At 32.7% G+C, this 60,948-nt stretch overlaps 1 protein-coding gene across 1 annotated transcript; it reads left to right on the forward strand.

Annotated features, from left to right (window-relative positions):
* Positions 1–31,096: 31,096 nt before the first annotated feature.
* Positions 31,097–59,846, forward strand: LOC129217742 (integrator complex subunit 12-like). The gene is made up of 8 exons (XM_054852081.1): positions 31,097–31,271; positions 36,668–36,840; positions 41,262–41,387; positions 46,789–46,997; positions 52,506–52,572; positions 54,580–54,672; positions 58,168–58,302; positions 59,235–59,846. Exons 2-8 carry the CDS (start codon positions 36,676–36,678, stop codon positions 59,763–59,765), a joined length of 1,326 nt encoding a protein of 441 aa, XP_054708056.1. The 5' UTR covers positions 31,097–31,271; positions 36,668–36,675; the 3' UTR covers positions 59,766–59,846.
* The last annotated feature ends 1,102 nt before the right edge of the window (positions 59,847–60,948 follow it).

Here is a 60,948-nt window from a genome sequence, read left to right on the forward strand (position 1 = left end):
CAACTTCGAATAACAAATTTACAAATCGGACTCCATAAATATTCCGCGTTCCATCAATTCTATTTATTTTATTTCTCGCAGGCGCTGATCGTCTGCTACGATCAACGCCCGCTGTTGCTAGGATATCCACTAGTCACATGGTTTGGTTCATGAGCAGCAAAGGGTTGCCATAGCTCGGTCTATTCTTATTACTAGTCTATGGTTTGCACCCTAGGCTTTATCCCCGATAGTGGTGGCATTGGCGCAACAAGGTGAGAACAAGGTCATTTCCAAAATTTTAAAAGTATTTTTTTCTGAAAGTGCATGCTTAAAAACATAGGATCTGACCATTTTTAAAATGATTTGTTTAAGTTTAATATTTTTAAAAAAATACTTTAATCGGTGCACTTTTATTGTTTACGTTTTTGCCGATGACACCACAAATTATGATGTACCATTTTTCACAGAGTAAAATATTTAATTCGCATCTTTACTCACTTGTATTGGCAACGATAGAGTTGATAGCAAGCGTGGAGCGTAATACGAGGCGTATCCGGAAAGTAAGTACCGTTTCGTTCTAATGCCGCTGCAGCGCTGCTGTCGGCGCTCAGTGCATGAGTACTTGTTTCCTCTGTTCATCGGCTACAAACTCGCGCCATTACGGTTGATTTTTCTTGTGTTTTGCGTTTACTGTGGCCGTATATAATGTTTAAAAAAATCGATGAACCCGCCGACTGTGAAATTCGTTCTGTGATCCGGTTTTTGAATGCAAACGTAGAGGAATGCTCAGTGAAGGAATTGTGTTGCTGCATGACAATGCTTGGCCCCATACTGCTCGTGACACTCAAAGACTAATTGAACAGTTCGGTTGGGAGCAGTTTAATAACCCGCCGTACAGCCCAGACTTGGCACCGTCTGATTTCCACTTGTTCCTGCACATGAAACGAGAACTTGGAGGTAGGCGCTTTGCTTGTGATGACGACGCAAAAAACGCTGTAAATTTATGGCTCTCTTCATTGGCGGCAAGTTTCTTTGAGGCAGGTATAAATAAGCTGGTGAGCCACTACGACAAGTGCCTCAACAATGGTGGAAACTATGTTGAAAAATAATTTAAGGTATGATCTTTCATGTAAACATTAAATAATCTTTAAAAAAAAATTTTATAGCTTTTTTTTCAAAACGGTACTTACTTTCCGGATACGCCTCGTATTTAATTCGCTTTTTGATTATCGTAACGTAGAAACACGGTAGAAAGATGCGATAAAGTGCATCATTTGTGACGTCATAAAGACCACGCTTTGTTTGAAAAATCGGACATTTAAAAAAATTAATTAAAAAAAAACTGTTAGGAAAATAAAAGTATTTTCTGAGTTCATGTTTTTTTCCCCCCTGCTTATTCTATCGATTTCGGTGACTAAAAGTAGTACTTTTGACTGAAGGAACTATCCTACTACTTATTTTTAGAATCAACAGCAGATTTAGTTTTCAAAGCAAATAAATTAAAAGTTAATTTTGTAATTGATTTTTTATACTGTTTTCCGAAAAGTTCTTTAAATTATAGAGAACTTTATATTATAGTTCTTTAAATTAAGAGTCAAATTTGTGAGTCACCAGCATACTTTTAGTAATATTTTATCTTGTTTGACTAAGAATTAATAAAGTTCTTTTAAATGTATGTAGAATTCTGCATTGAAAAAAAAAAACATTTTGTTTGGAAAAAGCTTGATTTCCTTTCTTTTTACTTCCTTTTACAAAAAAAGGAAGTATTGTATTCGCGAAAAAAATTTTCACTCAAAAATCGACCTTAATTTCCATTTTTCTCACCCCCGAATGAATATTGAGTTTTTTTCCCGATCCGATCACACGTGGATATATGCCTAGGAACCTACAGACACCCGAAATATCCATTTTGACAACCCCCGAGTCAATTAAAGCAAATTGTCTCCAGACGTCCGTATGTACGTATGTATGTGCGTATGTGTGTATATATCTCGCATAACTCAAAAACGGAATGTCCTAGAAAGTTGAAATTTGGTACGTAGACTCCTAATGGGGTCTAGTTGTGCACCTTCCCTTTTGGTTGCATTCGGATGCTCTTAGGGGTTTTTGCTCCTTTTTGGGGGGAAATCATTGTTAGTTTTGATGTAAAACTCAAGTGGTGTTATAATCTGTCGGACACTTGGCGATATATCACCAGTTTTTTGTGCGATGTTTTTTTTTTTTTAAATCTGGTTTCAATTTGGTCACTGTTGGTGATATTTAGAGAGTAACCTATTGAATCACATTAAAAATGCCAATAATGGGAAAATGACATTAAATTGGAGTAGAAGGAAGTCATGTGATGCACACATCAGCTCGTTTTTTTTTTTTTTTTTTTTTTTTTATACGCCTTTTTCTATTGGTCCCTTTGGTCAGCGTACATGTGACAGTTCATTATATTAACATCGCATTTTCTGGCGATATGAGGTGTTGATGACAAAAAATTACATATGAACCAACAACTTACTGTTTACAAGGGTTCCTCGGCAGGTGGTAAGAAAAATTCTTTCCGATACGTTTCAGGAATGTCGCGATTTGCAAAAGGCTTTTTCAAAAAGCTACTCACGTGTCGCATGTCATTTTTCCATTCACCATTGTAAATATAACATTGATTGCATTCGGTCGATCTCAGCTCTCCTTGTCCCTCTCTCCTGTCCTCTTTCCATGATCCCGAGTAGACACTCTTTTTGAACTTCCAAATTTGTGTTCCGAACCCTGAAAGAGGTCACGTATGTCACATGATGCTTGATTTCAAACTAGAAAGTCGTCAGTCAAGGCGTGACCAGTGTTGCCAGATGGTCAAATCCAGATTTCCCCAATTCCCTTCCAATTTCCCCACAAAAAGCGATGTTTTCTACCAAAATTCCCCAAATTCAAAAATTATTTTTCCACTAATATTTTCACAAAATGAGTCGACTTCCTCTAATATTTTTGTCTCTTGAAAATTCCCCCCCCCCCAAATAACCAAATTTTCTTATAAAATTCCCCAACTTTATTTTTTCTTCCCATTTTTGCTTTTTTTTTTTTTTTTTTTGTCTTCTTTATCAGTATCTTTCTTTATCTGTACTAATAATAAAGCTGAAAGTCTCTCTGTCTGGATATCTCTCTGTCTGTCAGGATCTCTGTGACGATACAAACAATGTAACTACTACTTCTTGACGCGAATCTAAATAAGAAAAAATTCTTTTTAACTTGAGGTTTTTTTTCCCCAGGTTTTCCCCAAGAAAAAATTTTTTCCCCCAAAGAATTCTCTTCAAAACCCATTTCCCCAAAAAGCACTAGATTTCCCCAAAATGGGTAAATTTCCCCCAATCTGGCAACACTGGGCGTAACGGGTGAAAATTGCTTCTACTCTTCTACATTTGAACGAAGCCTGTTTGGTGATAGTTGAAATTGAATCCTAACTCCAGTGAATTAACACTAACTCCAGTACATAGCGTTAATTTTTAAACCCTTTTTTTTTTATTCTTCATTCCCCTGAAATGACTGTCTTACCTTAAAACAGTTAAGTTGCCGGATCGAGTCGTGACCCACGTGATAACAGGCCAGAAAACTCCCCCCCCCCCCCGCTTAGTTACGCCACCAGTCGTCGATCTATGAACTTGGCGCGAAACTTTGAAAGCAGTGCAGTTTACCAGTAAACAGTAGTGTTGCTTGCTCTGGCTGAAATAGATGAAATTGGAAATAAGTAACTTCGAATGCACATTTTTGAGTACAATACTTTTGGATTTATCTCATTCTTTCCTCGTACCGGAATATAGAGGCAATTAAAAAAATATATAATTAAGTCTTGTAACTGTCTGATGAGTGAAAGTGAGTCAGCGATTTCAGCTTCCAAACAACCTGCATGCGAAGAAAAAAATTGGGCGCCTCAATAAATTTTACAGTTTGGAAGTAAGTACTTTTCTGAGATAAACAAATTTACATTTCATGCATTTTCATGCAGTTAAGGTTACTTAACTTTTCCTCCATTACACAAACAATTGTCAGTTTCCTTTCTAATATCTTTGTCTGTAATTTGTTATTTCAGCATACTGCTTTAATATTTGAAACGGTTAACTTGCAACTTTTTATTTCTTTATTTTTTCAACCTTGTACACGCATTTATTCGAAATGGATTTTCCAAGCTGACAATATGCATAAGTGAAAATTTTCTGGAAATATACCTACTTGTTGCTATCAGAAGCAACGTAACATGGTGTTGATGTTCAGTTAATATGTAAACAAGTTTATTGAAACAGGCTTTTACAGGGTGGCGACAGGAACTGTGAAAAAAAGTTCCCTGACTTTTCCCTGATTAAGTGCACCAAATTTCCCTGATTTACGTTACAAATGATAATGGTTTGCTTTCTTTGCTCTACTTGAAATCCATTGTATGTTTGTATAAAATGCAGTGTTTTAAACGTTTTAAGTTGGGTAAAGTTGTTGAACTAAAGATATATTTTAAAAAGATGCTACTTTTTTAATAAAAGGGTTTTAAAAAAATATCAAGTCAATTTTGGGGGGGGGGGGAATCCCACCCCCTACAAAACAGTATATTAAATTTTTCTACATGGAAAGATTATAGAAAATTAAAAAAAAGAAAATACTTTACTTCCAGAAACAACTTAGCATAAGAATTTTAAGAAACTTTTAAAATCACTCTTAAAAACATGTGAGTATTTATGAAAGAACTAAAAAGTATTTGAAATTATTTTGAACTACATCTTCAAACAGCATGATAATTGTTTCAAGAACAACAAGTAATAGTGAAAGAATAGAAGTAATGTAGTTATTCTTATTTAACTAATTGACATATTTATGCAAAATAGATGAAACCATTTGACATCCATTCATAGGGAGCTTTTCTCTAATCAAGAACATAGGTTTTAATGAATGAATACAGTATTTTAACAATAAAAAATTTAAGACATTTACTTTAGTACACAAGTGAACTCTATTTCAAATGATTTAAGTATGTAACAAAAAAAATTCTTAGATTGTTTTTGTAGCAAACAACTTTGAAATGCAAGGAAAAAAGAAAGCAATTAGTTAATTTCAAAATATATAAAAGAGGAATACAACTTGGTTATAAAATTAAAGAATCACTTAAGTCTGAAGAAAAGAAAACCTTTATAATCTGCAGTGACAACAAATAGTATAACTGCAAAAAACAAAGTTTTTTTAATTGAAAGTTCAATTTTAACAATTAAATTAAAAACGCGAAGTAGTAATAACTTTTAAGCTTTTATAGTATTAATTCAAAAACGAAAGATTTCTTCTTGAAATCTTGATTACAGTACGTTAATTACTTCGAGAAAATGGAATAAAGGCAAAGGAGCTAAGGCATTAATGAAGGCTTCCTCTTTGCCTGTATGGTTTTTTATTTTACGTAGCATTGAAAGTGTAAAAGGAAATTTCAAGCTAGATAAAATAAACAACCTAACAGACACAGAAGCAATCATAGGTAGTTCATCCTGTGGTTAATAAGATTCAATACTTTGACGTTTAGTAAAAAAGATGCACAAATATGCGGCAGTGTATAATCACACCTCATTTATTTTACTTTCTTTTTTTTTGAACAGATAATTGGCGGAAAATGCGTAGGGAATTAGAAGAGTACTTAATTTTGTAAAGCAAAAAAAAATTTTTTTTCTCCATAAAATCAATTTTCCCTGATTTTTTGTTATTTTTTCAAAATTCCCTGATATTTCTCTGACTTTTCCCTGATTAATTAAGTTCCCTGACTTTTCCCTGATCTCCCTGATCTGTCGCCACCCTGATTTTAACTGAACTAATCTTATACTTTCGGTTTCGATTAAATTGTTTCATACGCTGGCATGTGTTATTTTGATCAAAAAACATTCCTTGATGGGCTTCCGTAGTTATGAGGTAGAAGATTAGCTTTGAACGCCGGAGGTCGTGGGTTCGATACTCAAACACATTTTCCCTCAACTACGCCACTGCAATATTATTCAAACAAGCTGGTTCTGTGCGTAAATTTAAAAAAAAAATTGTTTTTTTTTTTTTTTCTTCCAGTGTTGTCCAAGTTTTATGATATTTATGCACAAATTGTGGTTGAGTTAACTGTATTCACAATTTCTGGGCTTGCGAAAGATTACTTTTGAGCAGTGGATACACAACTTGTTTTTGGCAAATGCTCTATGCTTGTTTGTTATGCTTGAAAAGGGCAAAATGTCTTGAACTATTTATTTTTTTGAACTCCTTGGGTTTTCTGTTAATAAGCTTTCCGGAACTCTGAAACTGTAACATAAATTGAATTAAGGGGCTGTCCATAAAGGATGTTACAAAATTTCGAACAATCCCCCCGCCCCTTGTTACATGTAACGCTGTTCTACATAAGGATATTGTTATAAACAACGCGTGATGTCACACTTCTTGTTATCCCCCCCCCTTCCCCCTGTCACAAAACTATCACACTGAATTCTTAAAACAGCATACTCAGTAAAATGTTGATCTAAATTTAACATATATGAGGTTTTAAGAATTGAAGAAAGTTGCTGAAATGATCATTCTGTGGAAAGTTTTTCGAAAAATGTTACTTTGTCATCAATTAATGCTTTTTAAAAAAAGTTTTCAAAAGCCTAAAATGATGAACTATTAAAGCCCCCCCCCCCACACACACACACACAAGAATCATTAGCAGCAGAAAAAGCTAAAAATGGAAAAGTAGCCAAATTCTAAAAAAAAAAAAAAAAGGTTGCTTAGATATTGAAGACATTTTTTAGATGTACAACATACAGTAGTCATGATGTTGTGTAATTCATTCTTTAATTAACATTTTTCAAGTTGAATTCCTGTGTAATTTTTCGAGAGTGCCCACCGAAAGGGGGGGGGGTGTCGGAATCATAGTCTCATAATAATGATAGCCTTTCAACGGCTATAGTTATAAATAACTGTGCCCCTGAAATTTTAAAGGAGATTGGGGAAATGTTTTAAGGGTATTTTTCTTGAAGTTTTCATAATTGAAGGGGGTAGGGAGCTGTTCACTTTGGGGGATGGCACCCCAAATTAAACAGCGCCCTAAGCTAAGTTAACATTAATAATCTGGTATTATGTACTTTAATTTGATGTTATGTCTTTGAGAAACATATTGCAGTCATGTTTCCCGTTTACTTAAGTAAAATTTTTTATTTATTTTTTAAAATTTCATTTAATTCTTATTCAAATACAATGGTAAAATTATTTTTTGTTATGATGTAATTGTAAAATGAAAGTTCATTTATTTATTTGAATACTTTTTAAGACTTAATGTTTCAATACAATATACGAGTAGTTAAAATGCGATAAGTTTTTAAAAAAATTTCAAATGAAAAATAAAATTGTGTTTCTTTATCACTTTGTTTTAACATGATTGTAAAATAAAATCGTGTTTAGTTATTTGAATACTTTGTAAGACTTATAAATGTTTTAATGTAAAATACTATGAATTAAGCTCAGTGTATTTTTCAATGTATGATTATCGGTTCCTTTTTATGTTTTCAAATGAAAAAGTAGAACTTTTAATAAAATAACAGAAGACAATAATAAATAAACCAAATAGTTTAATTAAACCAAAATACTAATCGAAGCGCGCACTTCCCCATATCATTGTGGATCGACGAACGATGACGTCATTTGTTAGTTGGATGGCCTTTATATCTCGAAGGTCTCGATCGAGTTCAGCCTAGTCACAATAAATCCTTTCAATGCATGTTAAGGGGTCACAGTATATCTTTTGAACATTTTTTTAAAATTTATGAATATTGTGGGTTTTTTTTTTTTTTTGAAACCATAACATACACACTCATTTTGCAACCAATTATTTAATTTCAAAATCTTAAAATATTGTCCACATTTTTTAAAACTTCAAAAAACTTAGAAAAATTTAAATTTTTTTAAATCCCTAAGGCTTTTTTGTTTTTGCACTTATTTAAAAAAAGGGTTTTTGCTAAGCAATCACAATATTCATTTCTAAAAATCTGTGCATTCATTTGTGTATTGGAAATATATGTATTGGAACACTTTCTGTGATTAATTATGTAAAAAATCGTTTTTTTTTTTTTTTATTTTGATTTTAGAGGTATAACATGCTCTAAACATTTGAGTAATTTATTAAATACTTATCCAATGCACAGTTTTGTCAAACATTTTATCCCAATTGTAAAAAGTATGTATTACTTTAAAGCTGTATCTTTAATAGAAAAAAAATCTTTAGAGATTCTAATGACATGAAAACACAAAAAAAAACCATCATCGAGAAAAAGCAATTTAAAGTTTTTCTTTTGCATAAGAACACATAGCGAGAATGGCCTAAAACCACTCATAACTTTTTAAATATTTGAACTAAAGCGATGAAACTTTTTCGCTGTGTTTGGAATAATTTGTAGTTTTGAAATAAGCAATAAAAATTTTTTTATCGTTTCATCATTTTTGAGGAACTGTAATCCCTTAAATAAAAATGTTGAAAATTTGATAAAATGTGAACATTTAAATCAATTCAATTTTTCATTGCGCATGCGAGAAAGATAGCAATTTATAACTTTCCTAACTTAAAACCCAACTAGATTCCTCAACGCACAAAAAAATTCCAGTTCAATATCTTAAAAATTCAGAAAGATATCAGCGATCTAATGAGCCGAATTTCAACAATTCTTGGATAGGCGACAAGTCGCAAAGGGTGATTCGAAAGTTTGCAACATTTGCTTGCAATCGTACAGTGTGATTTATGATAAAAACAGATTATTTGCGAACGATCCCTTACGACTCGTCGTTTCCGAAATTTAAAATAATTTGACTTTCAATATTTTTAAAAAATTACTTTAATCGGCCGCTTTCCTTGTTTACGCTTCTGCGGATGACATCGCAAATGATGAAATGCTATTCACAGAGCACAATATTTAATTAAGCTTCTTTACTCACATGTGTTGGCAACGATGATTGATACCAAGTGACCCAATATTTAATTCGCTTTCTTGATTATCATAACGTGGAAACGAGGTACACAGATGTAAGGCCCCTATATATAAGAGACGACGCATCACCTTAAGATCAGCCATTTTGGATCGGAGCACGTGTTTTAGTGGTTGTCTTTTCTGGCGAGTTATCGCGTTTGGTGATTTTTCATTGAGAGCAATTCTTAGCGGCAAGTGAACTGTTTGTTAAATAAAGTATTATTTTTGGCCAGTTTAGCAAAACCCGAAACTTTGCTTTGGTAACCCTAGCTCCGCAATAATGAAAAATCCGATCCAAAATGGCTAAACTTAAACTTATGCGCAGGCCTGTTTATACAGCGGCTCTAGACAGATGCGCCTAAGTACACCTTTAGTGACGTCATAAAGATCACACCAAATTTTCAAAATATGACATTTAAAAAGATTAATTAAAAATTATAAGCGTTGCGAAAATGAAGGTTTTTTTTTTTTTTTCGCTCCATGTTTTTTTTTTTCGCTCTATGTTTTTTTTTTTTTTTTTCGCTTATTATTCTATCAATTTCAGTGACTAAAATTAGTACTTTTGAATGAAGGAAACAACCCCATTTATATAAGGCTCCAACTCTATGTTTTAGCAAGAAATTAGTTAAAACAATTATAACTCACGTTCTAATTTCCTTGGAACATTGGAAACAAAATTTATCCTATGCAGAAAAAATCAGGGATGTCTATGGATATTGAAATTTAAACTGTGCAAGCATTTTTTTGGCCTCATATTAGAGGATTTAGGCAAAAATGTAGATTAAAATTAGAATAAGAATAAACTAATAATTAATGGTAAATTAATTAATATGATTATAGAACATTGCATTTTCATCGGGTTTGAGGTTACATACAAACTTTCAAAGGATTCCGATCACAAGATGTTGTAACGTTTCCACCTCTTGTGTAACGATAACAAGAGAATACATGGTGATCGCATTAAACATGGCAAAAGATGTTTAATGCGATCAATATTTACAGCTATTTTACAAATTACAAAATTATTTTATGTTACAAAAATATTTAGAACTTCGAGAACCCATCGTCTGAGGCTCTCAGCCTCTTTGCTCAGTGAATGTCTCTCCTCTTGACCTATTTAATTTTTCTTATGTATACGGCGATCGTTTGGCGGAGAATGCATCCCTGTTTACAACCGTCAGACGATGTTGACAAAATGTGTAATTTTCCTTCTGCTGTCTGAGGTTTCAAACTGCGTTGACAGGGTGGTTGAAAAAGGTTCCCCATAGTGTCACAGGCATCATATCACACTAAACGGAGAAAATTTATGTGCACAACAAATGTTCAAGACGGGATGGAATTCAGCTATTTTGAAGATCTCATTTCGAGCATTTCACAGAAAAGGAAAGATATTTACCTGTGTATTCAGTAAATTACCGCCCAATCAGCCGGTGTATTTCACATATTTACCTGTGGTCTGAGACTTATCCAGCTTCCATTCTGATGGCAGTTCTAAAACACAAGCGTAACGTGTTTTTCTCAAGATGAGTGTGGTCTGGGAAGTAATATCTAGATCAACGCTACACATTGAATCGAAATAGAAAACAATTGGAGGAATTGCATCGGTATAAAGTGGATGAAAATTCAGTTGCAAGATTCCACCCGAACAGACAAAAACCAAACCATGTCAACAATAACAACAATAAAAGAAGGATGAAAATATACTATGAGGAGCAAAAATTCCCACAGCTGTTTCAGTAGATAATTTTTTTTTTCCGTTATTTTGGTATGCTTCACGTTATAATAATTCTCCTAAAGTTTCTATAGCTTTTACAAAATATCATTAAAAAAAAAAAATTGAATTTTGATATCTGGAATTCAAATTATGTTTTTCGCAATCACGAGTGTGTGTGTGTGTGTATGTAGGCGTGTGTATTTGTGTGTGTGGGGGGTATGTGTACGTGTGTGTAAGCATGTGTGTTTGTGCCTGTGTGCAGGCATGAGCGTGTGGGTAGTTGTGTGTAGGTGTCTGTATGTATGCATGTGTGTATGTATTTGTGTGTGTATATGTGTGTAGGTGTATGTATGTGGGTGTGTTTATGTGTGTGTGTACTTGCGTGTATGTATGCGTGTAAGTGTAGGATATTGACGCAACCTGGAGACAGTTTTCGCTATAGGAGCAACATCGTGAGGAGCGGGTCGACGGTGATGCTGCAGAGAGTGCTAGTGGGAAAATAAAATCATAGGAACGCCAAAAACAGTCAAGTGAAAGCAATAAGCAAATGTGATTGGTCAAAAAATGTAAATTCTTACCTTCTCTTTTACCATCTTGCCATCTGCCAGAGTATGAATTGCCTTGATCATCGTAAATGGTTTTACTTTTCAGAATATTTTTCAATTTCTTTTTTGCATGTAAGGATTTAGAAATGAAAGGCATTTCGAGATAAATTTAAAGTTTGTTTTAACTGTCTCACGACAAGGAAAGTGGGAGAATAGTGTGGAATATGCCAACTTGGCGAAATATTTTCTATTTGTTGAAATTACTGTTGCCACTTTTTATCTTCATGATATAATTTTACGTTTCAGTGCGACCATTATTGTTTTTCGATTCGCAACTCCAGAGCTCGAATACGCTACCTTGCGGTGATTAACAATACTAAAGAAAAAGGTAAAACGTTCCAGTCCACGTGTTTTCTTGGGGTAAATTACATGCTTCAGACATGCTTCTGAAATTACATTATGATGTAATGTAATTTCAGAACAATAGAAAAGAAAGTTTCCCACAAACACGACAAAAAATTACTGTCATTCACTAAGCGTCAGAGCAAGTTATTATTTACGTTTGTTTTACCTTTTTCATCCGCCATTAGACAGTGGCTGCAGCATCCCCTATAGTTTATTGGAGTTGCGAATGAGTTAATGTGGCGTACGTTGATTGCATATAATCCAACTTAGCTAACACCACACTAGAGAAGCATCCGAGCAACATCACACTAGAGACAATGCCTCAGGACTGGAAAATGACGTCATCATGGATCCGCCTAAGGTAAGGCCCCTACATATACGAGCCGGCGCATCAGCTTAAGATCAGCCTTTTTGGATCGGAGCGCGTGCTTGAGTGGTTGTCTTTTCTGGCGAGTTATCGCGTTCGTGATTGTTCACTGTAAGCAATTATTAGCGGCACACGTGAATTGTTTATAAAATAAAATATTATTTTCTGCAAATTTGGCGAAATCCGAAACTTTGTTTTGGTAACCCAAGCAGTGCAACAATGAAAAATCCGATCCAAAATGGCTAAACTTAAGCTGATGCGTCGGCCTATCTATATAGCGGCTCTAGCCTAAGGCAACGCCTCCAAATACTAAATGCCTATCGCTTTCTCGCTTTTTTAGCATACAGCAAAATTATCCCATTTCGGTACTCTCGCGACGCCATCTATCGGAGGTCGAAAGTATTAGAAATTAATAGCAGAGAACACAATTGGTTACCTTCCAAATTTAAATTTTGAAATTAACTAATTAACAAAATGATATGAATTGTTTGGATCCATCGTCATAGCAACGCCATCCATATATTGCCGCCAGGTAGCGTTGTTGGAGTACCGGCGGAGGAACATTTTTAAACGCAAATGTGATAGGCATTTAGTATTTAGGAAGAGTTGCCTGGAGGCTAGAGCCGCTATATAGATAGGCTGACGCATCACCTCAAGTTTATCCTGTTTGGATCGGATTTTTCATAAAAATGTTTGTGGAAAGTAGACTAAAAAGAAGCTAACAGCAAATTATTGTTATGAAATAATGCAAACTTTACCCTGTCGGCAAAATTAGGTTGCAGTATTAGCAATGGCTCACTTTTTTGAAATTTTAAAAAGTTTATAAGAAAAACATGAAAAATACCACTGCCGATATTTTTTTTAAACGAATTCTTGGGCTAATTTGCAACGAAATACTGACTTTACTGACTAAATTTTGAAAAAACTGACAAATACAGACCAAGATGAAGAATACTGACTTGTACTGACTTTTACTGGCCAGTTTTATGCCCTAGCGTCTCAAATCTTTTTTTCGGGACTTCAATTTCGAAATTTTCCAGGGGAGAACTACCTAACACATCGCATTCTAATAACATCGAGAATCGTTTAAGAATGCTTTTTTGGAGATTCAATTTGAAAAATTGCCGAACCCTTGACGTTACCAAATATGGTCTACAGTCACGTCTTTAAGATGTCAATTACGAAAAGTTTCCGACAAGGGCCCGAGTGCTCCTGCAGGGAATCTGAAAATAAAAAAAATCCCCCCCCCCCCCCCATTTTGAGAAATTTAAAGGGGAGAACGTTTGAATCCTTCATCACTGAATATCGCTTAAAAGCTTCGTTTTCAAGGACTTCAATTTCGAAATTTTTTGGGAGAGAGCCCCCAAAACTCTATTGCTCGAATCATTATCGAAGTTTGTATGTAACTGCGTTTTTGAAGCTTCAATTTCGAAAAATTTAGCTGAGGGATTATCGATTTAGATCGATTTTACAAAAAAATCGATCGGAGGCAGCCCCAAAAAGTCCCATCTCTTAAACTATCAAACACCTAGCTTTCTAACAACATCGAAAACCGTTTAAGACTGCTTTTTTGGAGCTGCAATTTTGAATAATTGCAGAGCCCTTAACATTATCAAACATGGTGTGCAGTCGCGCGTTAACCCTACTAGCAAAATTTCTTGCATCAACCTTGACAGATCTTGATATTATACTGACGGCGTCAATATTGACGTGTTTCATACTGCATAAAGCTTGCATAAAGATTAAAAAGCAATATTACAATAACAACACGTATGCAACATTGCATTCATCTTAAAATATCAATATTGATATTACCTTACAATAACAACATTGCATACATGTTGACGCCGTCAAGATGATATTGATTTCATGCTGTCGCCGTCAAGGTAATTAGTACACAATAGAACAGATGGACCTTCGTTGATACTTGCGCATGCGCACAGTTCTTTCTACCCAGCGTCGCTCGCTTTGCTGGCACATCTTTCTCCTTCGACCTCCGATTCAGTCGGTTCAGAGGAGCTGCACGTGGCGTTGCATTTCTTTAGGCTTCGTTAAGTTGGTTGCTTAGTTATTAGTGTGGAATCATATTGTTTTAGGAATAACTTATGAATGATTGATAACTGCTTAACTGCATTTGTTTATTAATATAGTACTAAACAAGTCATATCGCAGACGATGTGCGATCAATGTTGGAAATGGCCGAAAATAACTTTTTTCGTCCCTAGACTTTGAAACAAAGGACATGAAGCCCAGAATTTCGTATTATCACTTCAATCTCATGAGTAAGATTAATTTTATTCAATGGTTATTTATGTTATTCTTTAAGATAAATTCATGTGTTTTGTCAATGGGATATTTTCAATGCTGACATCCATTTGGAAATGTACTTTATTGTATTTATTTACTTATTTATTATTTTGCTTTCTTTACTCCTAAATGTGTTATAAAAACTTCCGCAATTATTCCTAACTAGGCATTTTACGTCTTTATAATACAATTAGAAGCATGAATTTAAAAAATAAATCAAGTATTATGCAAAACGAAGAAACGTTCATTTTTTAAATTGAATTGCGAGTACTATTAATACCCTTATATGAATTTCCGATCAGATGTCAGCTTTAAGAAAATATTCTTAGGCTAGAAAACTATCTTGAAGAATAACAGAAATAATTAAAGAATGAAATTTAATTCTCGAGTTTAAAGTGAAAATAATACAAATAAATACATAGATAAATCACCTTGCAAACGTGCTGATTTCATACTGTCATGTCAATGTATCCTGACATTTTCCTGTTATATCAATACGTATGCAATATTACAAAAGCAAGATCATCTTGCCTAGACCTTGATTTCATGCTGTCATGACAACATCTTGATATTATCCTGTCATATCAATACGTATGCAAGATTACAAAAGCAAGATCATCTTGCCTAGACCTTGATTTCATGCTGTCATGACAACATCTTGATATTATCCTGTCATATCAATACGTATGCAATATTACAAAAGCAGCCTACCTTGATATTTTCCTGATATTATGCTGCATAACCTTGTCAGGCAATATTGTGGCAGCCTGCTGACAGCATAAAGGGAGTAAAGGCCATGTCACACGTAGCGAAATTCGTTCAACCTGACGATCAACTTCGGTTCGACTCAACCGCGAGAGCGAATTCCGATCGGAAAATCCCCGTGTGCTATGCTTTCCGAGGTTGAACGTATTCCATTCAACTTTTTATCTTCTCGACAAAAAAGTTGGATCAACCTCAACTTTCAGCCAATCAGGAGGAAGCAATCCTCTGACCTGTGACGTCAAAATACAACATGGCCGCCTGTAACAACATCAACAACGCGTGCAAGGAATGGAATAAACTGCTAGAATAACTTAAGGTGAGTTATTATTACTATATTTTTGTTAAAAACAAATATAAAACGTAATATATCATAAACCTCCACCTTATTATTGTGTTAAAAGGTCAATTTCTAGTTTAAAGTCGTCCTAAGAATTTCCTTGCCAAATTCGCCAATCTCGTAGTGTGTAATCTTGCCAAATCAATGAATATTTGTAAATAATCTGAAGCAAGAGCAACGGTAATGGTCAATCTAGTAGAAATCACCCAGGCCATGTTGCTCGGCATTTTTGATTTTCCTAATTTTTTTATTAGTTAATTCTCACTACCAGGTGAATTCAAAAGTGTTGAAAGAAAAATTTTTAGGCTCGTACTTTTTTTTTAACCCGCCATTTTAAGTTCGTTTAGTTGCCGTTTTTTGGACCAAAAACAAGTTTTACGTAAATGCATCTAACTCGGTTAATTTTACAACTATCAGGACAAAACAAAATCCTACATCACCAGAAGGATTCCGTAGATACGATTTGCTTGCAAAATATTATTTAAATGGTGAGAAAGGTGAAGAAAAAAATTAACAACTACAAACAGAAAATTATCATTAAATACGAGTTTTAGTGCTACAAAATTAGTAAAAGGAGGAGCGTCTCAGCTCTAATTTTTTTCATCGTTTAGATATAATGTAGGACTACTTGTTGTAGAAATTTTAAACTTGAGAACTTCGTCCTTTTTTTTTTTTTTTTTTTTTGCAAACTTTTTCAAAAAATGGAAAAAATTGAATTTTGGCAAAGTTTAAAGTCAAATATCTCAAATAGGACCGATTGAAAAATTATGAAACTGATACAGGTAACACCTTTGACATGAAAATATGATTACAATTTGATGACTAAGACTGAACTGGTACTAGAGTTATAGGGCATTAAAGTTGGTCAAATATTGCATTTTCGCAAAGTTTAAAGCGAAATATTTCAAGAGGGACCGAGTGGAAAAAAATGAAATTAATACAAGTAGCACCTTTTTATGATATGAACCTGTGATTACAATTTGGTGACTGAGATTCAACTGAGTTACAGTGTTACAGTCAGAGTTACAGTGCATCAAAGTTGATATATTGCATTGCACATACACCAAGTTAAAAATTAATTCATAGATAAGCTTCACTTTCCAAACATTTAACAGCAACAAAAGTTCCTCTTCTTTAATAAATTGAATTCATGCAATAGAAATATGCACAAAAAATAAACAAATGAATAAATGAAATAAATGTTTAGCTCCTGTATCCGAAACATTTAAGTATATACACATCATAGATCAATTGTTAATAATAATAACACAATTTTTGTGCTACAATTCATCATCTTTTGCTTAAATTTTCTTCTGCATGTAAAATACCAAACACCCGGTTATCACATCCAGAGACTGGAGGCAGATGTTATCGTTGAGATGACATCTGCCTCCAGCTCGGTTATTCGCTCTTCCGGACTGATGAGTTCTCATAAGAAAGAAACTGCAGTCTCTGGATATGATAACCGGGCTGTCTGGTAGATTACATGTGGTTCTGACTTAGCTCTGGGTTAGGGGAGGTAACTTACTGCTGATAAGTTTTCTTCTGACTTGAAATGTTTACTTGATTTTACTTGATATTCCTAAGAACAGTAATCAGAGAAGAGACTTTTGGTTGAAATCGGTTGAATAGCTACTTATGCTTGAAACAAAACCTTTAAAAAAGCTTTTCAACTAATGTAATACATCTGCATTAATGCTTGTTCTTTAAAATGTAGCTTTTTTTTAAAACTTGAAGTTATTTCTTTATATCGCAGACACAGTGTGCTGTTATTGCAGATCATCTTTAGAATATTACTTTTAATATTAATTTAGTACATACATTTGCCTCCCCTGCCCCTAGAAGAGGTAAACGCATAATGTATGCATATTTCATCAAAATGAATAAATAAAATGAAAAATTGCATTTTGACATATTGAATTCAAATTATGCTTTTCGCAAAGACGAGCTGTGTTAGGACCCTACTCGTTGGGTTTCTTGCTCCTACTACTGGTTCTTGTTCCCGAAATCAACTTTATTTATATCCGACCCTCTCTATTTTACACAATCAACCTCTGCGAGAATGTTCCTCCTCCTGGGCGGTGGCGTAAACTCGCATGATCCTGGGTCGGAAAATCAAAATATCCATCAACTACGTTCAAGTGAAGCAATTGGTTGATTGTTTAAAAACAGCACACATACCATGCCTATACTTTTCGGTAATGCATTAATTTCATAAAAGCTAGGGGTACTTTGCTTGTCCTCCTCCCTGTATAATATTCATGTTATATATACTTATCTAATTTGTTTTCATAATTTTAGATTATGGGAGAAAGAATTTCATGTTATTGTGTACAGATGCAGTTATAGAGGTTGCAGTCAAAAACTTTGTACCAGGCCGAAGTTAATTATTGTTGAACTATGAAATGTAATTGAAATTATATATTAATACATATGAGTGTATGTGTATGTAACTTATTGTAAATAAAGTTTATGTATAAATTTTATGTGTCAGTTTCTCTAAAGAATTAAATACTAAGAAAAATGAACTATTTTTTTTTCCTTTCTTGGTATAGATTATAAAAGATAATGTTTTTTCAATATGCTCTGTAAAAACATCTATGAAGCATTGTTCTTCTCAGAGAGCAAAAATAAAACAACTCACAATTTCTTACTTAATTGAATGTACCTGCATGACTCAATTTAATCAATAGAACCATTTTAAGTCCAATGTTTCAAACTATGAAAAGTAGTTCCAACCTGCCTAAATCAGTAGAAAAGTTAGTATTCTTACGTTCTATGTAACTTATAAACTATGCAATAAGTACTTTATACTCTTCACTATTTAAAAATTTAAGTTTTGATTTTTTTTAAGTAACAAATTTCATGTGCATGTGTTGGAAAAATAAAATAGAATGGGTCATGTACAGAGGTTTCATATAAAAACAGTAGCATGTATATATAAAAGTAGAAAATTTTGTCGTTTCACTTTTTGTGCATTGCTAAAAAGATTTCTATTTTAACAACTACACTTGGTCTACATTCAATAGCAAAATAATAATACTTAGACAAGGTTGAGTTTTTGACAAAAAAAAAAAAAAAAAAAAAAACCTGTGTTTGACATGACATTTGTTACATTGTAAAAGTAGTTATAGATATTAAAACTGTTACATCTTGTTTTAAACGTAGTTTTGTTTTAAACTTTTTAATAACTTAATTTATTTGTAACAGTTAGATACAATTAATTTTATCAATCAAAAAGTCTTTCTGGGAAATAATTTATGAAATGTCTCTTTTCTTTTGAGTAAAAGTGAAACTAAGTTGATCAGCACTCAATAGTTAAGTATATTAATTTCTAAGTATTTTGAATGGTGCTATTTACTTTTTTTTATGTTCTTAATTTTTTCTCTAATATAAATATTCTCTGTTTATAGATTAACTAATAGTTGCTTGATACAACCAAAGACATAAGTGTTAAAAATTAAATACCAACTTTAATAGCTTTTGTAGCGGTTATCTCTAAATTCAGGATGTCTCAGAAAAAGTTTTAGACAAAACAATATACCCCTGTTCCCCCATCAATAGAGAGGATATTCTCCAGTTTTTAATTGATCCATTCCAAACTTAGAAATGGACAATATGTGCAAAAGGGTTTGAAATTAGTATTTTCACACTGTATGCATTGAGGAGAAAAGATTTAGAGTGGAAATAAATGTAAATGTTGAATAAAGATGCACATTTTATTAAAGTTTGCAAATTAAACTAGAAAAATGTATGCATTGCCTTGCACTTTCAGCTTTAAAAACTTTAAGGAATAAATAGTCATTATTCTTGTTACTATTCAATATACTGCTATTTCCAAAACTTTTTATCCTATACTAATAGTAGCTCTTTTATTCATCTCTCTCATTCTACAGACACGCAGCTTGTTGAATCAACATTCAGTTTGTTATTTTTTACTAAACATATATTTTTTTTATCTAAAACAGTCGAAAAGTTTTCTTTAGTGTATGAAATCAAAGTATTTTAAACTGAGAATCATTTGTTGTAGTAATTTTATAGTAAATACAATTTCTTTAGTCAGGTTTTTGGGCAGATAGGTGTTTAAAAGTAATAACTTAGAAATGTCCATTTACTTGATCTATAATTGCTGTTATTAAATTTTTTTCACATATTTTAAAGTGGTAGACAAGTTTAATGGTTTAAAAATCACAACTTTTACATTAATAGACAAGTTATTTATAAATATCGACTCTTACTCAGGTCCAGATCTGCATGTCCGCAGGTGGGGGGGGGGGGGGGGGGGGGGGGGGGGCAACGACCCAAGAAATTGGAAAACTTTTTAAATAAACGAATACACTTAAACCTTCAACGTTGCAAACACATTTTTGACATTTCTATAAAGTATCAGGATAATTAAAAAAATATATATTTTGGAAAATCAGCAAATGTGAAATAATACGTAGAATTACCTTAACATGAGCCACGAAAATGTCCGTTTCAAATAAAATTATTCAAAAACACCTATAAATACATTATGAAAAGCAGCAAGACTAATCAAAGTGTAAAAAACGTAATAATCACATAAGAGTTACCTACATTTGCAAAAAAAAAAAAAAAACCTTGCTATTGGATCCAGCACATTTTTTCACATTTTTACATTTTTTAATGTAATTTTTTTTTTATAACCTATTGATTTTGTAATGAACTTATACGTAAAATGAGAAAAAGAAAAATCAGGAGTGAAGAATTTCAAACTCCCTCAAAAGCTAAATACGTCAAAAAAAGAAAAAAAAACCCTTTGTATGAAAATTAAAATAGCGAGGTAAAACATGAATAAATAATAATATTGAATTTTAAAAAAAGTGAAGAAAAGCTTCCATGTTTTTATTCAATTCTTATCGGGGGAGGGGGGATCAAAATTTATAGATCCAGGCCTGCCTTTACTCATAGTTATTAGGTAAAAGGGCTGCTATCGCTGCATTGAGCTAGTAAAATCAAGATGTTTATAAATCCCTTTTTTATAATTTTGAAAGATTGCAACTTTCAAAACTGTAATTTATTTACAGCTTTGAAATAAATTGAGAAAAAAAAAAACCCATTAAATCCAAAAAACGTTGCTCAGAGTACATTGTACTAACTCGCCTAAAATGGTAGACAGAAGTCACGTTTAGGATCAACCCTTCGTTTGAGAGCCTGGCAACCCTGTTCAACTTCTCCAAGAGAAAGTTGAATGAAAGCTTGAAGTTGAACGGGTAGGTTGAGCGAATTTCGTTACGTGTGACATGGCCTTAACATAACAACATTGAGGCAGCATTAATGCAAGATGATTTTTCTTGCATGTCAACCTTTATGCAATACTGAGGCAAGATATTTTGCTTACTGGGAAGACTTACATTTCGGAAAACTTCCGGACAATAGCCTCGCGCCTGCCCCCCCCCCCCCCCCAGTATAATCCAAATCGTCAAAAATCGGATTTTTAAAAACGGCAATTTGTTGAGGAGCTTAGCATGCAGTCCTCTTTAAATAGAGTGAGCTGATGTTCCCGTATGAAATCTGAATATGAAAAAACTAGAATTCTAAGAAAAAACTAAGGTGGAGACCTTTAAACCCTCACTCTAGTACGACTGAATATCGCTGAAAAACTTGTTTCAGAACTTCAATGTCGAAAAATTGGGGTGAGGGAGAACAACTTCATTGGAATTTCAAAAAGAAAAAAAAAAAAAAAAATAGACCTAAGACAGCGCCTAGATCTCATCCCTTACTCCAACGTCTAAACCGTCTAAAACTGCGTTCTCAGGACTACAATTTCAAAACTTACTCCGGGGAGACCCCCCTAGCAGATAGGGGAAATCTTAAGCTTGCCCCCCCCCCCCTCAAAATCTGGTTATGCTACTGTCGGACAGTGTAGGAAGCTATGGCCGTACTTAGGACCGTAGAATTGACGAAGACAACAAACGACAAAACAATTGCATTCGAAAATCGCCTTCGCCCCATATCTAGCAACCCAAGGGGTGGCAGGTGGAAGAGGGTTAACAAACGGGGCATTAACACCTTACGCTCCAGGCGGAAACCATCGCAAAAATGCATATGAAAAAGTTTTTTTTTTTAAATAAAGCTTTATTTTTAAAAATATCCCCCCCCCCTTTTTTTTTTGCTTTTTAGAAACGGTGCGCCCTTGGGTTGCTCGTCCCTGAATGACACTTTCTTTTAGGACTCGGAATTTTTCCTATAAAGACCATGGCTCCATTAAAGAAAAGTGAGGCCCAAGGTCCACAATGCTTAGGAGGCCCCCTCCCCATAGAATTTCTGCAGAAAATAGTTGTCTGTTCTGCGACGGGAGATGGCCCATCTCCCGTCGCAGAACAGATGCCTGAGCTGTAGAACAATTCTGTTCAAATGTGAGAGGAAAACTCTGACAAATTTTCTGCAGAAATTCTACAGATTTCTGTGAAATTTCTGCGATTTTCTGCAAATATCTTTCAAGACAAAATTTTGAAAATTCTGCAGATTTCTTTAAATTAGAACAAAATATAAAATTCTCGGAAATTGCAACAGTTTGGTGGAAAGCTCGCAAAAAATGTTGAGTTCGATGTCATCTGCAGGAACTTCAGATTTACTTTGAACTTAAAGAAATCTGCAGAATTTGTTCAAAGTTCTATCTTGAGTTGAAAGATATTTGTAGAATATTGGTAGTTCCTGTAAAAATTCCATATTCTAAATCTGAAAAAATTCTGATTTTTCTAGCGGTTTTGTGGTTCTATTTTTTCCAATCGATCTTCATTCACTACAATTTCCTTCATAAAAGTATATTTTGGAAACATCTCAACATTGAAGCACGTCCATCGTCGTAAATTGCGTGTCTTGCTTGAGATTTCAATCCTTTTGCATCGTGAAAGTATTTCAATTATTTAGAAAGTTTTGACGTGTTTTATTATACGCTACCCTCCCTACTAGCAAAATTTCTTGCATCAACCTTGACAGATCTTGATATTATACTGACGGCGTCAATATTGACGTGTTTCATACTGCATAAAGATTAAAAAGCAATATTACTATAACAACACGTATGCAACATTGCATTCATCTTAAAATATCAATATTGATATTACCTTAAAATAACAACATTGCATACATGTTGATGCCGTCAAGATGATATTGATTTCATGCTGTCGCCGTCAAGGTAATTAGTACACAATAGAGCAGGTGGACCTTCGTTGATACTTGCGCATGCGCACAGTTCTTTCTACCCAGCGTCCCTCGCACTGCTGGCACATTGATTCAGTCGGTTCAGAGGAGTTGCACGTGGCTTTGCATTTTTTAGGCTTCGTTAAGTTGGTTGCTTAGTTATTAGTGTGGAATAGTATTGTTTTAGGAATAACTTATGAATAACTGATATTTGCATTTGTTTATTAATATAGTACTAAACAAGTCATATCGCAGACGATGTGCGATCAATGTTAGAAATGGCCGAAAATAACAAAGGACATGAAGTCTAGAATTTCGTATTATCACTTCAATCTCACAAGTAAGATTAATTTTATTCAATGGTTATTTATGTTATTCTTTGAGATAAATTCATATGTTTTGTCCATGGGATATTTTCAATGCTGACATCCATTTGAAAATGTACTTTATTGTATTTATTTATTATTTTGCTACCTTTACTCTTAAATGTGCTATAAAAACTTCCGCAATTATTTCTAAATAGGCATTCTATGTCTTTATGATACAATTAGAAGCAAGAATTTAAAAAATAAGTCAAGTATTACGCAAAACGAAGAAACTTTCATTTTTTTAAATTAAATTGCGAGTACTATTAATATCTTTATATGAATTTCCGATCAGATGTCAGCTTTAAGAAAATATTCTCAGACTAGAAAACTATCTTGAAGAATAACAGAAATAATTAAAGAATGAAATTTAATTCTCGAGTTCAAGTGAAAATAATACAAATAAATAAATGGATAAAACACCTTGCAAACGTGCTGATTTCATATTGTCATGTCAATGTATCCTGATATTTTCCTGTCATACCAATACGTATGCAATATTACAAAAGCAAGATCATCTTGCCTAGACCTTGATTTCATGCTGTCATGACAACATCTTGATATTATCCTGTCATATCAATACGTATGCAAGATTACAAAAGCAAGATCATCTTGCCTAGACCTTGATTTCATGCTGTCATGACAACATCTTGATATTATCCTGTCATATCAATACGTATGCAATGTTACAAAAGCAGCCTACCTTGATATTTTCCTGATATTATGCTGCATACACCTTGTCAGTCAATATTGTGGCAGCCTGCTGACAGCATAAAGGGAGTAACATAACAACATTGAGGCAGTATTAATGCAAGATGATTTTTCTTGCATATCAACCTTTATGCAATACTGAGGCAAGATATTTTGCTTACTGGGCTAATTCGACTCATTTTATTTAATATTTTAGTTATTTAATTATTTATTTACATTATTTTAATTTCTCCTTCATGCCATGTAAACTTAACCAAAAAAAAAAAAAAAAAAAGACGTGGTTTGACGCCTAAGTTCGGATTTTTATAAAGTTTTGTACCTCTGCTCTTTCTATGCGTTTTAAAATATATTTTTGGAGAATATCAATCGGTTTAGGATCCACAGAAAGGCATAAGCAACAGTGAAGTTTTAAAAACTGAACCCCCCCCCCTTTTTATAATTTTTTTTTTATTTAGGGCTCCCGATTTGTGGAAAAGGTCACGTTGGTTGCTTGTGTATACAATGCTTGAAGTACTTGCAGAACAATTTTGGTCAAATGATTTTACGTTGCAGAACATCATCAAGTATTCTGCTTTAAGGCCCATCTCTATTCTTACCTTGAGTCAACACAAAATATTGATAAAATAATGTTTAACATTATTTAAAAGAGATATGTTTTCAATTAATAAAACATTAATGTTCATTATTTTTATTTACTAAAACACGTGATTTTCGAATGTTATGCATAAGTTTTTATAAATTCAGGGACTTAGGGCCAGTTGGCCTGTGCGGGTAATCAGGCCCTGACAAGGACCCAGGTTCAGATCCTCAGCTAGTCTTGGAACACAGCATAATTGTTAGATGCACGTCAATTATTGTTTCAAATCACACTATACAAGAAAAAAAACTGCATTTATGACAAAGGTTTCTGAAAAAAGTCAGTTCATGCAGATGCCATCAACATGAACCATCCCTTTGTATTAACAATGAATAGAGAAGCCAATTTAAATTTTTATTCTAAGTGCTCACAAATTTTCCTTTCATTAAATACATTTGCTATTAGATTTGTAATAAATGCTATAAAATTTGATTTATTGTGCAAAATAATTTTAATGTTCTGATACTTTTACTGAATGTTTTATGCTTATTATGTCATTTCCTGGGAAATTTTTTAACAAGGATTTTGATATTAGTTTTGCTTTGCTTCAAATGACATTTTTCTAGATAAAATATTATAAAATACAATATATATATATTAAATAATCAAACATTTGCAATCCTATATATCAAGTTTATGAAACGACTCAAATATTGGCAATGGATTTAAAATTAAACTAAACAGATTACATTTCATAATAGCTGTCTAGCAAAGTTTCAGATCTAGTCTTAAATGTATGTGTCGAATAAATAATGTATCACATAAAGCAGTGTTTTAGATTTATAAAAATTATTTTAATTTTCTTAACAGTAAGGCACAAACTGTCGTGTGTATAGTATAAAGACATATATTTTCAATAAAAAATAGTTAAGAAATAAAAATTATAAAAATTTAAATTCTTTTAAGTTTATTTTGCAAATGAATTAAAAAGAAATGCTTTTATGGACAGTAATACCTTGGAGTGATAAAATTGACTATCATGCTTATTCTTACTATACCAAGTTAACTTTTCCTTTAACAACCAACATCAAGCTGAAAATTTTCACATCTCATGAGTCAGCAATTACTAGTTGAATGAGAATCATTCTATAACATAAATTTTGAATACTCAGTTTAAAAAAAAAATCTGTAATCTTAAAAAAATTAAGCATTTTTTAATGGCACTACTTTATAGAGTGCAGTAGAATTATTCATTTCTTCAATACTCAGTTTGGTGGAAATGCTTTTGTGAATGACATGGTAAACACATTACTTATCCTTATAATTGGATAATTCAGCTGCAATTTGATTATTATTTATAAAAAACTGAGAATGATGTATGTCAAATGACTTACTAGGCACATTAACTTCAATAAACCATTTAACCTTGCCCTCTTTTTTCAGCAATAAGTCATATGATTGCCCTTTCTCTCCATTTACATTCATCCAAATAATCTCCAACTTATGTGATTGCCATTGTAATGTGAATATTCCATTGGACAAATTGGATAGTGAATCTGGATATTTATTTTTGTAGTGGTCTTGCAGAAAAGAAAACACAAATTTTTCACTTAGCCAATTCATAAAACTTGCATCACTATTTGCATCTTGAAGACATACAGATTCTCTGGTATAAAGTTTTTCCAAGGAAGAACTACATGGCATATCTGATTGTGCTGAATTTTCACTATCAATTTTCAATTCAATGGGGATGAATAATCTGGTATCAAGCTTATTGATATCTTCTCTTGCAACAGACTGTTTTGTAGCCTCAGTATATGTCATAACTTTTGGTTGATCAATAAAGGTATCACAAATTCCAATTCCTTCACCTTTAACAACATTTGGTTTCAGTAGACAAGGTTCACGCACAATATTATCCACTGAACTGTCATCAGAAGAAGAGTATTCAGCATCAGAAATGTTTTCTTTTAGCAGAGTTAATTTCTTGTTACTTATTTGTTCACTGAAAGTAAGTTGAGGTTGAGCAACATTGATGACTTTAACTGGAGTTGATTTCTTTCTCTCTTCATGAAGCATAAGTTTTGGAAGCTCTTCTGCAACTGAATATGGCTTCTGAAAATAAGATTCATTCAAAATATCACTTACAGAACTCTCGTCTGAAGAGGATTCAGCAATCAATTCTTCCTTTGCTATCCTGTCCTCTTTGGCATTTTTTCCATCTTTGAAAGAATGAGGTATTTTTGTGTTCTTTATGACATCTGACCTTTCATCTTTTGAAGGATGAGGCACTATCTTGCTCTCTTCAATATTTTCCCCTTCATCTTCAGAAGGATGAGGCTGAACAATGTTCTCAATTTGAACAGGAATTAATTCTATCAAATTTTCATCTGAAGAAATCTCTGAACCAGAAGGACCAACTTCTGAATGTGAAGAAGCACTCTCTGCATCTGAAGAAGTCTCTTCCATTTCCGGAACCATCTCATTATCTTTGCTTTTCTTCTTTTCATTTTCAGTTTGAGGACACTGAGAAACACTGATGCTTGCAATAGGTGTTAGTACATCTGAATTCCTTTCTTCTTCACCAGACAGAAGCTTCTTAAACTGCTCCTCAACAAGATGAAGCTTGCATAATTCTAATTTTTGAAAAGAAAGCCATTCCTGCTTCTCACTTTCAGAGATTGGAAATTCCATGTCAATAACATCTCGTATATCAGCTTCGAGAGCTAATGCTTTCTTTAGATGATCATGAATTATGGTTTTCTTGTTACCCCATTTACCAACAACATAAATGGTTAGGTCATCAAAGTGCTGAGGGATTCTAGTAAAATCACCGAAAGGATACTTTACATCAATTTTCTGACATTGGTATAGCTTTATAGCACATATCTTATCATACAACCGTCTTAAAATAGTATTATCATCCTCATACAAAGTTTTAGATTCTTTAACTACAATCAAGCTCAATCTTTTCAAGTAAAACTCTTGTAAAGTATCATCATATATTTGGCTTTTTTGCACAACCTCCTGTTTAAATGGTAAGATGGTAACTCCACATAAATCTGCCAGCTCTAAAGTTTCTTTATGAGACATCCCAGGAATTCTTTTCAAGTAGCATGACTCTAAATGGCAATCTGCATCCTCTTCAATAAAATAATAAAGATCTTTGGCAAGTCTTAATTTATTCTCCTTAGATAATAAGCTGAGTTGATTCTTTCTGATTTCATTTTTATCTTTTTGCCTTAGTTGGTCTAGCAAAACAGTAAACAACATCTGTGTTCTGTCTTTTCCAAATTCAGTCTTCTTATCTAGAGTTTTAAGTAATTGCTTAATGCATCTAAAATCAAGCTCCGTCTTAAAGCCAAGAAATCTCTCTAGGTCTTCAGGTAGGTTTTTGAATTGTAGTAGAAGAACAGCATTTGGATCTATCTCATACAGACTTTCAAACTGTGAAGAATATAATTCTGCTGAAGAATACAGTTTACCATTTCTTGCTAATAAACAGGATGAAGCTCTGAGTTTTTGTTGTAAACAACTTAACAACTGGTCTTTATGAGCCTTATTTCTATTCCAATAATTAACTAGTTGGGAGAAAAACCACCTTAGATTTTCACGATGGGTCAGATGATCACTGTACTTCTCATAAATATCAGTAAATGTAAGGTTATGTACACCAAGTTCTGCTAGAAGAGTTTTTATATAGTTTGATTGATAACCTGAAGAGACAAATTCATCGGAAGAAATAACAGATTTTAATCCAGGTATTTCTTCAGAGCAACTACCTTTTGAATAAGAAACTGACCAATAACAGGTATACGCTGCTCTAAATACATTGCCCTCTGTTAAGATAGGAAATCTTTTCAAATCATTCTTTTCTTTCGGTTTAAGACCTGATGCACTATTTAGCATAAACCAGTGTTCACCAATGAATTCAAGAATATCTTTGTGATTGTCCTGAGTTACTCTTTGTCTTATCTGGCCCTCTTGAATCCACTTAAGAATAGTGCGTCGCAAGACATCCATAGGAACTATTTTTTTGGAAACTCCAATTCGTGACAGAAACTCATAAAGATTCTTAGAAATGTTTTTAGTAGATACCAATTTCTCATTTGCAATTGCAAGTTCTAAACCTTTGACTTTAGGAATGGCAGAATCAAAAAAACAAACTTCAGCTCTTTGAAATACTTGTCCACAAGTTAAAACAGGCATTTTTTTTAGTTCTGTTTTTTCCATCTCTGTTAGATTATTTTCCAGTGCAAAATAATGTAAAGCAACATACTCAATAATGGGGTTATAGTTCTTTATTGTTAATTTATGCCTTATTTCACCAGTTTTAATCCATACCAGAATACTTTTACGCAATGTATCAAGTGGTTTTATTTTACTATGAACTCCTACATGAGTAAAAAAACCTTTCAATTTATCGATATTATAGCAGGAAGAAACCTTTTCACTGTCAGTAATAATATCTGATAGTTCTTTTACAGAAACTGCATCAGGAAGATAGCATAAATTAGCCAGTTTAAATTGTTTACTTTCTGTAAGGATAATTAACCTTTCTCTTACTTTTTCTGCTTCTTTTCTGGTCAACTGTTCATAACCTTCAAAGAGATAATTTATAATCCCAAGATGATTCTTCATTGTAATTTTAAGATCAAAGTCACCAGACTCAATCCACTTCAATATACTTTCTCTAAGTACCTGAACAAGTGTTGTCAATCGTTTAGCTCCTAATTGGGAAAGCCATTGCATAATTGAATCAATATTACTAACTGGCAAATAGTCATTATCAACAGGGTTTAATCTAAGGAAATCAGGAATAGGGTTGTCATTTTCTTCCAATAAAGCATTTTTAGGGGACAAGAGTTGTCCATCCTTTGCTCGAAGAAAAGTTACATTTCTCAATTTATTTGTAACCTTGGTATGAAAAGGAGGATCCTTCAACCTTTCATAGAGATAATTGATAAAACTTATATAGGCATTTTTAGTTAATTGAGGGTAGTATTTATAGGGAAATTCTCTAAATAGCTGATCATAAGTGAAACGTTTTACTTCAGCTTTAGAAGTTGATAAATAATCTTGATATTTAACATCATAGTTGATGAGATAAGGATATACATTATGATCACGAATATTTTGAAAATTCTGCTTAAAAAACTCTGTTTCATCAGTCCAAGCTTCACCTAATTTAAGCAATTGCAGTCCATGATGTGGTGGTAACCAACCAACTTTAAATTTAGTTTCCTTGAATCCTTTTAAAAAAGCCTTGCTAAAATTACCATAAAGATGATCAATTTCACGAACAAAAAACCGAATGACATAATTTTTTAAATGGTTCACCTCAGCCAAGTCTTTAAGCAAGTTGAACTGAAGCGAGCCAAGTTGGTGCAGTAAAAACTCATTCCATTCATTTTCATGTAGTTGTGTTCTATCCAAATTCAGGATGAAAAGACTATTTGTGTGGTACGGAAGCATTAAATGTAACTGTGTAGGTAATGTACTGAAACAAAGACCTTTAACCATTAAAACTTCTTGAAGGGATTCATCACTTCTCAAAGCAAAAGTGAACCGCACTTCTCTAGCTGTTTTAATTTTGTCAGGATATATATATCGACTTGCTCCCCTCACAAATTTTTGTACATCTCCAGGCACTGACCTTTTATAAGTTCTTGATAGCCAAGAGCTTTCTACTTGATTGTTTTTATAGAAGTTGATTTTGTTAAAAACACCAAACTTCTCTACTGTCCTCTCCAAAAAAATTTCTTCTTCATTCAAATTTACACTGAACTTGTTGATACGATGTAAATATAAAAGCAGCTCTGGTTGGTTAATAAGTTCTCTAAGCTGACCTTCTAGCTGACTAGCATTATTAACTCTCAGAATTAAATTTACAGGCTGATTATATGGATATTTTTCACTTAAAGGCAGTTCATTGTGCCTGCACCAAATGGGAATAACTTGCCATGGTACACTCTCCGGGTCATCAAAAAATGTTTTGTCGAAACGAAATGAATAGCCGTTGGAAACAATATAGATGCAATTAGACAAATTAAATAAAGACTTAAATCCCAGACCTTTATAGCCAGTTTTTCTCAAATCTGTCGCTTTGACTTCTTCAATCTGAGAAGCATAGTCGCATATTCTTTCAACATCATTGTAGTCAAATCCTTTCCCATTATGATGAACAGTGAGATAATTGCCTTGTAAAATAAACTTTATCTCTATCTCCTTATGTTGATCCTCAAAGGCATCGTCAGCATTTTGTAAAATCTCAAACACAAACTTACTCTGACCACTTAAAGCAGTTTGAATAACAGTGTTGGACAGATTCGTGAATGATCGTAAAACACGGGTTGGAGTAGTGTATTCCTTAAAAATAGAAGCGATATGCTCCTCCGGAGACATTCCTTTCTCATTAGAATACTCCATATCACATTTTGTTAAAATTTCTTGCTTTGAACCAGAAAGAAAAATATTCTGCTAGCCATCGATCGAAACTTTCCTAACGTTATCTAACTGGTTTCAGTTTCGCTTTCTTCGAAAGAGGGGAGATTCCCGGCACTGAGTAAGGGTGTTGCCAAATCATTTTCATAAAAAGTAGCTAACTTGTTTTTTTTTTTTTCAAAGCTGAGAGTCCATGGAGAACAGCATGTGACATCTGCATAAAAAAACATTCCTAGTTAACGCCTAAAAATTTAATGAAGTTAAGAAATTTGTATTTTTCATTTTATCATAGCGAAAGTTGCGCTTTTAAAATCTCATTTTTTTCCAATCTTAATTTTTCTCATATTACTTTTTCTTTTGTTAAATTTTGAAATGCCGACAGGCAACATGTAAACTTTTCTTTGATTAAAAACAAAAACAATGTTCAAATTTGGTGGAAATTTTTTTTAGTAAAAGCACTATGTAAATGATGTAATTTAAATGTTTGGTTGCGATGAGAATAGAATTTCTTTTCATCAGAGCTATGAATTCATTACAAGTTTTACGTATGCCCTACGTTTCCTGAATTTGTGTGAACCTTACTTAGTCGATTGTTCTGAAGGGTTTTCATAAATTGGTAATTTCGCCGGTTTTTACGTAATTGACAAGTTTTTATTCTTTTGTTTTATCTTTACTATTTGGGGCATTCCAAGGTATTTTTGACATTTATGTAGAGTCCGTAACGTGACCTTTTTTGCCATAACTTTTTAGTTTACTGTTTGATTAGCATATTATTTTATTTTGATCTTTTCCTACCAACACACCAGCTCAAATTAAAGTAATTTGCAAATCAAACGGTAAATTAAAAAGTTATGGCAAAAAAAGGTCACGTTACGGACTCTACATAATTTTAAAAATACCTTGGAATGCCCCATTTGTGAAGAATGTTAGTGAAGTGCCTTCTTTCTCACCTGCTTGAATTTTTATTTCAGTGATTATTATTTGAGTTTTCATAATCTTTTTTACTGTAATATATTTGATCCATTGCTTTGTTTCATCTTAGATATGGAAATATCACCCAAGTTATGCTCCCTTTATTCCTCTTATTTATGAAATTAGATATGTTCTATCCAAGATTTATTATAAATTGAGAAAATCCAAGTGAAAATAAAGCAGGATCGAAAAATCACGAAGTTTCACCCAATGTAGAGGATATTATGTTCAATGTTAATCTAAAAGTGAATTGGGGATAATTATCATAACTTGGAACATTTGAATTAATGCTTTTTCAGAAATATTTGCCAACTTGTTTTATTTACCTGTCAAAAAATGCAAAAATCAATAAATTTGTTTGATTTTTAAACAAAAAAATACCCATTAAACTAGCAGAAGTTCAAAAAAATTAACATAAAACTGCTGCATAATTAAGTCATTAAAATATATAATAATCATGTTTGTTAATGATGTTTCATGTTAGTTAATGCATGTTTTTTTAAGTAATACCAATTTTTTTTTAAAAAAGGTATTAACTCGCATGAAAAGTGCCATTAAGTATAGAGTTGGAGTATGAGGAGCAAAACTCGCAACCGCTCTTCCATCCAGCGAAATTTATACCGTTTGGCATGCTCACTACGATAATTCTCCCTAGGACAGTATTTTAACGATTTTTTAATGTTAATTCCCAAATGTAAATTTCTCTAGGATCACTGATGCCAGAGCATAATGACACAGGCCTTGAAAATTTCCAAAATTATTTCCTCTTGTCAATTTTACAGCATAGTATTGAAAAACTTCATTCATAAAATGCAAATGAGACAGGAAGAAGCAAAGGGATGTAAGTGCTAAAATTAAAAATTCGAGATAGTCAGTAAAAACGGTAGGAGAACCTCTCCAAAGTTCAAGGGCAAAGGATGGTGCTAGTAGCTCTGGTGAATGCTACTACACAGCATGACTTAGAAAAAAAATTCAATGAAAGCCTACCTAGGATCTGAACTTCAAACATGTTTTACTCAAAACTTTAAAAAGTCCATTTGCATCCCTTTGCTTCTCACTACCTCAAATGCAAAAGTTTGAAGCTATTTTTCAAATTCATCATCTCCTCTCTGCATTGATGTCCAGCCTTGAATTTAGCTATTGAACATTTTTGCACCACATTGCTCTTATATATAATTTATACTCTTTATTAGAGACGTACTGAGTAGCACTTTGGCCGAGTACCAAGTACTCGGCCTTTCACTACTCGGCCGAGTTTCCCAGTACCAATTATGTTGAAAGAAAGACCACCGACACACACCGATGAATTTTGAACTTATTGAAATAGTAGTATAGACCTCCTTGTCCATATAATGGTTTTTAAACTAAATTCCTGCTGAAATTTAACTACAAAATTTTGCAAAAATAATATTTTTTAAATTAAAAATGAATAAATAAAAGGTATGACTTATCAAGTGGGAATTAAAACAAATTGTACAAATTTATTCATTATAGGTCTAGTTCGCTAAACATAAATAATTTTTAAAAGCAAAAAAACAACTGTGCAGGAACACTGCAGACACGTTTTTCTGTGTTACAGGGATCGTCTTTTCAGTGCATAACATGTGAACTAAAGAATAAAGGCATACGGCAAAAAATTCGACTTTTGCCGGATGCCTTTAAATCAACGAGCTCACATTTTGTGCAATGAAAAAGAAATTCCTCGTAATGCCAAAACACGTGTCTGCAGTGATCCTGCATTGTGCTTCTAACGTTGTTTTATTTCCTTTTATTTTTAAAGCTAAGGTATTTTTATACATCTTATAACTAATTTTAGTTTGTAGCAAAAATTCCATATTTGCACAATTTTTAACAAAAAAGTTTTATTAACTTTCGAGACATTCGAACCAAGATTTATTCCATTGAAGTATTTCAAATTTCATTATTCTCAAAATTTAAATTTGAATTGTAAATGGTTGCAGAAAATTATATATGCTTGAGCTTTTTTGTAAATTTTAATACATTCAATTTTTTGCAACTACTCGGCATTGGCCGAGTATCTGATCAAAATTTGGCCGAGTGCCGAGTACTCGGCATATTGGCCGAGTACCGAGTAGTTACCGAGTACTCGGTACGTCGCTACTCTTTATATTAGTTTTTTAAACACTTCTGCAGAAGAATTCAAATTGATTCGCTAGGATTTCTAATTGATAGCCAGCAAATTAGCCAATTTTAAAAAAGTCTTCACCATATTCTGAAAATCTCTGCCAAAGACTTAACTTTAATAAATTTTGTGATTTTTTTTAAATTTATTTTTATTTTATTATTATTATTATTATTTTTTTTTTTTTTTGTCTTTTGAAAACTTTGATCAGAGAACAAAGTAATAATTAAAAAACATATTTGATTCAAGTGCTTGTATTTTAAGTTAAAGGAACACTTAGTAAACAATGCAGAAGACATTGAGTTTTTTTCGGAAATTTCTGAGAATTTTCCGTTTGCCAATACTTTTGCTAAATATGAGTTTCTATGGCCGAATTCATGAACTTATCGCATTTGATGCGATGGCGAATGCTTCTGTGTCTTCGTTTCTTTTTTTGCATTGCAAATCTCTCAACCTCAGATTTCCAGCAATACAAATAATTCATTATGATAATTTTTGACACTGGCAAGTTTATTTATATACAGTGAAGCACCCTTTATACGTTTCTCTTTTATACGTTTTTATCAATTATCCACTATAATATTAAAATCTGTTCCCGTCCGTCTGTCTGTCTGTCTGTCTGAAGATCGATCTTCTCGAGAACCACTGCGAATCGGGAGTCAAATGAGATACCGATCAATTCGAAATTTTCCAAAGAAAACAATAGGACCAATCTCATATTTGTACGACTTTAATTAGCGTAGATATTGATTAAAACGTTAATTAACATAACGCTATTCAGGAATTTTTATTTCTTTCCTGTTGCCATTTTGCATATGGGTGAGCAAATAAAATTCTAATAATTGTGTCAAAAGAGATTTTTTAGGCTGCTGTCCAAATCTTAAAACAACGTTTCCATCTAGAATTATATTTTTAATTAGTTTAAAATTGGTTGCTCTATTCCGATATTTATTGTCTGTCCTTTCTTATTTTTTCACATTCAACATTCTTAACTCTTTTCAGCATATGAAAAATGTTTCTTTAGTAATGTTTATTGATTGAAGTGTAAGTTTATCATTCATCGGCCTCATATTTGGGTACATTTAGGATGTGCGACTAATTATGTTTATTTTGTTGGACTTTTTTCCGTGACATGGGTGAGTTTTCGAATTGTAATAAATCTCTTTTTCCTTCCTGTTTCGATTTTTGCAATACAGTTTGTATCGTTAAAAGAACACGTTAAATTAAGATTGTTTGGATTTCTTTAAGTGAAACAGAGTTGAACAAAAAAGATTGTTTTTAAGGATTTTAACTAAAGCTTAATTGGAATCTGATGGCTTGATATTAAATTAATGCCTATTGGTATTTAATAAGTCTTGGTGCTTTAGTTTCACGTAATCAACAAAAAAAGTGTGTGTTATTTTATGTAAAAAGCTGATTGTAATTGTACATAAATATTTCAGATATATTCTATCAGATTCAATTCAGTTTAAAGTGAGCACATATTATAGTTGAGAATGCATATATTTTCATCTTTTGTGCTAACTGAAAATACTCATAACTTGTATTATTGATAAATATGATTAACGTTAAAGAGGTTTTTGCCAAAAATATGCTCTACTGGTGTTTTGCAAACCTTGCATTACGCGTATTTATTTACTCCTTACGCTTTAGAAACTGATGTCAGAATAATACAAAAACATCAATTGAACAGCTCTTTCATTTTTTAAGTAGCCCGTGCAACGCCGGGCCCGCAGGCTAGTACGTTTTTAAAATTAGTCCCTGCAAAGTTGAATGCACATTAACCTATACCTATTATACGTTTTTTCATTTGTACGCTTTTTTCAGACAGTCCCTTCAAAAACCTATAAATGGTGCTTCACTGTATACCTCAAAAACAGAATTCATTTTGAATTATTTCCAGATTCTTTCTCATCTCATGGCTTCCAGACATCAAGAACTAACTGAAAATGGTGTAACAATACAGCATCTTTACTTATCCCAAATAATCTTCTTTTTTCATATAATAGATGAAAATAATTCCAGTTTTACTTATTTCATTAATACAGTTTATTTTGATAATTGGTATTTCTTCAAAAGGCACCATAAAAGAGCTAAACTGATCTCCCTGATCTGATTCAAGTCATGCAAAAAAAAAAAAAAAAAAGAACATCAGTTGGGAAATATTTTAAATAGACAATTACACATTTGATCGATAATTAACATTGTACAATCTTGAGCAAAGAAGGGACCGAGGGGACATGATTCAGTTGTTTAAATTCATTAAAATGAAAGATGTTACGGGGCTGAAGTTTAGCACTGAAAACAGGACAAGGGGTCATTGTTTTAAGCTATTTAAATCTCAGGCTAACATGGATATTAGGAAAAATTATTATTTTTGCAGGGTAGTGGAACCTTGGAACAGTTTACCGGAAGAGGTGGTAATGAGCAAGGGAGTAGATAGTTTTAAGAGGGCCATTGATCTTCACTGGGAATAATAAATTGACTAGAACCAGTCTAGCTGGGCCCAGAGCCTGTTGCTGGTACTCACTTTTGTGTATTTGTATTTAAAATGCTGGGAAAATACTAAAACTCTGGAATAACAACTTCTGTGCAGAATTATTGAACTAACAATAACACATTTTTGTGAAAATAACTACATTGGTTATCATTTTGTTTCCTGAAGTTTATAAGGTTAAACAAGGCCCCCACTGCAGAACAAGGTCCCCCAAAATAATATCCAAGTTCTCTCAAATCATCTCCTCCCCCTCCTCCCTAAATTTCTATGGTGAGGGCTACGCTGTAGACCCTCCATTGTGCATACACCTGGGTTGGATACGTCAATATTCAAGCTGAATACTGATTTATACTCTATTCACAAAGGAAGAAGTTCTAATTGACCAAAATATGCTTTACAGCTGTGAAGATGGCAGTTTCGGACTTGGATCCACTGTTTGTGAAGGGATTGCGCCTCCTTCATTCAAAAAGCAAAGACTCTGCAGATCAGCTGAAGATGTTGTTGGATGATTTGATTGCGCAGTCTAAGCAGTCTGCTCATTCTAAAGAAAGAATTTATACCTCAGTCAAATTGGTAAGAAATTTTTCGTAAATGTAGAATTAATTGTCTAATTTAGGATTTTTAGAAATTTATTAATTCCTGAATTGTTTTGATAGCTTAACAGGTAGCATCAAACTTTTTTTTTTTTTGGAAACATAACATATTGTGTGATTTTGAAATTGTAGCAGTTGTCTTTTGGGATAAAAATGATTCTCCTAAATAAGTAAAATGGATTTTAGAGTTTTCATCTTCATTTACATTGTTTTGCACCTGGAGATTTGATTATGTTAAGCAAGCACATAGCTAGAACTTTGTTAAAGGGGGGGGGGGGGGGAGGGGGTTTCCAAGGTTGGACAAACTTCAAAATGCTAAAGCAGAATTATGAGCTTATAATTACATTAAGATAAATCTTATTAAAACTAATTATTAAAATATGATAATTAACTAAAATTAATTAAGGAATTGAAATTGTTATAGCCATTGGTAAAATAAGCTAACACAAATTTTATATTTTGTGTTAATTAATTATTGTCAGTTTGAAAAATTGACATTAAACTACTGTTACTCCGCATTAGCCGGCTTGCCGCAAAATTTGAGGGTCACCAGATTTTTAATAACACTTGCCTGGTTCTTTGGGTATGCCAGAAAACTCAAGGTTAGGGGGGAAAATACTAAAAAAAATATGTTCAGCTTAAAAAATAATGCAAGAGTATAAGTATCTTATTAATGTTAATAAACAGTTTAATTTTGTAAATATATTAACTTACAATGTCCTTTGTTATTTTAACAAGAAACATATTATTCAATAACGAACAATTTTATAAAAATTAAATTAAAACTAAGCAAACGTTTCAGCAGTAAGTTACCACCCCTAAGCCAGGGCTGAAAAATGTACTATAGCTATTCAATCAATAAACATTAAATTTACCTCGCTAAAAGGAACCAAAAATAAATTATTATGAAAGGATTTTTCCGGGCTGTTGTGCCGTGGTCTGAGTGTATATTCTCCAAACGTTTCGGCTGCATCTGCGGCAGCCATCCTCAGTGGTTCCGAGTTCGTAACTTCCAGGGAAGAGACTTCTTGGCAACTGATGCAAGTGTCGAAGTGCTGTCAACATTTATAGGGTCCTCTTGGTTCTGGACTGGGATTGGCTGGTGAACGTCTGTCTTCATCGCTTCCTGATTGGAGCTTAGGCTCTCCTTTTCCTGCTCGGGGATTGGCTGCTGGGGATTCAGCTGAAGGTCCGTCCTTGTTTCTGATTGGCTGGAGGTTCTTGTTGTTTTGATCCTTTTCAGTATGGGATGCCAGAGCTTGTTTATCTTTATTCCTTCTTCTTTTTTGTTGAAATTATTTGGATGTTTAAATATCTCGATGGCTTCTCTGTTCAATCTCGCATAATAATGGCAAGTCCTTGAAAGTATTTTTGTCTCTTTGAATTTGATGTCATGGTTCCCCTCACTAAAAGTGTGTTCTGCGACTGCTGACTTCTGAGTGTGGCCTAGTCGGCAATTTCTTTGATGTTCTTTGATTCTAGTGTTGACGCTTCTCTTAGTAGTTCCAATATAGGTAGATCCGCAGGAACAGGGAATCTTGTAAACACCTGCGGCGGACAAGGGATCTCTTGCATCTTTCACAGATCGTAATAAGTCGCTGGTTCGGTGGGTGGGTTTGAAAACAGTCTTGATATTGTGGCGTCGCAGAAGTCTTTCGATTCTATCAGTGACGTCCTCAAGGTAGGGGAGGTAGGCTGTGGACTTGATCGGATCTTCTTTAAGTGGCTGTTTTTTTATTTTGGGGTGGAAGGCTCTTTTGATCTGCTTTGAAAAACCGTTGGCTTAGAAAACATTTGTGAGGTGGGAAATTTCATGCTCGATAGCAGTCGGTTCGCAGATTCTGTTGGCTCTCACGAATAAAGTTTTCATTACACCTCTCTTCTGTCGAGGATGGTGATTAGAGTCCTTGTGTAGATAGCGATCAGTATGTGTAGGTTTGCGATAAATCACCATCCTCGTTCACCAGCCAATCCCAGTCCAGAACCAAGAGGACCCATGCCCTATAAATGTTGACAGCACTTCGACACTTGCATCAGTTGCCAAGAAGTCTCTTCCCTGGAAGTTACGAACTCGGAACCACTGAGGATGGCTGCCGCAGATGCAGCCGAAACGTTTGGAGAATATACACTCAGACCACGGCACAACAGCCCGGAAAAATCCTTTCATAATATTGACACCGGCCGTGAAAGCCTTCACTCTTACAAAAATAAATTATTTAAAAAAATTATGAACGAATTGCAGTAACAATAGTTTGCTTTCTGATTGGAATTGAATGGGGAAATTTACTTTTGTTTTGTTACAAAATAAACCTCAAATCATCCGGCATGCCGGAAAATTCGAATTTCCTGGCATGCTGGTCAACTTCGCTTTTTCCCGGCATGCTGGCTAATGCGGGGTAATACATTAAAAGATATCCCACACAAAGTTTCCGAACATTTATAGAAAAAATTCCATCACATAGGGTAGAAAGGGGCTAGTGTAGACAAGGGACTAGTGTAGACATCTAGAATTATTCTGTTATTTATTTTTCAAAATTTCTCTTTTGATTTATGCATATTAACAACACCAACATGCACCTCCATGTGTATTTCATGACAACACACTTGATAGTTCAGTAGCAATCTATAAAAGAAGGTTTTCATGGTGAAAAAGTAAATTTCGAATTTTCTTTTAAAAATAACATTTTAGACTTTTAAATTAGTATTTCAAGTAAAAGGAAATAATATATTGTAAATAAATGTGTTAAATATATTTTTTGACATTCAGTTTCCACTGTGTGTAATTTTAATTAATAATTAAAAGGCTTAAAAGAAAAAATTGCGTAGTTTAGGACTTGTACACTTCTAATTTTGCTGCTCTCTTTCGACTCGAAAATTTTAAGTCATTTGCATTTGTGTTGATTCAAGACTCAAGAGCCTCATAAAAATTATCCTTATTTTCAGAAGTGTCTTAAGTTAATGAATATTTTATAAATTGGTCTAAAGAATTAATTAAGGATGTTTAGGACATCGAGAAAAAACAGAAATCAGGAAATTTTAAAGGAGAAAATTTTTAAAAAGTCCAAAAATGTTCAAAAATCAGAAATTTGAAATTTTTCAATAATTGTAGCCTATCCCAAAGTTTGACAGTATTATATTTGGTAATGTTTGATTAGTACTTTAATTTAATATAACTTAATTTTAGTAATTATTAAATTATTGCTAGTCACAAATTTTTAGAAAACTACTAGCTTAAAAAAAAAAATAGATTCATTATTTGCTCATAAAATAAAATATTTATATTAAAAAATTCAAAAGAAAAAGAAATAAAAATCAAGATTAAATGTTTCACTGTTCACCAGTATTTTATATCATTGTTGATTCATGTTTGAAGCTTCTTATATTTTGGAAAATCATTTTGCAGTTAAAACTTTTTTTCTGTATTTTTAGTGACTGGAAAATGATTGTGTATCATATCATATTTTTCGGGGGAAAAATAATAATTTTGTTTACTTGTAAATTCTTACTTACCAATTTAAAAACTTCGTATAATTTAATGGAATATTTTCAAAAATTTTAGATTTATAAATGTATGTCCTTGGTAGCAAAATAATTAAAGTAAAACTAAATAATTATTTTATGTGTATCACTAGGCATTGTTGCAAAAATTGTTTTTTTTTTTTTAAATTATAATAGTTGCTGAGCTAATTACATTTCAATTTAATTTGAATTTTTAGAAACATGTCCAAAGCCATAGATCAGATGGTTGAAATCCAACTTTCACAAAAGACTAATTTAAATATTCTTGTGGAAAAAAATGTCTTTTTCTGGAAAAATTGCATCTTGTGAGTCACAGAAAGTTACGAGCAAAAGTCATGGAAAGTCAAGGAATGTCATGGATTTCAATACTATAAATGTAGCAGATACCCTATATATAGGTAGAGTGTGAACTAATAGTGAGAATTAAACAATCTGATGTAGGTACTACATGACTTTTTTTTAGGGCTGAGATATTCACAACTTATATTAAGATGATCGTAAGTGGTTTTTCTTTTAATAAGTGTTTTAAACAGGTTTATGGGTCCATTTAAAAAAAAAAGGTATTCACACTGATATGATTTAGGGCCTAAAGTCAAATTAAACTTTTAAGCTTATTTTGATTTTCTTTTTTGCAAAACTGTTACCACCCTCATACACCCAATGTAAAATATAAACCCAAGCTTAATCTTTTACTGTTATTTCATATTGTATTTTTTTATCAGAAAATTTTGCCATAATTTGCATCAATTTCTTCATAATATATTTCATCTTTCTGATAGTGTGTGATCTATTGATTTTTTTTTTTTAAATGGATGAGTGAAAAATGTTAAAGTTTATGTATAAAAGAGCAGTTACTAAAATAAAGTCTTAATGTTTTTATAGGAAGGAGAGAGCAAGATCAGCATTAAGAAAGCTCCACGTGATCCTACGGAAGCATCTAGTTACAGTTCAAAACATTCGCTTAGTGACAACTGGGAGAAGAAGGTCGAGAAACGGCCTTTTGAGAAGGTAATCAGGTTCTTACACATGCATGTTTTTTTTTTTTTTTTCTCGACAGAAGATCATTTTCACCTCGTAAAAATGATTCTGTGATGGAAATTATTTTATTTTCGATCTTTTCAATCAATTAAATAAGGCAATTCTTTGTAACAATTGAAACAATCATTGCTCAAAACATCCTATACATGAACTTTACTTTTGCATAGTACAGTATAACTTCGATTTAACAATACCCAATTTAATGATTTCCTTAATTTAATGATGCATATCTCTGCTCTGGATTTGCCAGCATTGAATGTCTATGCTCCTTGATTTAACAATAACTTTTCCCAGTCCTTTGACAATCGTTAAACCGGAGTTATTCTGTACAATGAAATTTTGAAGGTCTGCAACTGTTTTTTCTGTCTAGTGACCGACGTATGTGATTTGTCCTTTACTGTGCCTAAAAATATTACTTAAATGTCATCGTACCTGCCAACTCTCCTGAATCATTTGGGAGACTCCTGAAATTTGATACCTTCTCCCCAGCTCCCTAATAAAGTAAATATTTCCCGAATTTTCATGAAAGCAACAAAATTCCCTAAAACAAGATTTTTCAGTGGTTAGAACTTCAGGAAAATCCTTATGATAAGACAATCAGGATCGTAAAAACAGGCAATCCTTTTTGATGCATGTTTATTTCATTTAACTTTTTTTTTTAATTTGTGTTTCCCAAAAAATGCTGTAAAATGTTCTCCAAAGAAAAGCAGTAATTTTTCTCGGAATTTCCTAAATCTTTACCTGTTGCAAGGAATGTTTATTATCACTTATTAGTGAAAATAATCTTGTAAACCTTTTCGATTATTTTGTTTAACCTAAAAGTTGTTCTTTTTTTTATTTCAAAAAAGTAATATTAGTACATTAGTAGTATTAGTTTCCAATTTTTGAATCCTGCCAGATTTCCGAATGTCACATTTCTGGTCCTGTACAGATCAGTGGAGTTGGTAGAAATTCCTCAGGACAGTGGTGGCTCGTAGGAGGGGCCAGAGGGGGCTCGGGCCCCCTCACTTTTTTCAAAAGACAATAATTTATAATTTTTATTTATTTTCCCTTTTTTTTTTGGTGTGTACGCTTAAAATTAAAAAAAAGTATTGTGTCGTATTACCTTGCATATCATCCGCAGATTATCTGTTAAAAAGTTTTTAAATTAAAGAATGCGGATTATACTTTGTCATGGGTTATCTGCATGTGTGTGTGTGTGTTTTTCCCCTCAACACCAATGCATTGAACTTCAATATTTACAGCAGGATTCGCAGAGACTGTTACCCTACCTGTATGCGGTTTATTTTACATAGCTTGAATGTTCTTAAGCGATTCAGGCTATGTAAAATAAACAACAGTACAGGAAGAAGCCTTCATTTGCACAAGATTAGACTGTTTGCTCCTTTCTTGACTCTTTGTCTTCAAGTAATTAGCTTACTATAACGACAATTTAGAGAAGCAACCATTATTTTTTAGATTATTTTCATATTAGTTTTGAATATACCTTAAAAGTTATTACTTCTTCACGTCTTTAATTTAGCTGCGAAAATATATTTAATTTTATTAATTTAACAAAAAAAAGTTTAAATATTAAAAAAATATATTTTTTTAAATTCTTTTTTTTCTTTTCAAAATCCAAGGGGAGGGGGGGGGGGAGGGGGCGAGGCGAGTGCACCCATGATCTGGCCCTCTCACTTTTTCAAGGCACCAGCTGCCACTGTCTCAGGGGGAGTGTCCTGCCTTAAATCAGCCAACTCTAATACTTGTAAACTTTAATTGAAGCAGAGATAAATTGATTTTAGTTTTACCTACACAGTATTGCATAGGTTAAATTTCTTAGATTATGAAAAAAGTTTTATATCTGGAATGGAATAACTTTAATTTTAATCATTACAGCTTAATTTTTAGCTTCAAGGGCACACGGACCATCCCCTTTCCTATGCCACTGATACAGATCCAATTTAAGAAATCCCTACTTATATTTTAAAAATCCCTTTTAGACTCAAATTCTTTTGGTTAAATTCGTGCGTACAGAATTTTACACATAAGTCTCCCTAATATTCAGCTTTCACTCTTGACAGCTACACTGCCATGCAAAGCGCAAAAGTCATATCTGCAGCCTGTTGTCTTAGTTGATGCTATAGACATCTAATATGCTTTTGTTAATATTTTGCAGAGTGTTCAGTGGTTGGAAGTTCGTTGATGAACGAAACACAACACTTTTTAAAACAATAACATTTATTTCAAACTAGAACATTAAAAATAACTTAAAACAAAAATCTGTATAAAGACCACCGGATTATTTAAACATGGCTGCTCACCTCATAACTAACAAGACCGAGCCTAAATCTAATATGACCGACTTAAATCTTATGTGGCTAACTTCTAGCACATGCTCAAGGTTTTTTCAAAAAATGGCTAAGCAGCCTAACCGGTAGTGAGTAGCATCTCGCTACCTCGCCTGAGAAAAGTGAGTCGGAGAGTGAGTGCTCAGTAAGGAAACATCTGCTTATATCTGAAAACCAAATTAACATATCGATGCATGATGGGACATGCAAGTTGTCAGATGCTTCCCATGCGCATGCAGACAAGGACGGATACAAGGGAGGGGCGATGGGGCCCCTCCCTTGAGGGACCCTACATCGGTAATTTTTCCAAATTGAAGTCTTGAAGAGCAAGCGTAAGCCATCTTTAATGTCGTTAAGGAAAGTAATGGATCCGAATCTCCCTACCAGAGACTTTTCAGAATTAAAGTTTCAGAATGGCAATTTTAGACGATCTTGGCTGATGTTAGGAGGAGAAGTCTGGAGGTCCTCCCCCAGGCATTTTGCAAAATTTAAGTCTTAAAGATACTAGTGTAAACATCTCAGATAGAGTTAAAGGAAGGAATATGTCCGGTGACTTCGATGATGTTATTGAGAGGGAGTTTATAACATTCCCCCGGGATTATTGCAAAATTGGAGTTCTAAATAGCAATTTAAGAATTTCTTTCTTAAATTGCTAAAAATAAGACTTTCTTTCAACAGAAAAGGGAAGGAATGGGTTCATGGACCTCCTTGGATAGACCTTTATAATTTTTCCATTTTAGAATTAAGATAAGAATGATGCGGCACTCCCCCCCCCCCCCAAAAAAAAAGCACGTGTAAATCAGATGTATAGTAAGAGGGCAGTTAAAAAAATCAACCGCACCCTCTTTGAAAAATTTCTGGATCTGCCCTTGCATGCAGAACACTGCAACCAATCATGGCTAAGCACGTATGCTAATCTGCATAATAGTCTAATACAGGTGTCGCCCTCTAACGAGGAAAGAGTGGGATTGCAGACAACATCATGTGATGCAACAGAGAAGCATTTTAACTGAATGTAAACAAAGTTAAATAAATGGTAAGTAAAGAGGAGTGACAGTACCGCTAATTCTATCACAACCAAGTTCAAAACGAGCTATTGCCATTTAAAGTTTTGCTCCTCCATGCATTTGATACAGATGCAACTTTTTTAGAATTTTAAAAAAAAATATTTACCATTGGCAAATGAACATAAAACGTTGTATTTAGGTGAAATATGTGACAGAGAAGGACATGGTGAGCATAACTCAATCTTGATGAAAAGTGAGATATGACTTTTGTGCTTAGCACGGCAGTATGCATTATTAATGGGAATGTTCAAAATTTATTTGCATTGTATAGAAGTAGAGTACATATTCTTCATATAGTTCATGCAATGAAGCAGGAACCTATCTCCTTTGGAGACTTGAAATATTTTTTCAACAATTGATGCATCTATCAAAATAGAAATTCCCATCTGCTGTTTCAAAATTTTTATGACATGGTGGAATAATAGTTATTGACTCATTCAAGCATATCAAATTAATGGAGGTCTGTTCAAATGCTCTTTGTTGATTGAAGGAAACCTATGTGATCCATGTTCGCATGCCAGGGTGAGAATGATGCTGACATTTAGATCTGTATTTCTCAATTTTTGAAATTAGTTAATATATATGATTACAGGGTTCGTACGCTCCTTCAAAACTCCTCAAACAACCCTTCATTTAGGAAATTTTTTTGAAGGGCCCTTCAAACTCCTTCATTTTGGTTTTAACTCCTTCAAAACTCCTTCTTTTTTAGTTCAAGACTACATAATATTCCTCTATGACAGTAAATTTAAATACTTCGCCTGACAACTTTGTCTCAAGGGAGATTGTATAAGGGCGATTTTAATGTGCTAATTTCATATATTTATTTTTTTCATAAAGATGTGATTTTCAAATTAATCAGGGAAGTCATAAAAGTTGAAGGTGAAAATATTATTAGATGACTAAGACCTTTCATAAGTGAAGTAAAACATGCTTAAATTGTGCTTGGCTATTTTTTCAACTTTTATGATGATTGTTTTTCCCTCCACTACACTCTCAGCGGCAAAATTCAGGTTGTCTAATTATTATTTAAATATTTAAAAATGCATAAGTAGATGTGCTGTATTGAGGGGGAGATGGGTTCATGAAATTGTGAGAAGGGGGGACAAAATTGTGACAAAAAGTGACATCACATAATTGTTGTAACAATATGTTTATAAAAATATGACATGTGACAAGTGGAGGAGTAGGGTGATGTGTGACACTTTGTAACAAAGGGGAAGTTGGTCAAATATGTTGAAAAAAAGTGCGACATCATTTAATGACAACCCATTAGTACTCCTTCAAAATCTCATTTTACTCCTTCAAAACTCCTCCAAAACTCCTTCACTTTATTTCTAAAATTGAGTACAAACCCTGGATTAGAAATATAATCATATATATTAGCTAATAAAACTTTAGCTGTGCAATGAATCATTTATAGTTGTGCATTATACTATGCTTTTAAATTTATTTTATCACCAAAGAAGCTATATAAGTGCAAGTCTTAATTCCCAGCAGGAGAGTTCCTTTCAATTGTTTTTGGCACATATCCAGTGGCGTAGCTAGACCCAACTTTCGGGGGGGGGGGTTACTACTTTTATATATATATATATATATATATATATATATATATATATATATATATATATAATCGCTTGGAATTTTTTTCCTTTTCTTCCTTTTTTTTTCTTTCTCTTCTCTCTTCTTTTTCTCTCTTTTTTTTGAGACTAACTTTTCGGGGGGGGGGGTTGTCCCCAAAACCCCCCCCCCTTAGCTACGCCCCTGCACATATCCCAGATATATGCCCTTTAGATTATATCGCAGAAAATGCGGTAAAAATCTTTGCTCATTGAAATTTAATATTTTTGTTTTTAAAAGTTTTAGTTTTTTATTTTCTGCCCTAACTGAGAAAAAACGTGCAGACTCTCTCAAGAGTCTGCAATGTACATTTGCAGCGTCTTTCTGTTTCTGCTAATATTTTCCCTTCTCCTGCAGATGAAACAAGATAGTCCAGAGGGCTTTCACGAAGCCAAGATTCCTAAATTGGAATCACCCCAAGTTTACGCCTACTACCCCTCAAGTCCTGATCCCCCCAAACTAGACCAGTATGTGATGAAGGGGGAGGAGGACACAGATAGTAGTGACGAGAATGCGGATGCAGATGAAGTTGCCATGGGCATGGGACTAGCTTGTGTCATTTGCAAGTATGTTCGTTATTCATCTCAGTTGAAGTATAAATTTGAGTATTAGTACAGAAAAATTGTTAAGGTGTAGATTACGGATATGTTGAGCATACAGTAAATTTATCACTGTTGGAAGCTAAAGAGAGGGTGTCCGCCCGTATGGAAAGTCAGGGAAAGTCATGGATTTCAAACATGATCGAAATTGGTCATGGAAAGTCATGGATCTCAGTGCAAAATGTTCAATAGTCATGGAAACTGACTTTCGCGCTCAAGACCGATCGCTGTTCTTACGATCTCGGAAGAACAAAAATGATTTCATCGGATTTTTTTTCGTATCATAGCTTTTCTACAATGTTTAAAAAAACACACACAAACAGTAGAAATAACAATTTGAAGTTTCTATGTTTAATGGTAGGCTTGCTTTCGTACATTACAGTTCAATAATTATACCGAATCATATTCATATTTGTTACTAACTTATCTTTAGCAATGATGACTCTGGAACTAAGTATTTTGAAGTTTGTTTTTCTGTTTAATGTATGAGTGCATTTACTAAATTTGTATTTTACAATTTCACATTGCGCTTTGGGGAGATAATGGGTTATTTTAGATTTTAAATGTTCTTAAATTCTCGTACTTATTTTTTGTCTCAATAAATTGTTGCATCATTTGTTTTTCATATACATATTTAGTTGAATATTTTTTGCTGCTTTTGTTTAGATTTATTTACATAGCTGAGATAAAAAGGATATTTTCCTAAAACAAAGTTATACTGCTTTATAGTCTCTATTTATATTTATGTGCAATTTTGATGTCATTGTTAAATGAAGTAACTTGCGGAAGTCATGGTAAATCATGGATTTGAAGAACGTGAGTCATGGAAAGCTAGGAGCAGAAGTCAGGGAAAGCCATGGATTTCAAAACACAAAAAGTAGCAGATACCCTGTAAAGATTTCCTACACACTAGGAAAGTCATGGATTTCGACCATGATCGAAACTTGTCGTGGGAAGTCATGATTTTCAGCAAAAAAAATAAAAAATAAATAAATAAATAAATAAAAAATAGAGCATGAAACTGGTCTGTAGAAGTCGGTATTCTTCAACTTGGTCAGTGTTTCTAAATTTAGTCAGTATTTTTTGCAAATTTTCTGACAAATTCATTTTAAGAAGGAAAAAAAACCAGTTTTATCTGTTTTCCTCGCAATGGCTTATATATGATTTAATTTTGGAGGGGATCAATATGACCAAACTTAGGCACCCCCTACACCTTTTTTTTTGCAATCAGAAGTTATTGGAGGGAGGTAAAATCTAGCACCAGTGCTAGATTTTCAATTTTTCTGAGATGGAGCAAACTTAAGTTCCTAAATCAAGTTTTATTGTTTTTTTAATGTAAAAAGGAGGAGGTATTCCTAAAACATATGGTAAATTTTTGTCCACTATGTGATTCTACTGCATGAACATTTGTAATTTTGTTTTTACCATTAATTTTTAACCCTTTTTGTATTTTATATTGTGTAATTGAGGAAAATCTGGCACTTGTTATTTTGCCACTCCCACTTAAAAACTTTAATCCATTTGCGTATGAGTCATTTCAAACTGGTACCACTCATAAAAAATACAGTCAATTCGGGATAACTCGAAGTCTGTTAAATGGAATATTACTGCAGCTCGTAGTTTTTATCAAGTCCCGATCCCTTTGTCTTTAATTCCATGCTAATTATGCTCAATATACTTCCTTTTACTCGAAGTTTTTTCAAAGATGACTTGAAATTTGTTTTAAAAGAACAAAAAAAAAAAAAGAATATGCAATTAAAGTGACTATGAGGGAAAAATCCATTCACCTTCACTTGCAATTACTGCACAATAGACCTCTAAAGCAAAGAGAACACCTGTTGAGCGAATGTGCAATAAAGGGTACACATGCGGAAATGAGTATAGCTTGTTTTCTTTTGTTATACTGTACTGTTTACACTTAGGCAATTTGCTGGACTACGAATCTGCTTTTAAGCTGTCAAGTTGGCTGGTCAACTTATTGTATCTTTATTCAAAGGCGGACCTAAGTTAAGATCCCCTTCATTCTTTAGTTCCAGCATTTGCTGATGAGTTCCCAAGAGAGAAAGATAAAGTTTTCTTTAGATGTCCAAGCAAAAGCTAAAAACTTGGGACTAAGAAAGTAAATCTTATTTATAACATTATAAGTAATCCAACAATCAAAATTAAAGATAATGCATTGGAGAATGGCTCCAAATACCCTGTCAACGATATTAAAAGAGAAACTTAAAAAACGTTACGAATCCATGAATCCCAACTTGAACCGAATGAAGATGTGCACCTTTCCCTGAAGTAGCATCAGTTCTATTCAAGTGGTTGTAGCAGTATCAAATTCAAGACCATGCCATAAGTAGATGTTTGCTGCGTGAGAAAGCAACTAATTTTGCTATATTACTAAACATAGAAAATTTCCATGCCAGTGCTGGATGGCTGGAGAAGTTCAAGACCAGACACAACTTCGTCTTCAGAACTCTTCATGGAGAAACTGCACGTTGCGCTCAAAAACTTTAAAGTTCTGTAATTTTGTCTGCTATACGTACATATTAATTAAAATATTCGATGGTTTTCATATTAATGTGTCGAAAACCAAACCTTGCAGTAAGTCAAACTTCCGATAAGTCGAAGTTTTTCGTCGGTCCCTTTAGATTCCAGTTATCGAGAATTGACTATGTATTATAAATTTTCATTAGTATCTATCTATTTTAAATTCCTGGAAGTTTTACAGAAGAGCATTGTTTTGAAAAGTTATGTTTGGAATGGTGATAGAACACAAAAATCGTATGTTGCATTCATCGTTTTTTAGTTCTGATAATAGCTCAGAGAGTTACTAGTTGTAATAATTTGAATATTCAGAAGTATCCTCATATAAATAATAGCCGATGATAAAGTAACCTGCATGTTTCAACAATGAAACTTGCGCTTCGGCATGATAATTTGATAATGTGTTTTGGTAATGTTTGACATCCATAGAAAAGCTTTATTGTGACAAGGCAGAACTCGATCTGGCGACTTAGCAGTTTTATTGGTAAGAATGTCATTTTAGGAAAAAATGAAGGAACCAAAACAATTCGCAACTCCAATAAACTATGGGGGCGTTGCAACCACTGTCTAATGGTGGATGAAAAAGGTAAAACAAACAAATGCTGCAACTTATAACTTGCTTTGAAGATTAGTGAATGGCAGTAATTTATCATAGTGTTTGTAGAAAGCTTTCTTTTCTATTGTTCTGAAATTACATTGCACTATAAACTATCTATAGGCTGTAATTTATTTCAAAGAAAACATGTGAAATAGAATGTTTTTCCTTTTTCGGTTGCATTGTAAATCACAGCAAGCTAGCCTATTCGAGCTCTGGAGATGCGAATTGACGCTATCTACTGGAGTTAAGGGCTCATCTTTTAGGGTTAAAATTTCAACTATCAAAATATCCTCAAACAGGCTATTGCTTTGTTCAAATGTAGAAACAATTTTCATCGGTCATACCATGACAGGCTACTTTCTAGTATATACAAGAATAATTCAGATAGTTGCAATTTTGTTTGCACTCACACTCATTTAGTCAGTTTTTACATTAAAGAGAAAACTTCCCTATTGATCCATTATAGCAACTTCAAAATTTGTTAACCTTTTAATTCTTTTATTTCTCCTTTAAGGGCTTTTGCAAATTCAAGAGAACTTGACAAATCATTTTGACCAAACAGTTAGGTCTTTGAAATGTCCTCATCCTGGTTGCAGAATTGTTTTCAGCTGTATGCGTCACTGATCAAAAATAAACTAGTATGTTGTGGCCATCACGAAACTTTCTTCTATATTTTTTCTTTTTTTTTTTTTCTGATCCCTCCCCATGCTTGACAATATGCAATATTCCCAACAAAAACAAAATTACACATGCAAAAACTAGACGACCATCCCAATGTCTGAATTATTGCAAAAGCAAAGCAAAGAGCGAAAATTGAAAGTTATTTTAAAAGCCTTGCTTGAATTAATTATAAATATTTTATTTGTTAACAAACATAAGATGGCAACAGTTAAAAATTTTAAATCATTGAGATAATATTTCCGATCATTTCCATACAATTAAAATCACGAGAAATATGCAGACGACAATCTATTACGATTTATCTTTCTTATTGTTGCATTAATAAAGCTATTTTTATTCGCAAAAAAAAAAAAATCAACACCTCTTGGAGCGATTGGCGTCAAAATTGAACCAAAGCCTGTTTACATATGGATTAACATATATTCCAAATTTCAACCAGAACGTAGTATTACTTCTTGAGATAGGGCACTCACAATGGGAAAAAAGAACAGGCGATTGCGCTACTCCCTTTCTAGCTGTTGACACCAAAATAAAATCAGCTCTTATACCCACTAAGGGCTACTTGCCGATAAATTTTTCTTTCATTCCGTTCATTATTTCTTGAGATACAGCAGTCACAATTGACGACAAAAAACGTTCTATAACTCAACCCCCGTTTGAGTTATTGACACCAAAATTGAATCAGCACCTGTTCCTGTTAATACCAACATATGGACCAAATTTTGTTTGATTCCGCCAGTAACTTCCTGAGGAATAGCAAGCACGCGTAACTCGAAAAACGTCCCATTGCTCCACCCCCCTTGGAGGAATTCGCGCCAAAAACTAATGGGCACAAGTTCACATAGTGGCACATACGTGTACTAAATTTCGTTCGATTTCATGCGGTAGTTTTTGTTGTAGAGCGGCCACAAAAAACTGGTCACACACAGACGTGACACACATACACACACACATACAGACAGACAGACATTTTCCAAAAATGGTCGAAATGGACTCAGCACACCTCAAAACGTTCGAATCCGTCAAAATTCGATATTCGAAAATTTGCACGAATCCAATACTTTCTTCTATATATTAGATATAGAAGAAAGTAAAAATAGTCGAAATCGACTCAGCACACCTCAAAACGTTCGAATCCTTCGAAATTCGAAAATTTGCACGAATCCAATACTTTTTTCTATATATTAGATATAGAAGAAAGTAAAAATTGACTACAAGATAAACTGACATTAAAATACTCATAATATCTGAATTGGCACCGAGAAATGCTTAAAAATAAGTTGTTAATGCAAGTACGGGCTACTTATGGATTATATCTCAGAAAATATAGTACAAAACTTCATTAGCAAAAATTTAAGATCTTATTTTTAAAGCAATTTTAGTTTTTTTCTCTCCTCCAACTAAGAAATAGTCCCTGCGGGCTCTCTCAAGAATCTGCCATACAGGGCTGTTTCTCCTACAGGGATCTTTATTTGTGTTCTAAAGATTCCTTCTCACAGAAAATAAATGACTTGGATTTTTAAAGTTTTTGTGTATGTAGAGTCTCATAAGTTAAACATTTTATGATAAAACAGTTCATTAAACAAATATTTTAAATTTTTAAATTTATATTTTGTTTTGCTCATTTTTTCTTTAATTTATATTTATTTTTTATTTAGTCAAATAGATGTTACTCAAGGTAATCAACTGATAGAATGTCAAGAATGCCATAGTCTTTATCATCAAGTAAGTTTTGTCACTAGTCATTAGTTGTAATATCAATTTTATTTTTTGTTTCAACAGTAAATGATTCACAATGTGATTTAGTGAAATTATTTCTTGCGGAAAAGGCTAACTTCTTAAAATACTTTATTTTCCGAAGTTAGGTGCGGTTGTTGTTGCTTAATCTTTCTGGTAGTATTTACAAATTTATCACAGTTTTAGTATGATTAAAAAAAAAATCTGAGGGTCCACTTGAGAGTTCGTTTAGTACAATTACAACTGTAATAAGTTTTAATTGTAGCTAATTTGCATAAAAATTGTGAAAACTTTTATACATTTATTTTGGGATTACAGAACCCCTTCAACCATGCAAAAGTTATGAGCTTTTGAATATAAATAATTTGAATGCTGCAAATATGAAACTTAGATGTATGTTGAAGTTCACATCATTTTGCTTTCTGTTTCTCACATTTAGAAAATTATTTTCTGGACAACCACATTGTTTCTGTTACTGTGTGGCATTATGGTATTGTGGAACCATATGTTGAAATCACAACTCTCCAAGGATCATGTTATCCTAATAACTAATGTCAAGCATTTTTGTTGCCAATTAAAATTACTAAACTGTATTGGTGGCCAACTATTGCATTCTTTGTGTCATATTAGTTTTGTAGATTAAGTTAAGCCTAGAATTTTTGCTCGTTAAAATATGACTAACTAAAAAACACTCATAATTCCCATTTCACACTAACGTAGAAATTTCAAACCGATTTTACCTTGTACAGAAAAAAATTATATAATACTGGGATAAGTAAGGATTTTTTCTTACCCACAGGGAGTTTATGAGAATTTTTTTTTTTAATTTTCTGTACAGCCTACTTTTCCAGCAAGTTTTACCTTTTTTTTTCTATGGAAACTTGTTTTTAACAATATCTTTTTAGTTATTCATTTATTTTTGTACTTTAAAAAGTTTAAATGTTTTAAAAAGAATTTCTAGCTGCTTAATTTCAAATCATTATGTTTAGTGGTTCTACTTAACTAAAAATTGGTATCAACTGTAATTTCATCTCCCCCCCCTCCCCTTCATGGTTTTTTAATTTCTTCTTTTAAATTCATATTGTATTTTTAATTGTAAATAACTGGATCTAAATATTTGTTTAGTGTAAATTAGTTTGTCTAAGTTCAAAATTTTTGTTAAGTCCCAGTTTTGAAGTTCTAAGGCTCCTAAAAGAACTATTTGTATGTTGTTAGTCAAAACAGGTTTTGAAGTGTTCACAGTTTAAAAAAAATTTAATGAAGTTTGAGAAATCTAATTGAAAATTTAATGTATGAAACAATCATGCAACACTAAATAAAATCCAGGAAACTTTTTTAGCAACCTCTAAATGTTTGAATTGACTTTCTCTTTAATTTCATGTGTTGTTTAAATGTTAACATTTTGTATAAAATGCTTAATATAACCTGTGCTTGCTTTAGATTTAAAATCTATTAATCAGGCTGACTCTATCAGTTAAAGTAAGAGTCAATGTTTGGAAAATCAGAGTCATTTCAGCAAGTTTAAAAGGAAGTTTTTTCTTTTTGCTTGTGTAGATTATAATTTTATTTCAAAGCATTAACATGTATATAATGATATATGAGATTAGTATTTAACAAATTTTATACGTGGACAATTAAATTTTTTTACGCAGCTCCCTTCTGCGTGAGAAATTTTTTTACAAAAAGGACATACAAATAACCTCAAGTATAAAATTTTTCATATGTAGAAAATTTTTAGAATTAAATTAATAGTATTTTGTTCTTTATAAACATATTATATCTACTGCATTTTCAAAATATTTAATGCTTACATTAAGAAGAAATTCATTCAATTCTGTATTATTAAAACTTATAGTCATTAAATGTGATAGATTTCATCTTTCAGTATATTTTTATTCCACTAGTTTTGTTTTGGGTACACTTTTTTTGGGTAAAATTTTACAAGTAAAAGTATGTACCAGTTGAACCTGTTATTTAAATGATTTTCTCTTTCAGGAATGTCACAGGCCTCCAGCTTCCGACTATGACGTCAATGACCCTCGTCGTATTTGGTACTGTGCCAAGTGCGTTAAAAACATGAAGAAAATGGTAAAGCTCATGTTTGTTATTACAATAGATAACTAATTTATCTTATTTAGCAATACTGTTTAACAACATGAAAAAGAAAGGTTTTAGTTGGCTTTGAACGTAGCTCATCAGACAATATCAGGTTTCCTACAAATTCGGGGGGGGGGGGATGCTTATACCTTGAATTTCTAAAGTTCCTTACAAGTACTTATTATTTTTTAATCAATAGTTTTTTTTAAATGCATACAGTAGAAGACGGTTATAACGCCGACCTATATAACGCAATTCTCTATAAAACGCACAACTTTTGAGAAGTAAACAATATGTTTTGAAGTTTAAAAAATCCCTCTGTTTTGCTTTGCTAGCATAAAAATTGCAAGGCAAATTAAATTTTGAAACAGTTTTCCATTTTTCAATCTTAATTCAAAGCTTTTAAATGAAAATTACTACTTACAGTAAATAGAAACTACCAGATGGCTCTTGAAAATGCAGCTGTTATGCAAACCATGAAGCTAGCAGAAGTGCAGGATAATGCACTTTCTTTTGATTGTGAAACATATTTATTTGTGAACAACTAATTGTAATATTGGTGCTTTAATACTCATTGCAGATAAAACTCATTCTGAAGTGCTAATATATAAATATATTCTGAATATTAGTTTCAAAATTTGTGAAATGATCTATATAACGCAAAAACCTGTATAACGCAAAAGCTCTGGTCCCAAGGTGTGCATTATAACGGTCTTCTACTGTATTTTCTTTTTAAAGCAAATTCTATTCTTTAATCATGCATTTTTTTGCAAGTATGTTGAACTTTTTTAGAATAATATTTCCTGAGTGAAGATTAACAGTGGTTTGAGAACTGGCCTGCTTGCTGAAATAACTGCAGTGCATCGCTAGATAATATAGACACACATGCCATGCGTGGATGCATTTGCTGTGTATGTGTGCATTTCAGGATAATCATTAATAAATATCAGTATTAAAGATTAGTTATCTTCAAAATATGAAGATACATTAATGAAAAAAGTTCAAGTCTTGCTTTTGTGGATGTATGATTAAAAGCAAAATGCATTGTCTTACTTAAAATTTTGCTTACCCACTGTATATTGCTTTTCATACCTGCAGACAGTTTTGAGTTGCGTGCACAGATTATATTTTTTCCTTTCTATGTTGCAATGTTCAACAACTGCAAACTGTAGTGCTGTTTGCAATTAAGTATTAAATACTGTTTTCGAGTCCACTTATTTAACCATTTTAAATTGTTGAGATTGGTGAATTGCATATGGCCTGAATTCATTTTCTATCATTATCTTTTTTTGTTCATGTTATCACCAGTGCAACCAGGACTTTTTTCTATCATGTACGTATATCGCACACCTAATACAACCCTGCCGCAAATCAAAAATTGTTGGTTTTGAGTGACATAAACGTCTTGGTGCATTTTATTAGTTCTATTAAAATGCAAGACAGCCGCAAACGAAAAAAAAAACATATTTTTGAGATGTGTTAATGTGTTACTACAAGAATTTGAACCAAGGCACATAACATTTAAATTGATATTTCTCGAAAAAGTAGTTTTTGCAGATAAGGCAGTGTTGTAGTAGGTGTGCAATATATATATATATATATATATATATATATATATATATATATATATATATATATATATATATATATATATATATGGATAAAGTAAGCTTTAACCGGGTAAAACTGGGTTTAACCAACCCCAGTCGGTTAAAGTCCGCAGTTATGTTGTAAATTTTTATGAAGCAATTTTTTATAGGTGTAGGTATAGGTAGTATACAAGCAAAAGTATATCGCAAATAAAGATATTAAGTTATCAATAAAATATATAAATTAAAAGTAATTAATGAATGAGGACATTATGTTATTAATAAAAATAGAATTAAAGTAATTAGAGGTATTTTTAACTTCTATTTTTTATTGCGAGGTTTATTGTCCAGTACATGCAATATAGAGTAACATTGGGCAAATGCACCACATGCTAAACTATAAACAATAAACAAGAGCTCAAACCTAAAACTAAAAGCAGAAGGTTTCGCCTCGACTAATTAGGAAAACAAATTCCGATAATTAGCCATCCACGGGACAGTACCTGCCAATCACAAAATCATCTTACCTTGAGATCCATTATTAAAAGAACCATTCCGATGTTCAACATGATAGAATTCTTTCCAGTTATCAATGTAAAAGTGAAAAACAAATCCATATCCAAAGAGATCACTCCAGAAACATGCCAGTCGTCCGTTTCCCACGTGTAAAAATTCATCCACCCCGGTGATCCACAAAAAATGGTTTGTCACGGTTGTATCATACATTTACACAGTTAAATGGTTTCAAAATTTTATATTTACTTGGCTTTTTAGTTTTGCTGCGTTGCGCATCTATGGGCTGTTGGTGTGGTCTTTTCAATATTTTTCACTTTTATTATTATTATATATATATATATATATATATATATATATATATATATATATATATATATATATATATATATATACAGTGAAGCACTGTTTACGTTTTTAAAGGGACTGAATGAAGAAAGCGTATAAGCGAAAAAACATATAATAGGTATAGGTTAATGTGTATTAGACTTTATTACAGGGACCAATTTTAAAAACGTATAATTGATAAAAACGTATAAAAGAGAAACGTATAAACGGTGCTTCACTGTATATGTATATATATATACAGTAAACTCCCGATTATCCGCGGAATTGGGTGGTACAAGTGCCGCGGATAATAAAAATCGCGGATAACCGCAAAAAGACTAAAATGAGGGACAAATCAGGTAAAAATTGTCCTATCTCAAATTCTTAACTGTATTGATGCCTAACACTTTCTGCAAACACTGAAAATATATATAGAGTACAGTACAAATGTTTTGTATTTTTGCACAACCGAACTTAACATCAATAACAAACAAGTGTATGTACGATGAAGAACGCACAAAAATAATAATAATAATAATAATAATAAAATTAAATCAAATCAATCAATCAAGCAAAAACAACTGAGTGTAAATTTACAATTTTTCAAAAAAAAAAAAAAAACAGCCACTGGTATTCGCTTTTTATTGCGAAAATACATGTTCCTGATTGTTGATTGATTCGCGGATAATCCGCCCCGCGGATAAACCGCTCGCGGATAATCGGGAGTCTACTGTATATATATATTACTATACTGAGATTTGCAATGTGACTGAAAATAAATGATTCTAAGGGGAAGATTACACCAGTAACTACATCCTGCATGAAATAGTAGCTTCTTGTCAGTAGTTTTAAAATGACTTATAAGGTAATATTAAACATAATGTATTGAGCTGGTAAATTATACTTCACATAATTGATAGATATTTATGATGGTTAGTTTTGAATTCTCAGATGTAATTAACTATTTCCCCCCCCCCCTTTTATGCAACATTTTAAACTGTATTCATAACTGTAGACTAAAGCTATTCCTCTAATGTCTAATGTTTTACTTTTCCAGGCTACTAAAACCCAAAAAACTGCCAAATCCGTTGTTACAGTTGTACCAAAGGAACCTGTATCTCAAGCTAAATCAGTAAAAGTTGAAAGCTCACCACCATCGCTAATGCTACCATTCAAACGTGCGGAGCTGAAAGTAAGGAAAGAAATTGATTTATTTATTAAGTTTTACATTTTTTACTGCATTTTATTTTTCTGTGAAAGATTTTAATCCTCTTGGCTAAAAACCCTGTATATTTTCTGATCTGTGAAAAATATCAGTGATTAGGTTAACTTCAATTAGTATATATTTCTCTTATTGGCTGTCCCATGTTTGCTTGAAATAAAAGTACCAAATACCACATAAATAATCTGAGATTTTAATATTTCTCTTCAGATTTTATATACATGTGGTTTCAATAAAATGGAAAGCAGAATGAAAGTGTTCAGTCAAAGACCAGCTGTTCATTTTTTTTTATTTTAAATGTTGTTATTTTTTCATAGTTTGGCACTGGTGCATGAATATTAGGAAAAAAAAAAGAAAGAAAGAAAGAAAAAAAAAAAGAAAAGAAAGCTGCTTAATTCTCTGCAAACTGTTTCTTATGTTTTTCCCTTTTCCCTCCCCTCACCTCAAAAATCTACTACTGGCTTTTCTGCTGATGATACCAAAGCTTTTGATCCAAATCAACATTGGTTTATTTATCTTTTTAAAGTAAATATTGCTGTTTTAGATACTTTGCTTGTTTTTGTAAGTTGTAATAGAATTTTTTATTTTATGGGTTACCACTTGAATTTTTCTTAATAATATCTTGCCAAAAAGTAATATTTACTTTGTGCAGTGAAACTTGTTTAGGGAGTTATGGAAATTTTCATGCTTGATAAGTTCTTTCTTCTAAATTTATTCCTATTTTTTTAATGTTAAGTTCACTCTGTTGAGAAGTTTACTTTTCTATCCTTCCTATTAATTAAATGTTTGTGTTATCTGAAACATAAATTTTTTTTTTACTCTCAATTTTTTGAGTAGGTTCCACTGTAAATGAACTCATCCAGTATGAAACAGCTCACTTAACTTTTTTTTTTTTTTTCAAGCCTTCCATATCGCAAGGCAACACCACCCAAGCTCCGGCCAACAAGCCGATAGGCTTGGCGGGGCTGGCGGCAAATTTCGGCGGCAGAACTACCACCTCGACGGTATCGTCGACCTCCAACCCATCTGCACGGCCCCTGAAAACACCCGCAGTACCTATCGGAGCGAAATCTCAAGGCTCCTTCTCCGCCGCAAGCACGGCCAAGACACCCCTGTCCGGTTCTACCGCTCTCTTATCGAAGACCCCCTCCAGCACCTTTCAGACTCTTTCTTCGACGACCACGACTTCGCTCTCCGCTTCGTCTGCACAAAAGGCCTCTACCACGAGCTCCGTGACGAAGGGATTGGGGTTGTTGAGTAGTGCAGCAGCCACCGCATCCAATCGAGGGGCTTCTTCCTCTCAGTCCGGCAACGGCAACAGCGGCCACAAAGTCCCCAGTTGCAGTCCCCTGATGAGTGCCGATAAGAGACTGCAGATCATGAAGAAGAAGGCCTCGAAACTTCAAGAGAAGCGTAGACTGTCGTCAAAATAGTATCCAATTTGAGGGGTCACGGTTCCTTTCAAACACTTTTCTTTAATTTAAATAAATTTTATATTTCTTTGAAACCATAACATGCATGCTTATTTCGTAATCAATAATTTATTTTCAAAATTAAAAATCTTGCCTACATTTTTTTAAAAATTCAACAAGTGGAGAAAAATTTCCATTTTTTAAAATCCTTATATTTCTTTGAAACCATAACATGCATACTTGTTTCGTAATCAATAATTTATTTTCAAAATTAAAAAATCTTGCCTACATTTTTTTAAAATTCAACAAGTAGAAAAAAATTTCTATTTTTTAAAATCCTTATATTTCTTTGAAACCATAACATGCATACTTATTTCGTAATCAATAATTTATTTTCAAAATTAAAAAATCTTGCCTACATTTTTAAAAAATTCAACAAGTGGAGAAAAATTTCCATTTTTTAAAATCCTTATATTTCTTTGAAACCATAACATGCATACTTCTTTCGTAATCAATGATTTATTTTCAAAATTAAAAATTCTTGCCTACATTTTTAAAAAATTCAACAAGTAGAGACAAATTTCCATTTTTTAAAATCCTTATATTTCTTTGAAACCATAACATGTATACTTGTTTCGTAATCAATAATTTATTTTCAAAATTAAGAAATCTTGCCTACATTTTTTTAAAAATTCAACAAGTAGAGAAAAATTTCCATTTTTTAAAATCCTTATATTTCTTTGAAACCATAACATGCATACTTGTTTCGTAATCAATAATTTATTTTCAAAATTAAGAAATCTTGCCTACATTTTTTTAAAAATTCAACAAGTAGAGAAAAATTTCCATTTTTTAAAATCCTTATATTTCTTTGAAACCATAACATGCATACTTCTTTCGTAATCAATGATTTATTTTCAAAATTAAAAATTCTTGCCTACATTTTTAAAAAATTCAACAAGTAGAGACAAATTTCCATTTTTTAAAATCCTTATATTTCTTTGAAACCATAACATGCATACTTGTTTCGTAATCAATAATTTATTTTCAAAATTAAAAAATCTTGCCTACATTTTTTTAAAATTCAACAAGTAGAAAAAAATTTCTATTTTTTAAAATCCTTATATTTCTTTGAAACCATAACATGCATACTTATTTCGTAATCAATAATTTATTTTCAAAATTAAAAAATCTTGCCTACATT

This window comes from Uloborus diversus, chromosome 2 (assembly GCF_026930045.1).
Source record: "Uloborus diversus isolate 005 chromosome 2, Udiv.v.3.1, whole genome shotgun sequence".
Lineage (NCBI taxonomy): Eukaryota > Metazoa > Arthropoda > Arachnida > Araneae > Uloboridae > Uloborus > Uloborus diversus.

Coding starts and splice junctions, on each gene's coding strand:
- LOC129217742 (XM_054852081.1), top strand. CDS start 36,676: ATGGCAGTTTCGGACTTGGATCCACTGTTTGTGAAGGGATTGCGCCTC. Junction 41,388..46,788: donor AGAAACGGCCTTTTGAGAAG/GTAATCAGGTTC, acceptor CTTCTCCTGCAG/ATGAAACAAGATAGTCCAGA. Junction 46,998..52,505: donor CTAGCTTGTGTCATTTGCAA/GTATGTTCGTTA, acceptor TTTTTTATTTAG/TCAAATAGATGTTACTCAAG.